Here is a 72089-nt window from a genome sequence, read left to right as displayed (position 1 = left end):
TGTTTATCGGAATACATTTGGAACAGTAAACGAGAAAAAAAAAAAAAAAACATGTTTCTGGAACAATTTTTAAGAACAAATTTTCTTTCTCCTCTCTTTTTCTTCTCTTTTTTTTTTTCTTTTCTTTTTCTTTTTTCTTTGGCCGGTTGCCGGCCTCGGCCATGGCCGGCGATCGGCTGTCGAGGGCCAGCGACGCCGTCGAGGTCCGGCAACCTCGCCAGAGCGTCACCGACCCCCGGTAAGGCCGAAGGCCGACGTCCCGGCGAGGCCCCCGGCGAGGCGAGCTCAACCTTGCCTTGGCTGGGCGAGCTCGCCGGCCGAGGGTGGCCTAGCGGTGGCCTGTCCCGAGGCCAAGCCTCACGGTGGCTAGGCGAGCTCGGGCTCGCCCAAATCCGGTGAGCCCGAGCTCACCCAGCCAAGGCAAGGCCAAGCCTCGCCGGCACGAGGCAAGGCCGGACGAGCCCGAGCTCGTCCGGCCAAGGCAGGCCACCGGCCCTCATCGTCGGTCGCCGGCTATGGCCGAGGCCGGCAACTGGCCAAAAGAAGAAAAAAAAGAAAAAAGAAAAAATATTAAAAAATTAAAAGAAACAAAAAAAAAAACATAAATTTATCAAACATGTTTTTGTTCATTTTTTATTCCCGGAACAAGTTTATCAAATGCCTTCTTCTTAAAAATTGTTCCCGGAGCAGAAAAAATTTTTTTTATTTTTACAGAGTATAAATATTTGTTTCGAAGCCTTTTGACAAGACTTACTCCCTGAAATAATTTTTGAACGGAAACGTTACCAAACGCGCCCTAAATAAGCAAAACGTGCCCTATTTCCCATCTTTAAATACCATCGGTACTTCACGCTTCTATATTGGTCCTCAAGTAACCAATCCGCATCATAACACACAGCTGTAGAAATTATGCTGTCCATTCTACGCAAAGTATCGTACCCCTCATATGGTTATTCATTATGAATTTTAATGTGAATATGGGTATATATATATATATATATTGGACGGTGATTCAATAGTAAAAATACAGTCAAATAGTGCCACCCAGCATAAAGTACAGTCAGCTCTTGGATTTGTCAATTTCGGTGAGGCAATTCGTGTTGTTCAATGAGGACTCGCGTTTGATTAACTGCGATTTTTCTCATTGAAACACGTTATACAGCAAGTTGGACAAACAAGGCTAAAGTTCTCTCCTCTGACCCAAATAGAAAAGAAGAAAAAGACAAAGCTTCCGTCTTTTATGGACGGTGATTCGATAGTCTAATCTCTCAGTTTCATAAAAAGTAAACCTTTTTAATTTGCTTTTCTATATCTTCGTTTTTTCTTCTTTTTGCTTTGAATATATGACGAGAGCTCGTCCAAAAGTTTAGGAGACTGCAATAAAATAATCCGATCCAATTATGACCTTCACTAAGTCCACCATTGAGCGGCATGCTACAAAAATGTTAAAAGGGCCATGTTGGTGGACCGTGATAAAGACTTTGAATTAAACAACATTTATTATTTTTTAGGAGGAAATCATTGGTCCCCCAATTTTGCTTTTGTTTCTGCTCATATGTCACGCCGCGGCAAAACTTCGACATATCTCCCTTATCTCCCTTTAATTGTGACGGCCATGATCATAGGTGCTCTAAAAAAAAATCTATTGAGAAAAGAAAATATCTGATGTAGCTGAAAAAAGTCCACTTTTCCAACTCCCTCTCACTTTATAATCGGATTTTGCTTTACTTGATTTTACAATATCATTATATCATATGTGAGTTCGAATCTTTTCCGATTAGGAGTATATAAATGTTTAAAACTACTCATCTTTGAAAGATAATTAGAACAATATTATTTCATGAGAAATGAGAAGATTAATAAAATATTATTTATTTAATTATTTGAAAAATGCCTTAGTTTAAGAATAAAATACCTTGCTCACTCTTTAACTACGTTTTGCTATGCTTGAAAGTATGACATCATCACATCAGATATGAGTTTAAATGTTTTTGAATCAGGAGCGAAGAAACGTAACTTCTCATCCATTAAAGATAATAAGAATCCATATTTCAAGAGAATATTATTTCATGAAAAAAAAAAGAGGAGATTAATAAAATTGTGTTTAACTAATTATTTTAAATTTGCTTTACTTTTAGAAATAAATAAAAAAATCGACATTTTGCTTTGCTTGAAATTACAACACTATAACATCATGAGTTTATATCTTTTCAGATCAGGATGATTGCACCGTTGCTCATCTATTAAAGATAATAAAAAAAAAATATTTCCAAAAATTATTATATCATGAGAAAAATGAGAAGAATAATTAAATTGTTTGCTAAATTTATTTTTAAATTTGCCTTTCTTTGCGGATAATATCCTCATTCCCATTGGTAGGAATTTCAGATGAGGGTTTTCAATCTGGTCCCACTTCTTTGTTCTTTTTGCCCAGTTTCTAGAATTTGTGTCATCCATGGTTGATGACTCGTTTCTAAATTTATAACAAGCACATGCATGCAAGTTCACATTCACCTGTACCACAGTACCGGTGAATGCGCAAAAGAAAAGATAGGTGGGGTACATCAATATATGAAATAGATTATATATTGTAAAGGAATCGTCTAATCTTGGGAGTCTTTTGTGGGATTTTCATTTGAGGTGAGATATCATGAATTCATATGAACAAGAATGTCAAAGAATGAGAGAGTTCCAAAGTGGTTAGATATTGACATTCTGATGCGATAAGACAGTATTTCATGCCTAGATTAAAGAAAATGATAAGATCATCGTAATTTTCAGTAATAGTAATGTTAATTTCGAGATCTTTTTTGTAAAGATAATCTCGAAACTTGTGTACTTCTTATTATCGATTGAACTGTATGTACTTCTTATTATCAAAGTATTTGGGGATCTAGAAAATTTTGTACGGGTGCTTCGTCAAAAGAAAATTGTCACTTATATGGTTTATTATTAATAGCAATGTCCATCAAGTCGGCAGATTAATTTGTTAGTAGGTAAGTTCCATCGGTCATGGGCATCAATTATTCAACACGGGTGAAAGCAAAATATAATTTTCTATTTTGGAATCAAATTATACACCTTGCACCGCTAGTGAAAAGTCAAATTCCATAGTCAGAATTTTCGAGTGAGAGATGGTGTCACATCTTTGAACCATTCTATAAGTAGATATCACATATATATTAACTATGTAATCTGTATCTTTTGTTAAGAACATTGAATGGTTTCCTAATAATACCTATGGTCATATTTGTGCGACAAACTAAGGACAACTCTTTGGTCTGATAGATATAGAGGTCATCCCAAACCCTAGGATTGATGCATGTGGACAAAGCATTGGGAGATTTTCAGTTCAGGAGATTGAGATCATCTATTTATATCTCATAAACAGCACAAAAATTATTTTAGGTCAGGGCTAATATTTAACTGCTATATATGGTTTGAGGGGTGTTTCATGAACTTTCAGGTAGTCGAATTTCATGCCTATGCTCCTAAATTATTTTATAATAAATAAAAAAAATGCCATCCCATTCCCAGAAGAGTGCTAGGGGCAAGATTGTTTCCTTAATTAAGGCTAGTTTCAAGAGACAACAAGAAATTGAGGTTGAGCTCGTGACTTAGACATCATAAGGCCCAAAGTTCTAGCTATAACGTGCGCTCTTTGGAGACAACAACATGATTTTGTCACATAAATTATCATCACACAGCTCACTACTTGTGGCTTCATGAAATTCTAATTATTTAAGACACATGAGCCGTTTCATGGACATCAATGGTCGCTATGTCTAGGATTGAATTTAGAAATATCAACTTGTTCTTTTAGCTAGTAATATAACGTTTCAAACGACATTTCATGGAGAGAGACGACATGATTTCATGAAGCGTAACTTTCACACAAACATAAGTTTAAAATGGAGAGAGTGGAAGACAGTTACCCACCAAGGGCAGTGGATACTATTTTTCACCTTTCATCTAATTTAGAACATAAAATCATGGACGAATTTTGGGTTTGTTTTAGAACTGAAAATTTAAGCCCAATTTCATGGGCTAAAACTCATACGGGTCCTAAGTTTCAAACGATTTATGAGTGCGGCAGAGTCCACGATGGTGCCATGCGATTCATGGGTCTCCATTGGCGGATAATTACCCCATCAGAAGATGGGCTTTGATCAAGTGGTGATATAGCATACTTTTAGGGAGGAGTGCTTGAGATTGACCAATTTGAAGCCCAACTAGATATATCCTTTGATGTGATTGGGAGTTTTTCTCATTCATTTTACCAGTACTGGTAGATTTTAGCAGGATTGATCCACGAATTAGTGCATTTAAGTGAAATTGGCAGACTGTAAATGATTATATCAAACATTATGGAAATCAACAATCACTTTTTATATACTAATTTTGTCAAACGTTATTACTAATACTTCTATCATTCTTCCAACATTTTAAACAAGAGTTAGTATCCAACGTTCCACCAAATCAAAATAGAGAGGAGCAAACGCGATAAAGGATAACACTAAGTTGTGAGATATAGTGAGGTACCCATGATTTCTTTTGTATTGTATCAACACAACATCATCATTTTCTATATCACTTTGATTCCCCCATATACCTGGCATTGCAATTGTCCTCACCACACTAGAGTTCGGAAAACTTGAATTTCCAGAACAAAGGCTCCACTTTCTTTAATGCCCCAGTACAATTTCGAGTGTCTTACCACGTTGAGTATTGAGACAAAATATAAGCCTAGATTTACTTAGAATTAGCCCAAATATCAAAACAAGTCGCATTCCAGCTTGACAAAAAGGAGAAAAGGAGCCGACTTGACAAAATGCACGTTCGAATCAAGACAAAATTTGAGTGGATTTGTTGAAGTAGACCGGAACTAATCTACCGGCACATTTCATTTCTGCAGTGGGATATGGCCCTGCAGTTTCAGCAAGCCCACTCTTGGTGGGCCTCGTTTAGACCAGAAAACTAAACCATAAAACAAATTACAAGATAACGTTGGGCCCAGGATAATCTCGCAATAAAGAAAATAGTTTTTTTTTTTTTTTTTTTTTCTATGAGATCACAAATTCTAGTCGTATCATGAACGGATCATTATCAAGTCAAAATTTACAGTTCTGAGTAGATTGAGTGGCAATGGATTTTGTCTAATGGTTTGCAAGAATATCCCTTGACAAAAATGTTAAGAACTCACATGCATAATATGTCAAAAAATGAAAGATTTCGAAGGGGTTCAAATATTGAGCTCTTGATGAAGTAGGACAGTGTTAACAAAAGGACACGATAAAGGATAGAAAATTGAATTTCTAAGGTTGAAATTACACACCAGGGATGAAAAAATACTTCTTGCTGACAAAATTCATGTTGAATCATATCGACATGCAATACATACAATTTTATCACACCTTTGACCCATTCTTTAAGTACATTTCCGCATATACTATGTGCGTTGTATCTACCTTTAAGAACTTCGAATGGTTTTTTACGGTAATATTTGTGCAACAAACTAAGTACAACTCGTTGGTTTGATAAGTTGAGGATCATCCCAAATCTCAAGGTCAACACTCGTGGTTAGAGTATTGGGAGATTTTCGGCTCAAGAGTTGAAGATTACTAATTTGAATCTCACACGTATAAACTGTTCTGAATTTTGATTACTTAAACAGGCCAAAAATTTGAATTAATCGGCTCATGAAATTTGTAGGGTGTTTCGTAAATCTGTGGATAACTGAGTGTTCACACCTATACTCCTGAATTATACATTTTAAAATGTTATCCTAGAAAAGCATGAGAGGTAAAGATTATTTCCTTGAGTAAGGCTAATTTCAAGAGAGAACAAGAAGTTGCAGTTGAACTCGAGATTTAAACTTTATGGCTATAACGTGCATTCTCCTAACACAACAATATGCTTTTGTCACTATATACTGTCGGCCGGCACAGCTTGCACTACTTGGGGCTTTCTGGTACTCCAATGATCGAAGTATAAGCCACATCGTGGAACATAAATGGACTAGCTAGAGAATATATTTTTGTTCCATAAGATAGCAATATGATGTAAAAACGACATTTCAGGGAGAGAGACGACATGATTTCAAGAACTGGAACTTTCACACAAACATAAGTTTAAAACGGAGGGAGTGGAAGACGATTAACTACGCGAGGGCAATGGAGACTATGTCTTACTTTTTATCCAATGAAAAGTCGGGTAAAATTAAATCAAAGAATTGTGAGAAAGGCCAAAGGGGGATCTCCTCCTCCATAATAGTAATAGGAGAAATTTACTAAAAAAATTCTAAACCTATTGTAATTTTTCCCAAATAAATCCTAAACCTCTTCTTTTCTTTTCTTTTTTCTTTTTTTGTTTAACCAATTCAGTTCTAAACCTTTTGCAATTATATAAATTTAGTTCATTCGACTAATTTTGGTCAGTCAGTGTTGACATGGATGCCAATCGACCTGCCAACGCTGGCATGATAATTTTTAAATAGTATTTTATTTTTAAATATATATTCTTTTCTTTTTCTTTTTTTCTTTTCTTTTTCTTCTTAGTTTCCTTCTTTCTTTCCCTACATTGGCGAACAAGGCTCCAACGAGGATTGCAACCCTCACCCAATGTCACCAAGATCTAGGCAAGGCCCGGGGGTCGTAGGCAAGATCCCCTTCGCCTGTGGCGAGGCCATGGTTGTTGCTAGCCTTGCCCAGATCTAGGAGACATCAAGCGTGGGCGGCGGCCCTTGCCAATGACTAGTCGAGGCTCCACAACCCTTGCTAGAGCCTTGCTGGCCACTATGGGGAAAGAGAAGAAGAAAATTGAGAAGGAAAAGGAAAATAAAAGAAAAAAAAAAATTAAAAAAAAAATCAAAAAATAAAATATTATTTAAAAATTATCATGTCGCATTTGGCAGTTGGTTGAAGTCATGTTAGTGCCAACTAGTCAAAATTGGCTGGATAGACTAAATTGACACAATTATAAAAGGGTTAAAATTGAATTGACAAAAAAAAAAAGTTTAGGGATAAATCTTTTCATAGTTTCAGGACTTTTTTTGGTAATTTCGCCCATAAATACAACAGATAGTCGTGGACTCTAGACATAAAGGTAGGAATGATTTGGGTTTGTTCTAGAGCTGAAATTTAGCCCTATTTCATCGGCTCAAAACTCACATGGGTCCTAAATGTCAAAAGGCATCATTGAGCCCACGACTGGTGTCTGTGACCTATGGGTCTCTATTGGATGATAATTGCCCCATTAACAAGACGGGCTTCGATCAAGTGGTGATATAGCATGCTTTTGGGTAGGAGTAATTGGAGATTGACCAATTTGAAGCCCAACTAGGAGTGTCCCCTGATGTAAATGGAAGTTTCTCAATCATTGTCCGAAGTAATGGCAGAGGTTTGGGAAGATCGGTCCACCTATTATTGCATTTAAGCGACGTGGCAGATTGTAAGTGGATTATATTCAACATTTTATGGAAGTCGACGATATCACTTTTTCATATGCCAATCCTACAGTACCATGTCTAGCATTTTTTTATTTGTTAGATAAATCTTAGCGTCCAATCTTTTCGCCAAATCAAAAGTAGGGAGGAACAACCACGGTAGGGGATAGCAACAAGGAAAATGGCAAGAAAATCTCCACTATTTTTTATTTTCTATCATCTCTATTCTCACGAAAATTTTAATTTCTTAAATATTTTCCCTCAAATTTTCTTTCCGCCTATTTTCCCCAATTTCCCAAGCATAGCCAAATACCCATGACCTCTTTTGGTTTGTATGAAATTCCATATATGGATCCATCTCCTAGCATCATGCAAACGGCCTCGAAGTGGCTTGGGATAAGTTCACCCCCAAATACCCTCAAAATGTGCGTCACATGTGCGATGGTAAAGGACGCGAGAAGCCCACTTTGACAAAAAGCATGTCCAAATCAAGACAAACTTGGAAGTTGACCTGACAAACAAGCAAGAAGACAAGACACGATGCTTGATATTGACAACCCCAAATTTGTCACCGAGCGATTTCCAATTTTAAGACATGGAGAAAAAGGGGGAAAGGTTTTTAAAGGAAGAATTTCGAGTGGATTTATGGGAAACTTGGCATTCAGACAAAGGGAGATCAGTCGACCTGAAATAATGACCAGCAGATTTAAGTACTACGGTGGGATAAGGTCCTGCAGTTTCAGCGAGCCCACGCTCGATGGGCCTCATTTTGAATTCGAAATTAAACAATAGAACAAATGAGAAGATAAAGTTGGGTCTAGTAAAGAAAAAAGTTCATCTTCTATGATACCACAAGTTCCGGCCATATCGTGCCCGAATTTCTATCGAATTGTTTCTTGAACATTTGCTAATTTGTGCGAAGAGAGTTCCGGACTTTCTGAAACTTAATCAAATAAGGTTGCGGTACCACCTCAGACGTTTGATTACTGAATAGATTGAGAGTGGCAATGGCTAGAGTCGAACGGTCCACATCATGTGCAGAGCACTTACGGCTTGTTCAGATGGGTAGTCGCGCCGACAGGCCCTTCCCCAGTTTTTAATCTCATAAGGAAAATCTGGGCTCAGGACCACCACCACCACCTATATCTGCCCAGAAATGATTTGTGGTCCTTAGGTGATCTCTCCTTCTGGGAAGCCTGGACCACGGTGTCTCCTTTGCTTTCGCCTTACGACATCCCATCCGGATGGGGGCATGCATGTTTTGTCAAGTGGTCGATTCAACATCAATTTCTAGTGGATCTAAAAGCAAACTATCCATCCGTGGCATGTGCGCTTGTAGATATAGAACGAGGCCGGATGGAAAAGTGGGGAAAACCATGTCTTTGAATTGGGGGATTAGGTCGGCATCGGTGCTAAAATTTATTACGTGCCGCTCACTTGAGGCTAAATCATTTCAAATGATGATTTTATATGCCTCAACTTGTAAAAAGGATTGTCTAAGTGACTCCAACAATTTGACTATCGTTAGCATGCTATTGTTTCAATGTCAAGGACTCGTCGGAGTAGCTTAAATAGATGTTATTAAAACGTTTTCACACTAAAACAATCATTCATAGAATTTCGGCTCTGTATCCATAGTCGTAAACTATTGGCACCAAACATTTCAATATTTCGTGGTGCAGAATTTTTGTGACAAATAATTTATCGATCCATAAATTGAGAAAATGGGGTTAAATTGGTTCCCATAAGTGCCCTAATTGGTAATGCATTTTCACAAGGCTCAAAGCTCTATTGTTCGGTCTCACAACAGAGCAAGGTCAGAGAAGCAGCGAGCTGCGAAGTAAAGAATGGCAGGTGAGAATATTTTGCTCATTTCCTTCTCTTTATGGAGGAAAGCAGATAGTTCTATGACCTTCGACGAAGTTACTTGGGGAGAGACAGAGAGTCCGTGATCATACTTCTGCATCTGACAAAGTAAAGAGTAATGATGGTGATGATGGAACATTTGCTTTGAGATTTTGCTTCTAGGTCGCGATGTTGTTTTGGCAGTTTCTATACAAACAACTAATTCAATGCCAAAACAGCATGACCGATCACTTCAGTGCTAAATTTTTTTATAAAATATCTATTATTTCAACGTCTCCAACAAGTCATATCGCAAAATTTATTTATTAAGATGATGTCATGTCGATTCTTTCAACAAATTAAGTTGCCAAAGTTATTAAGATGATTGTTTTTTAAAAATTGTGACATTTAAATGATAGTTTAAATTGTACAATAATTTAAGCACGTGTCATTTTTCCTTGATTTTGTGAATAGATGATTTTACTTTGTAATGGTAAACGAAGAGAGAGATGATATCCAAGATACTTCTATCAGTCTCTAGTATCTCCTCGCTGAGGCTACATGCCATCACAAAATCGCCAACTTTGAAGTTTGTCAATGGCGGCACCGTGCGTTGTGTGAGGGGAGTTGGAGGCGAGAGACAAGGGGGAGGGCTTGCCAACAAGTAATGCGAGGCAGGAGGAGGAGAGAGAGAGGTGATGATAACACAGTGTGAACATTTATCATTGTAAGTTATAAGAACCATGGGCCACCTAGTAGCTAAATTACTTTTTAGTATGAATAAATAGCATAATATATAATGTCCTAGGAGGTTAGTATTCATTATACAATCAAACAATCAACGGATATAGACCTTTACAGATTGCTAGTAGGAGAAAGATTTAGATTTAGATTTTGAATATTGAAGTAAAAGAGACACATAACTTATTTGTGTGATAAATGGGTCACATGATAGTATGAGTAGCAACATTTTGGATGAACATAATACCATGAATAGCAGACGTAACTAAATATATCTTTGATTAGTGGGTTACAAGTTATGGATATCACTCACATGCCAACTTAACTAAATATGAATATAGGTGATGTCCATCATTATAATTTATCAATTAAAATGCCATTTTTTTCTCCGATTAAATATAGAAGAAGGTAAGACCCTTGATCACATGAATGATGAATGACACACCGGACATAGACATATTTTTCACCCATTAGGCTTCTCACAATCATATCAAACAAAAGGAGGGCTTCTCGTTTATCTAGAAAACATGGCAAGAAACCTACTCATGTATACTCATGACATCTGCCCATATCACTTGAGAAGCCCACTCTGGTACCCATTATAACGGGTCATGATTTTCTTGGCTGAGGATAAGCTCGTCCGAAACCTAGGGAGCTAGCTGAGACATCATAACATCCTTCCCTCATTAATTGTTCTCAAGATCAGCTCAATGGATCGCATTATAACAACAACTAAGCGTAACACGCTTTATTTGACTTTGAGCGTCTAATCCTTCAAGCCAAACATGTAGATAACTTCAGAAAACGTTAGTATATTTCGGCTTGTCATGGGCATCATCTGAAAAGCAGCAGTAACTCCCAAGCAACTTGTGGCATGACAGTCACCTCTATCTTATAAGTTCTTCTTCAAGAAGATGAACATCACGTCCTCGGAATGTCAACGCAAAAACCTAGATTCACTTCCATGAACAAGTTAAATACATATCATGCCTTCTGCAATCATCATACTTCGTCCCAATGTCACAAAAGCCCCACTTCTAAGCTCAGATGTGACTGTGCCACGGGCGGCATCACTTGGGGTCTTTAGAACTAGGAGAATATACCAGGTAAACTATTTTGTTCCCTGGACTCAAGTGAAAATTCCTACCAAGGGAAGTCAACAAAGCGGTACTGCTGCTATTTCTTCAGAAAGGGTGGACCACATATCATCGAATCAATCCCTTACCTGTTGCTCTTTAATCATAAAAGCAAGGTAACATCAGTAACCTCACTATATAGTAAGTGCAAAAGAACTTACTGAAATTGCTGTATATGCTAAAAAAAGCTGGCACTTCAGATAGATATTTATATGTGAAGTCATTATGGATTAGTCTAAAATCAAACTAAATATACACCGAGTATGGAAAAATTATCTACTTAGTCTTAAATCTATTGTATAAATATCATTCGGTTCTAAACTTTTCATTTTTGGTAATTTAGTCCAATACCTTTGTGCAAAATTCCAATCTAATTATTTTGAACAATTTTCGCAAGAAATTGCTTACATGGAGGTCAAGTCATTACCGCCATCTTACGTGACACATTATCACATCAATGATTTATAGTGAAAATTGATCTAAAAGACTACATTGAAATTATGCATAAAAAGTTTATGACTAAATTGAGAAAATTGAAAAAGTTTAAAATTGAATTGATATTCGTATACTAAATTGGGACTAATTGGGTAATTTCCCTCTCCTATGTTACTATGCAGCCGATCTAAGTGAGATGAGACCATGATATTGATTGGATTATTGTATACTTCATTTGATCTATCATCTCATAATATCATGTTAGGTGGCCGGAGACCACCAATAAAGTCTCTAGGAACAAGGAATCTACTAGCGTTTAAGGGCGTCTCCCTCAACTTATTTTGTCTCAACTTCCTTAGCACATACTTAATTTGATTCCATGACATCAACATATCAATGATTTGGCACCAAATCAATGAGGTTGTTCCAGAACGAACCGAGTTCAAACAAAAACGAAATCAGATCATGCTGTTTGGCCCTGTGTCGATACCTTCTCACATAGAATATATACATGCATTGCTAAACCAGAAGAAGATGACGACCATCAAAACCCTAGGAAAGGGACATAACATGATTATATACAAATCGCCGTATGAAGTTGCAATGTGAAAACGATCATTATGAACTAAATATGGTAGACACCTGTGATTGTGTCCTTGGCCTGCGTCAAACCACTTTAGCATACCTAAAGTTAGAAATAAAAAATATTATCTGCGCACGTAAATATAATATAAGATAGACGACTGTTAAGCTAATAACATTATCATTTCTATCTTTACCAAATAAAAAACATTATCATTTCTATTGTTCTTAAGAAAGAATGTGGGGGAAAAGTGCTAAAAAAGTCCTAAACATTTTGCATTCGTGCCAATTTAGTCATAAACCTTTTTTTGGTGCCAATTAAGTCCTAACATTTTTACGTTGTGCCAATTCAGTCCTTTTCCGACCAATTTTAGCTGGATTTTGCTAACTGAACGCCGGCCAGTTGACGTGGCCTGATCGGCGCTAACATGGACAACTTTTAATAATATTTTAATATTTTTGATTTTTTGATTTTTGATTTTTGATTTATTTATTTTTTTGGTAAGGTAAGAGATAAACTTTTTATTTCTTTCTTTTTTCCTTCTCCTCCTTCTTCCTCTGCCGATCGCCAGACCTCGGCGACCAGCCAAAGGCAACGGCCCACAAGGTTGAGGTTGACCTCGCCAGCCACCTCGCTAGTGGCCGTGAGGGTGGCCTTGCGCTGGGTGGCGAGGCTCGCCCTCACCAAATCTAGCGAGGGTTGAGCCTTGCTCGCCCAGCCCGAGGGTGCCCTTGAGGCCTGGGCGGTGAGGCTTGCCCTCGTTGAATCTGGCAAGGGTCGAGCCTCACCCATGGCCGATGAGGGCAGCCTCGCCCATGGCCAACGAGGGCAGCCTCACGCCGAGCTGGCGGGGCTCACTTTCGTCGACCATGGGCAAGGCTCGACCCTCGCTACCCAGGCCTTGAGGGTGGCCTCATGCCAGATCCGTCGCTCATGGCCAGTTAGGGTGAGCCATGCTAACCCGGTGCAAGGCTGCCTTTGCGGCCTAAGCAGCCTCGAGTTGGCCTCGCGCCGAGCTGGTGAGGCTCGCTCTCGCCGCCCAAGCCTCAAGGGTGGCCTCACACCAGATCCGGCAAGGGCAAGCCTCACCCGCTCGACATGAGGCCGCCCTCGAGGCCTAGGCGACGAGGGTCAAGCCTCGCCCATGGTCGGCGGGGTCGAGGTTTGGCAAGCGGCTAGAGGAAGAAGGAGGAGAAGGAAAAATAAAAAATAAAATAAAATAAAATAAAATATTATTAAAAGTTGTCAACATCAGCCAGCTGACGTCCAGTCAGCAAAATCCAGCCAAAATTGGCCAGAAAGGACTGAATCAGCGCAACGTAAAAAGGTTTAGGACTTAATTGGCACAAAAAAAAAGTTTATGACTAAATTGGCACAAATGCAAAAAGGTTTAGAACTTTTTTAGCACTTTTCCCAAAGAATGTGTATTTTGACTTATTTGAACCATAATGATCCCATATATTTCATAATATTGCTTCTCTCCTCTTTTTTCCTGGAAAGAAGCGAAAAGTAGCAAGAAAAATAAACTCTCGTGCGCTTAAGCCGATTCACAATCGAAATTTTGTTAGGCTAGCACGACCTTCGTGATAATTAAGTAGCATAAAAAGAGTAGACGTCTATTCTTTCAAGGGCTATAACATGAAAGGCGTCATCTACATTCAATTATACTATTTTTGGTACCTCATAGATTCTTCTTGCGCATGGTTTAGGAAAGATTCCTTCAATCATTGCTTGGTAAATGCTAAGCCTGAACTGTTTGCACAACGCGGGGTATACCTTGAATTACATAGATCAAATCCGAATGCAACATAAGATGACACAACACACTAACTTTATAAATTGACATAAATTAACATGTTTTTATCATAATTACATTATTTGGCTGGTAGAATCAAAACCAACGTGTTTTAGATCGACACGAATTACAAACATGATTATGACACGCTGGTACAAATTGCCAACCTAAATAGAAGTGGTGGAGTTCTGCTGCAACACGCTTAAAACATCATTTCGGCAAGTTTATATATTAATCATCTCTTCCGCATTACAGCATGGTAATAATGATGGACGTGGAAATTATGGGCAAGAGGCCAAAACCAGCTTTTGCTTCTTAATGCACCGCAATTTCACAAAACCATTTATTTATACTTGCACCACACAATCTAGAGAGGAAGTACTAATTGAACAATCACTTTTAGCCGTTGCTGCATGATGGAATGTTGAGGGGAGCACTCGATCGATTCTCTCCTTTCGATTTAGTCAAAATGATGAGTGTGTTCTTCAATAAGTTGACAGACCCCAACTGAAGATATCGATGATGAGGCCCATGTGGGGGACTTAGGGATGAAAATTGAGAATATTATTGCTGGATTTGATGACTAGTGAGGTTGGAATTTCAATTTGGTTCCATAAAGTAAGTTTGCATAATGTGATTCCCTAGACAATGCAAGAAAAAGCAGACAAAAGAGGATAGGCTTTTGCAGGCTGTGAAAGTTTAGTGCTTGTGTAATCATCTTCCACGTTTCCTATGCTTTTTAGCAGGATTTTTGTTAATTTGCATGGGCCAACGAGTCTTTTGGCAGATTTAAAAAATGTTCGAAGTCCAAAGACGTAGAGACCCCCCTCAGATGTGACAGAGAATGATTACAATAGTGCCAGAATCTGTTGACTTTATTCTTACCCCTTTTACGGCATTAATATGCATTAAATTAGCACACATTTCAAAAATATACATTTATAAGACTAAATAAGAACGGGAAAAATTGCATCCTAAATCCTAAACCTTATATACGGAATACAACTAAGTCTTAAATCTATTGATTGGTCCAATCAAAGTCCTAAATTTTTACCCAAGTCCTAAAAATTTTAATTTGTTCAATTAAATTCTTAACCTTTATTAAAAAAAACAATTAAATCCTAAAAATATGTTGAAAAGTACATGCCACACATAGGCAATTTCCAATGTTATTCTTTAAAAAGTTTAGGATTTGATTGCATTTCATACTCAAGATTTAGGGCGTCATGCGCAATATTTTCAAATATAAACACAACATTTTAGATATGGAAATTTAAATGACTATAAATTAGAAAAAATTGCAAGATTTCTCAACCGTTTGAAAGGGTCATTAATTGGCTAATTTAAATCATTATCACTGTCAAACCGTATACTTTATTAATTAATCCAATGTGCTAAATTCAAAAAAAATTAGAACTAGGAAATTTTTCAAAAAGAAGAAGAAGAAAACTCTTAATAGGAGAAGGAGAGGGAGAGGGAGAGGAATTTGAGTTGTGCTATCGATGTATGTTATGCAACTGAAAACAATTAGAAGATGTTAAATCGTCTAAATCACATATCGCTTCAATTTAATGCTATATTTACTTATCAATTTCGAGTCTGTTTAAATTCTCAAATTAAAAACTTATTTTCTTTGTTTTCATTTTAAATCAGTAATTTTCTTATCTTCTATTTTTTATGATCTTTCTGAATTAAACAGACTAAAATTGAAATTGGTATTTAATGGCGACAATTTTACCTTTTTTATACGATGTATGTTACATACAAGATTTGAGGGCAAGATGTTGTTTTAGAAAAAATCAACGAAAATGTAAGATATTATCCCCACAAAACATACGCATGACACATGCTAATATACATGATCAATGGTGTTGATAATACGACGAAAAGCAAGTCCTAGAGGGTAAAATGCGACTTTTCAAAATTTGGGGTTTAACGTACACAAACCCCCAGTTGATAGGGGCGGGGTAAACTGAAATTTTTCTTAAGTCGAACCTTATAAAATCAAATCCCTGTAACGTGGCATCAAAGCAAATACTACCGAAATCACAAAACAATCTTTCGAGAGTATTTTTATTTTACCAAGTTACGTAGGAATGTGTGTGATCTCCATTTTCACGTGATATTTGTAATATTCTTAAGCATTGCTGAGAAGGACACTCGATTTTTTGCACTTTGAAAAAGCAATGTTGTGCATGACACGTTCAAATAGACGGAACGTCCAACGAGCTCCCACTAGTGATATTCCTCATGTTAGAAGATATCATTGAATAATTATTTTAATAGTGCTATAAGTGGGGATCATTAATGATAAAGCAAGAAGCCCTCATTACTAAATAAATATAGGGGTCCGGTGCTATTAAATGGTTGTCAGCCAATAAGTCAATGGGTGTTAATTTTCCAAAGTTGTTTACTGGCCGTGGATATTGTGGTTACAGCAGAAGACATTAAGCACAGTCTCTTGCAACCAGAGATTATTCAAATAACCTCTATGATTGACTCAATCCGTCGAGACAATTGAAAATTTTTGATTCGGAAATTGAAGGTCACCTGTTTAAACCCACTAATTACATGCAAATTAACGCTTACAGAGCATTCTATGGACCTTCAAGTAATTATCTAGCCTCTGCTCTACCCTTGGATTAACCAAAACGAAAACGAGATCACCCAAATAATAAGTATGTTCATTTTATTACTTCAAGATCCCAATTCAAAACATCACAACAATAATGGATATCATTCCAAATTCCAATACAACCTTACTTAGCCTATGTGATCTACGTTCAGAGATTTTAGGGCACCCCATTTCCCTACGCCCCAAACCGCGCACATGAACTTGAAAAACACTTGTTTCCCGTTTTCACATGATAATGTAAGTGCCATCAACCCACGTTCGCTGTCGTAAAGATTTCTGGTCGTGCTGTAAAGAACGATAAAGATCGGAAAAAAGATGGACACAGAAAGGTTAATTTTTTCTCTTTTTTTCACGAATCAAGAAAGAAACATGAAAAAGAGAGAAGCTTTCATGATCTCAAGGAAAGCTGGAGGAGTGGAGGACAAACGGGTGGGGACAAAAGGGAACACCGTTCGAGACCTTGAACTCCAACTTTGTTCCGATGGACGGAGTACAACGTGTTTTCTGGGGTGGAACTGCTTCGGGCTCGGGAATATCTTAACCGAGCCCCAAGTTCTGTTCCTAGTTCCAAGTGAAGTTTCAAGGGTTTTTTCATTTTTAATGCTTTCAATTAGGAGCTGTTCTTCTTGCCCTAAAATTAAATCGAGTCGGTCCATTCAAACCGAATCTTACTACCCACTCCATCTCAGTCAACATGCATTTAATTTGACCCCAAAAATAATTAAAAAATACGTCCATTAAGATTATTAGAATAAAGGGCATGGAAGATTATTGCTGCACGCATTCTTGGATCGATGTGCTTCAGATTTTGTGCGTATCGATCCCTTTTTTGGGGCTTTTTGAGTAGATTATCACTTAGTTTAGAAGAAATAAATACCACAAACATAGCATGATCCCTTAGGGTTTAATTTTGCTACATCTTTTATGTGTTATCTGTGGCCCTCTTCATTAATTTTAAGGATAATTTTGTTAAATTTTGATTAATAGCAAAAGCGACCATCTTTTCAAATACATTTGCTTCAAATTTAAGAACTTCAACAAAAATTGAACTCGACAGATTCATTTAGAAAAAGCAAACCAAATTTTTTTTTTATCTTAAAAGCACCCAAGATTATTCCATGTGAACTTGGCTTAATGCCTTTGGTACAAGACCGACGGTTCTCCACGCGATTCATCTGCATGAAACAATACAACATGGCATGCAATCAAACGGATTTGGGTTATCTATGAGGATACACATATCAACCTGTCTAAATATGAATTGATACATTTAAGTTAATATATTAACGTGTCATTTGTTTCAATGCAACACAATTAGACAAGTTTTAACACGTATAATGCTCATATTTAAAGATTTTTTAATTCTTAATATTTAGAAAAAAAATAAAATCAATGTCTAATAATAGAGAGTGAAATAAAAAAATTAGAAACACAGGAAAACTAATCCAATCATATATTTTAGAAAGTAAAGGACGATTATCTATATTGTCTAGAAATTTGTTGACACAAATTATTGTGTATCAACCTGTTCTGCATGTTTATCATTTACTCATGTAAATGTATATCTGTAGCATGTTAATATGTAGTGTCACATCAACACTTGATCAATGACACATTTAATCATTGCATTAATCATTTCATGTAACTCATTTTATTAGGCGTGCCGTGTACGTGTCGAGGCAGTTCACCAAGTTTATTGAAGGCATCATGTTTGGACTAGCCATATCTATATTATACCATCGTTTCAACATGGCACAATTATCATGACATGAATAGCTAGCCTTACTTAGAGACATTTAACTCATCATTATCCCATTAAAAAATATTAGAAGGAAGAGATGCATTGAATTTCCCCGTCACAATATTTTATATGCTTGAGATTAACAAGTTGTGCTACATATATGATTAATTAGATAGACACCTAATCTCATCTACTTCATTATTTTATTTTTAGCTGTGTGTGGGTAGAGGAAAGTTACACCAGTCTTAGGGAGAGAGGAAAAGCACTCCACATGCGAGAGTTTGTTGAAATGGGTGATCCGGGATTGACAAGATCATTTGTAGATATGTCTACTTTTTATGGTGAGTAAAAGCTTCAAGACAAGATATTATTTTACTAGAGAAAGAAAAAAAAAAATTGTATTGTTGATGGTTTGAAGCTATAGAGTATGAAGTTAAATAAATATTTTCATCGGCATTTTTAACTTTTTGTTGTTGGATCAGCTCGATTTTTTTATTTGCCTATCATGTATCTTCAAACATTACATTGCGAAGTTTTTTTTTAACAAGTACCCTGCTGATGCTTGTTAAACACTAAAACAAAGAAATATTGTCATTTCCAATGCATTGAAAATAATAACATATTTTCATTAAGCATGTGAACACTTGTTAATAAGATCATTTTGTAAATTGTGTTCTGACTGAGTATTTTAAAAACCCAATATACAAAAGAAAACCAAATATTCATTATTCAATAACATCAAACTCCTTGTATTTGTTTCACGTTTGTCTTTAAATGGTGTCTATGTGATGACGCAATAATACAAAGAAGTATACACAACCCCTCTAATAAAATGTTCTGAACAATCGTCAAGATTTATAAGTTTCATTTTCTTTTGTCTGAAAACAAATAAGTGCATTGAAATTTTTTTTTTCGGTCACACAAAATGGACGGAATTGGCATAAACCAATTGGATTATTTTTTTTTTTGGACAAACTCCATGACTAGGTACACTATCCAAAAAGCCTTAGGAGCTCAATTCTACTTTAATTACAATTTCAGCCCACTTATTATAAAAAAAAAAATTAAAAGTCAATCGTTTCCGAATCTTTTTTTCTGTTTAAACCTCTCTTTCGGACACAAGAAGCCAAAATGGATTCACTCGCCATCATCATCACCATCACTTTCAGAGTCCCAATAATGGTTCAAACCGTAGGTTTACCTCGTCCAAGCCCCGAGGGCTTTCTGGTCAATTCAGCTCTCGCAACGTCGGGGTCACGTGACCTGTATCCTCCCCCCCTTCCCGAAAAGGGTCAGGCAAAGTAGCCGTAGCCCGTGGGGTTACCGAACGGTGAATAACCCACGAGGCGAGGGGCATTACGGTCAAAGCGCGGGGGGAGGGGAGCTGTTCGGTCATTTCCACCTCCCTCCGGCCGCAGCACGGGGGGACCACGTGTCCCTTCTGGAGGGCGGGGGAGAAAGCTTTTGGCGTTTCCGCCGGGGGCGGTTGCGTAAATTCACCTGTTGCGGCTTGGCTCTTGCAATGATGCGAGCGACTGCACAGTGGCAGAGGGATTGAGGCGGGCGGAGCGATTGGCTCTTCTGCTGGTTTTTTCCTCTCCATTGCCTGTCAGTCACTAGCCAGTCAAACCCATCTTTGACCAGCCCCAGCCCCACCACCAGGAATGTCATTGATTTCTTGAACCAGGAAAAAACCATGGTTTTTTTTCCTCAAGTAAAAGGGAATTTTTGCAGGTGCAAATTGATATGGGGGAAATTGGCAAAACTGAGGGAGGATGCAAATTGGGGGTTCTCCTTAAAGTGGAGATGATAGGTGGTGGTGATCATGTACATTGTTCTTCTGGTTTGGTCGGTTCTCTCATTGATATGGTGGGTACAAGCACAGCTTTGTTATGTAAGGATTAGCTTATTCATTAGGAGAGTGTTTAGAAACATTTCCTAACAATTTGAACTGTCGGGTGAAATTATTTTTCTAACGGGAACTAGGTATACAATTGTCATGCTTGTCAATCTTATGCATTTTCAAACATAACCGAGTGCAAAATGTCGTAAAACCCAAAAATCGATCGATGTGATAATTTTTTACATAGTCTCTCACGATATAATATAAAGCATGAAGTATTGATATGTAATGGAAATATCGTCATTTTAAGACAATCTTTTCTTATACGGCTAATAAAGAGCATAATACTTTAATGTTTACCCCATGTAGAGCAGCTTATTAACGTTACAACACGCTAAAACCAATCAACTGCTCTAATGATTGGATATAGCTAGAATGAACTCACACAGTAATTCAAACATATTCAAACATTGTGCAATCGGTAGCATATTCTACGCACCGAAGATGTTTCTTTTCTACGTGGGTTTTCCCATCACGAAAGTAGGGAAAAGACCTTTCGAGAGGGAAAAATAAGACCTCTTTCACGAAGTGCCAAAAAGGCCCTAAGATTTGGGGGAAAACCATTTTAGTGACACCTATGATTCTTTTTCCAATGGTATATGGTCAATGTAAGTTGGTGTGATCCAGAATCATTCGAGTGACCCACCCAACCGGTCCCCCTACCAAAGTTGAAGAATGCCAAAGACCCCATTTCATGATTTTTTATCAAAAAAAGCTACTTTCCCCTCTCTGGTTTTCCATACATCTTGATCATGATGGTGATACCATGGTATTTAAGTGCTGTGTACTTGTATGGAGTGGGTGGAGACTGTATAGTGCTTTTGACCGCGAGCCCAACCTTTCCGTGCACTCTTTTTGACATGAGAAAAATAAAATTACATGATCATATATTTAAGGGGGAAATATGAAAAGGGTGAAAGGAGAAAGGGCGCAAAGCATCCGAGGCTTTCTTTTCCAACATTGAAAAACTATGTGACATGACCTTGCATGATTTTAATCTTGCAAAAGTTGGCTTTACCGTGCAACACAAGGCGATCCACACATCAAGCGACATACTTTATGAAGTTTAACTTGGGCACTCATCTTTTGACTTTATGCCCTCAAATAGAGTTATAGTATACGCCTTTTGACTATAGAAAATCAGGGAAAGATTGGCATGTAATGGCAAATTTCCTTTGAATATTTATGTCTAAAGACTTGATTGCAAACTTTTTTTTTCTCCTCTGTGGCTCAGAAGAACATAATTTGATTTGATTGAGCGATTATAAACTTGTATAAAAAAACCTAATTTACGATCATGAAGTGAAAGAAAAGTGGGCCTAGTATATGCCTTTTGACTTAAGAAAATTGGGGAAAGTTTGGCATGTAATGACGAATTTCCCTTGAATATCCATGTCTAAAGACTTGATGGTGAACTTGTTCTTTTTCTCCCCTATGGTTCACAACAACACAATGTGATTTGATTGAGTGATTATAAACTCATATTGAAAAAGCCCTAATTTACGATCCTCAAATGAAAGAAAATTGGGTATAGTATATGCCTCTTGACTTTAAAAAAATAAGGGGTTTGGCGCGTAATGGCGAATTTTCCTTGAATGTCCATGTTTAAAGACTTGATGGAAAACTTGTTTCCCCATGTGGTTCACAAGAATATAAATTGATTTGATTGAGCAATTATAAACTCATATTTAAAAACCCTAATTTATGATTGTGAAATAAAATAAAAGTGGGGAAATGATAGCGCTTGAAGTTGAGGAAGATGTGAATTAATACAATGAGGATCAAGAAAAGTCGTGCAAATGCAAGACCTATAAATAGAAGCATCAAAGCAAGAGAAAGATGATGCAGTCTACCGTGCCAAAACTCTACAAAATCGATCTTTTATTTATTTTTCTACAATGTTGTTCAGTTTTAGTTTTAACTTTCGAGCTAGGTTTGTGTTTCGTAATGTATCTTGTGAAAAAGACTATACTGTTTGCATAAACATTTCGATTACAGCGTCACTTGTGTATAACTTTGGTACCGATTTCACCTATGTTTAATTTTCCTATGTCTAATTTCCATTAATGTACTTTTTATTCCCTCGGACAGCGCTTTAATTTTCCCTTTAATATAGGCATCACCCTGAATTTCCTTTGTCATTTCCCGTGTCATTTCTTGTCCGGCACTTTAATTTCTTGTCGTTGTCGGTTTCCAGTGCTCACTTTAGTTTCTATTTGATTCCCGGTTCTCAAACTTTAACTTTCGGCCCTCTTTCTTCCTTCTCATTTTGATCGATTTCCATCACTGTCACTTCCACTTCCCTCTCCAAAGCCGACATGCCTTACACATATTCGTTCACTCGATCGTCCTTGAAAACTTGTGTTTGTAGAAGATTTGATTACTTTCAATCAAGAATAATAAAGTTCTAGTATAGTATACTAGAAGTCATAAAATATATATAAAAAAATGTAATTAAATTGTAAAATTTCTTCAGTTGGTGCAATTGAGTCTTTCTATTAATTTCATCCAACATGATAAATGCAAAATGCTAACAAGTTTTATCATTTAATTACACTTATGTGACAAGTTTTACCATTTGATTACACTTTTGAAAATATTAAGACTTAATTGCACTTTTACAATAAATTTAAGACTTATGGTATACTTATTTCTAAAGTTTTTATCAATGAGGATAGTCAGGGTGCACAACAACTTTCATGGAAAAAACACCAAAACGTGGTTAGGTAAATCACAAAAATATTATGTATTCTTGCTGGCAAGAACACTAAAACCTCTATTAAGATGTCTGTAGGTTAGGAGCTCTTAAAAGTATTACAAAGAATTGTAAAGAAAGACTATGAATCCCAATCCACATCATATATATTAAATTAATTGATTACGATATTTTAATCCAAAATTAATCTGATCTTCATATACATAGTTGCATAAAAGGGAGGAAATCCAATTAGTTAAAATTAAAATTATACTAATGAAAATTAGAAATCAAACATTATATAGCAAAGTAAAAGATTGATAATCGATTTTCAATCAAATGACTGCTAGTACTAAATTCAAACACTAGTAAGTTACTTTTTCCAATATGGCATTTCCTCAATAATAATTCAGAAAAATAAAATGTAGGTAATGCTTTTATTGGTAACCCTGATTAATATAAAGCATAATTACCAGCTGAGGTTTATTTTAAAAAAAAAAAAATTCTAATTGAAAACAGAGAGTTAATGCAAAATTGGAGCACGTCTCCCGACAGAACTATGATTGGCGCCACAGTCTAGCATGAGCTAGCCTCATTAGCCTTTAGACTCATGGAATAAATTCAGGAACTACTAATAATTGGACATTCAATTCGATCTACCTATAAAATTTTTATAGTTTCGCAAATGAATTATCGTGACAATAATGTAGAAAATAATTCGACAGTAATTCCTAGGAGTGTCTCTGCGGCCACATCCTAACTCATAATCAAAATTATTAAGCTTTGTACCATGTACCTAGAGTGGCCACGGGCCGAAATGGCAGTGTTAAGGAATACGCACTGCAAATTCAGAATTAATTGTTCTTTTGATTGTTGGATAGCATACGGATTCAATGAGCAGGCATGATTTTCTCAAGATTTAAATGATGGAAAAAGGGCCGGTTGATTGAATGAGTTCATGCCTCTTTGTGTGAAGTAGGGGATCACAATGAAGGGCGGGATATTAATAAGAAGAACGAGGCAAAAGCAAGAGAAATGTTCTACGTATTTAGTACATATGATAACTAAATATCGACTGGTAAATATGGTGAGACCCCTCATTTGTAATTATTCGCATTCAATGCAATGCATCATTGTACTACACTAATGTAATAATTTCTGGACATGCATAGAGACAACAAAACCCTTTTGTGATTTTTTAGCTCCATCCAACCATTTAATTGAAGAACTCACTAGTGTTCAAAAATAGTTGTGACTATGAATTCGGGAAAATGACTAAACATGTCTTAAATTAATAGCATTTGTACCAATTTAGTCTTCAATCTTTTAATTTGACCATTTTATTCATAAATCTTTTGACGATTTATCAATGTAATTCTTTCGATCAATTTTGATTGGAAATTACTAACACGAAAGCCACTCGTCCTACATGATATAACTAGTGTTGATAGAAACAATTCTTATCATTTTTCATAAGCAATTCCATATATTTTTACAATTTTTCTTTTTTCTTTTTCCTTTTTTTCCCTTATAAGCTTGGTGAGGGTTGGCGCCTCTTGTTATTGTGCAAAGGCTGTGAGGCTCTTGCCAGACACAAGTGAGGGTCATGGCCCTTGTGAGTTGGCCTTCGCTAGACTTGGTAAGGAAAAGAAAGAAAGAAAATGAAACAGAAGAAATAAATAAATTTTTTAAAATTAGATTTTTAAAATTATTTATAAAAATTGTTAATGCTATTACTAACTATCCCACGTGGCATGGCCAATATCCCTATTGGCAATTTTTGACTAAAATTGATTGGAATGACTATATTGGCATCATTGAAAGTTTTATGAATAAATTAATCAAATTAAAAAGTCTAGAATTGAATTAACATGAGCATAATAAGTTATGATTTTTTTTGGGTAATTTTCTCCTATCAGTTTCTATGGTATCTCTTCCTAGTGTGTAAATCTTTACACATTGATTAATTCTCACATAAATCGCTTCCAACACTAATAAGAGATGTTTTCCGTACAAGATTTAAGGGGAAAAAAATGATATAAAGCACATGGGAGTGATGGGAGTTATTGACTCAAGTGGCTTGTTTGTATCTCACATTGGAATTTCTCCTAACTTTAAAGTACATCTTCTTTAAAAAGATGGGTGTCACAAGGGAGAAGCTCTTAACTTTAAAGTGCATGTTCTCTTTCCTCTTACTCCCAAACAAACACACGATTTCATGTAGCTTAGTCTTTCTTTTCCCTTTTTATTCCTCTTTTAATTTTATTACTTTCTAAACCTAGTTAACAGGAAAACTTTTTAATCTTTTAACTTGTCTTTAAAATATAGAAGTGGGTTTTAATTTATTTTCTTTTTTTTTTTCGAATTAATCCGTTGATATACCATTTGTGAGATTACTATAAGAAAATTTAGGATGAGAAATTGGAATATTATGATATTATTGTCAGATGGTTCGATTAATCCTAAATTTAATGAAATGTAATTAAATTTTAACAAAGACACTTTCCTTTTAAAGAAACAAAAATGATGTTGTAACTTGGAATTTGTTGCATGAAATTAGTCTGTAGAATTGCGTGCCTATTGTAGCTATTAAAATTAAAAGTACCATGTACTTTTAGCTAATTTACCTAATCGCCTTGGGGGAAGTCATTCGAAGTGCATGATATTTTGATAAACTATTTACGTTTTCATTCAAAATTGATTTATATGAATCATAAGTTCAACAATATAATTTGATAAAACAAAAGCGTGGGTAAAAATAAGAAAGGAACTTGCACTGTTCTTGGTTCAAGAATGAGTATTCTCTTGCCCACTTGTCTGGTTGGGGCTTTTTATAGAAATAAAATGGCATTCCAACAAGAATGGCCATTCCAGTTTTAGATGATTTGACAAAATCATGATTCAATTCTAATTTGCACCGACATAAATTAAAATAAAAGATCGATTGTCAATTAATAAGAGGCTACAATTGATGAAATATTCATAATGCCATTACTAAATTTGACTAGTAGAATATCAATTATCATGATTTGCCATTGTATTAATATTTTTAAACTGATTTTATAATTAAAAATTGAGAAAACATATTAATTCAATAATCAATTGAAATTAAAACTTAATGGAGATAATTAGTTATTTGATAAATTAATTAAATACATTAGATTTCAATAATAAAATATATTAGGTATCATGATTTGCTATTATGTCATTGACTAGTCTTAAATTACTATGCAATATGAATATGTTTAGTAATTTATATTAGATTGAATTAATAAATTGAATTGGTTGCTTACATTTATGATTATTAATATCGTTAATTTACTTGGAAATTTTGAAAATTAACCGCAATAATTATTTTAATATAGACATAGCTTTTAAAAATTATTTAATATAATTTGTCATACTATAAATTAATGAATGATCATTTTAGCCCAATATTTAGTGAATTATATTACTAGTAAATTATAGCCATATCATATTATGATAATACTATGATTCAAATCATTGCAATCATATTTAAGTTTACCATTCTATTCACTTCATTCCCGTGATATTTATTTTACAACCATAAGAATTCTCATTTCATCCATTTCATTTCCACCAATTATCAAATAAGAAAATCAAAGCTTTGATTTCCTTTCTTGCCATCGCTCAATTCCATTCCGTCGCACCAAACATAATGGAAATCAAGTAGAAAACAACTTCTCCACAGAAAATGAGAAACATATATCCTTGCTTATAAAGAATAAAAGTTTTAAGCAAAAAGAAAAAAAAAAACACTCCGAAGAAAAATTCAGAAAAGAGGATAAAAACGAAACACAATTTCATTTCCTCTTTTGCCCCTTGATAGGAGAGTCACCGATTTTACACCTCCTCAGACTGCATTACATCTGTAAAATAAAAGGACCCTCTCACCCTCACCAAAAAAGAAACAAATCATTATCCAAATAGCAAATGAATAAAAAATAAAATAAAATTTGAAAAAGTAAAACTAATCCAATTATAAAATGACACAATATAATCACTCCCTGGTCTTCTCCATCTCTCTGCCCTTCACTGTCTCAACCTCACTCCCTCCCAAACCACCTCCACCACCACCTTCCTCCTCCTCCTCCTCCCTCCCCTCACTTTCTCTCTCTAAAACCAGGGCACAAGAGTAGAGAGAGAAAGATGGCACAAGAGTAGAGAGAGAAAGAGAGAGAAAGTAGAGAGAGAGAGAGAGAGCGCCTAGAGCTTCTTGCATTAGGCGGCGACCCACCAAAAAAAATGCGCCTCCTGCTCCTGTTCCTGCTCCTCCTCCACCTCCACTGCCACCGCCTCCCCTCCCTCGCCGCCGCCGCCGCCGGCATCCCCGAGCAACGGGCCCTCCTCTCCGTCAAGTCCGCCATCACCGACGACCCCGCCGCCGCCCTCGCCTCCTGGAACGCCTCCACCGCCCACTGCACGTGGCGGGGCGTCGGCTGCGACCCCCGCGGCCGCGTCGTCTCCCTCGACCTCACCGGTCTCAACCTCACCGGCACCCTCTCCGGCGACCTCGCCCACCTCCGCCTCCTCTCCAACCTCTCCGTCCCCGCCAACCAGCTCTCCGGCCCCATCCCCCCGCAAATCTCCGCCCTCGCCGGCCTCCGCCTCCTCAACCTCTCCAACAATGTCTTCAACGGCACCTTCCCCGCGGAGCTCGCCGCCCTCAAGCGCCTCCAGGTGCTGGACCTCTACAACAACAACATGACCGGCGAGCTGCCCCTCACCGTCGTCGACCTGCCCAGCCTCCGCCACCTCCACCTCGGCGGCAACTTCTTCGCCGGCAAAATCCCGCCCGAGTACGGCCGCTGGCAGTCCCTGGAGTACCTCGCCGTCTCCGGCAACGAGCTCGAGGGCGCCGTGCCGCCGGAGATCGGGAACCTGACGAGCCTCCGGGAGCTCTACATCGGGTACTACAACACCTACGACGGCGGCCTGCCCCCGGAGATCGGGAACTTGTCGGAGCTGGTCCGGCTCGACGCCGCAGCTGCGGTCTCTCCGGCGAAATCCGCCGGAGATCGGCAGGCTGCAGAACCTCGACACTCTGTTCCTCCAGGTGAACTCCCTCTCCGGGTCCCTGACCCCGGAGATCGGCCAGCTGAAGAGCTTGAAGTCCATGGACCTGTCGAACAACATGCTGTCCGGCGACATCCCCGCCTCCTTCGCCGAGCTCAAGAACCTGACCCTCCTGAACCTCTTCCGGAACAAGCTCCACGGCTCCATACCCGACTTCATCGGCGAGCTGCCGCAGCTGGAGGTGCTGCAGCTGTGGGAGAACAACTTCACCGGAAGCATCCCGGAGAAGCTCGGTGCGAACGGAAAATTCCACTTTCTCGATCTCTCCTCCAACAAATTGACCGGCACTCTGCCTCCCGATATGTGCAAGGGCAATAAGCTCAGCACATTGATCACGCTCGGGAATTTCTTGTTCGGCCCGATCCCGGAATCGCTCGGCGAGTGCCGGTCCCTGAGCAGGATCCGAATGGGCGAGAATTTCCTCAACGGGTCGATCCCCAAGGGCCTCTTCGGACTCCCCATGCTCTCCCAGGTCGAATTGCAGGACAATTATCTCGAGGGCGAGTTCCCTGTGACCGACGGCTCTGTCGCCGCGAGTCTCGGTCAGATTAGTCTCTCCAATAACCGGTTATCCGGGTCTCTCCCGCCGAGCATCGGCGACTTCTCCGGAGTCCAGAAGCTCCTCTGGACGGCAACAAGTTCTCGGGCCCGATCCCGGCCGAGATCGGGCGGCTGCAGCAGCTCTCCAAGATGGACTTCAGCCACAACAAGTTCTCGGGCCCAATCACCCCGGAGATCAGCCAGTGCAAGCTCTTGACTTTCGTCGATCTCAGCCGGAACGACCTCTCAGGCGAGATTCCGAACGAGATCACCGGAATGAGGATACTGAACTACTTGAACCTGTCGAGGAATCATCTCGTTGGCAATATCCCCACCTCAATATCCACAATGCAGAGCTTGACGTCGGTCGATTTTTCGTATAACAATCTCTCCGGCCTGGTTCCGGGCACTGGCCAGTTCAGCTATTTCAATTACACATCGTTCTTGGGCAATCCTGATCTTTGCGGTCCTTACTTGGGTGCCTGCAAGGAGGGGTTCGCGAACGGGACTCATCCAGCGCACGCCAAGGGTCCGCTCTCTGCCTCCCTGAAGCTACTGCTCGTGATCGGGCTGCTCGTCTGCTCGATCGTGTTCGCGATCGCCGCGATCCTCAAAGCCCGGTCGCTGAAGAAGGCCGGCGAGTCCCGTGCGTGGAAGCTGACCGCGTTCCAGCGCCTGGACTTCACCTGCGATGACATCCTGGATTCCCTGAAGGAGGATAACATCATCGGGAAGGGCGGCGCGGGCATCGTGTACAAAGGGGCGATGCCCAACGGCGACCAGGTCGCCGTGAAAAGACTCCCGGCCATGAGCCGGGGCTCGTCCCACGACCACGGGTTCAACGCGGAGATCCAGACCCTCGGGCGGATCCGGCACCGCCACATCGTGAGGCTGCTCGGCTTCTGCTCGAACCACGAGACGAACCTCCTGGTCTATGAGTACATGCCCAACGGGAGCCTCGGCGAGGTCCTGCACGGCAAGAAAGGCGGGCACCTGCACTGGGACACGCGGTACCAGATCGCCGTCGAGTCCGCCAAGGGGCTGTGCTATCTCCACCACGACTGCTCGCCGCTGATCGTCCACCGGGACGTGAAGTCGAACAACATCCTCCTCGACTTGAATTACGAGGCCCACGTCGCCGATTTCGGGCTCGCCAAGTTCCTACAGGACTCGGGTACATCGGAGTGCATGTCCGCCATTGCCGGGTCATATGGATACATAGCGCCAGGTACGTTTCGATTCGATCTTGAAATCTAGTTACAAAGTGATATGATAGATGTTGTTGTTTGATCTTCGAATGGTTTAAGTACTTAAATCTGTACTAGAGGCCATGATTCACTTGGTCAATGATCCAAGAATATGCTGAACTGAACTGACCTTTTGACTGAGATTTTACTGTCACTGTTTGAATTTTAGGTACATATGTTTGCTCATGTCTCTCCCTTCTTCATGCCTGTTTTTGACCCTCATGTCCAATGTGAACTATTTCTTCTTTTTTCTCCGAAACTTAGAAAATTCGCAATCAATCCTTTTCGACAAACCGAAAGTAGAGATTGATGCAGCTTTCGTAGCACATGAATTATATGACGGTCCACCCGAAAGGCCTATACCACCAAGACATCTCACCCGCTATATGCGGCCTAGCTTTTGACAAGGACTACCTGGCCTGTCCAACTCATGAATTCAAATCCGGATGCATTCTTAGGAGCTCTTTTGTCAATTGATTTAGCGAAACTTGTCAACTAACCTTTGACTTTGTGCTCGTTTGATTCTCTGGTTTGCTCGGACGGTTTTTTAATAGTTGTTTTTTCTTTGTTTGGTGTGTGTAGAATACGCGTACACTCTAAAGGTGGATGAGAAGAGCGACGTCTACAGTTTCGGGGTGGTTCTATTAGAGCTAGTTAGCGGGAGGAAGCCGGTCGGAGAATTTGGGGATGGGGTGGACATCGTCCAGTGGATGCGAAAGATGACGAACTCGAACAAGGAGGAGGTCCAGAAGATCCTCGACCCGAGGCTCCCGGCCGTCCCTCTCCACGAGGCCATGCACGTGTTCTACGTCGCGATGCTGTGCGTCGAGGAGCAGGCGGTGGAGCGCCCGACGATGCGAGAGGTCGTCCAGATCCTGACGGAGCGCCCGAGGCCGCCGGGCTCGGCCAAGGGAGATTCGGTGGTGGTGGTGGCGCAGTCCTTGCCACCACAAGGCTTGGCGCTCGAGTCCTCGGCGACGACGAAAGATGGGAAGGAGCAGCAGCAACAACAGCCGGCGCCGCAATCGCCTCCGGTGGATCTTCTTAGCATTTGATCTTTGTTTTGGTGGGAGTGTTGTTTCTTTTTACCCCTCCTAGGTTTTCAATGAGTTGGGTTAGCATTTTCTTTTATAAATTTGTCTTCTTTCATTTTCTTCCTCTTTTTTCTTGAATTTTCTTTTACCTTTTTTTGGTGGTTGGGGGGGTGCTCTAACTTTAAGGAGTTCAAATGTTTGAAGTTCTTCTTTCCTTTTTGTACAGCAGGATTGATAAGTTTTCCTTTCTTGATTTTATAATTAGTGGTGCCTTGTCTTCATCAAACACTGTATCCTGTTTCATGGCACAGTTTGTGAGTGCAGCTGTCTCTGCAGCAGCAGAAACTGAGTTTACAGACTTGAAACATCAAAGGGTGAGTGGTGGGGGAGGAGAGTCAGTACAGTAAGTTTTAAATTGGAGGGAACATCAAGGACGAGTGCTGCTATATACGTCCAATTTATATATTTGGAGTAAGGTACTTTTAGGTTTTAAGTGCTAACAACCAAGACTTTTCCAGTTTCTATTTTTTGGGGGGCTTTATACCAAGACTTTTAGGTTGCCCGGTGATGTCTTTGGCTGGTTTCCAAGTTTTTATTTTGATCTGTTCTATATTTTTGTTTTGGTTTTTTCGGTAAAAATGACTTGTGTTTTTCTATAAGGGCCTACATGAATCACAATTGAACAGCAAGAGGTCGGTTGGTTAGCCAAGGTAGCAGCACTTTGCCTTTGGGCAGAAGCAAGAGAGGACATGGTCCAATTTGGTCATTTAATTCTGCCACCACTGGCATTCCCTTTAGTCCTTTTGCAATATGAAATGCGGTACATGGAATTGAATTTTTGCGCTACAATAGTCTACAATTATATTCTTTCAGAACTTTATGAGAACTTTGTTTTCTTTTCATTGGAAAGAAAACTTTCATTTCATACGAAAGAGAGGTACGTAATTTCAAGACAAAGATGCAAATCCTATAAGGTAAGTAAATCTGAAAAATGAATCAACTTGGTATAGCATGTAGAGACTCGATCATTCCATAAAGACGAATTTATCATAGTATTCAAGCACAACCGGTGGCCGATCAATGAATGTCTCATCACAAACTTTATGAGATTTAGTTCACCCTTTTGATTCATTTTGGCTTTCAAAATGTCAAAAGCAAGCTACTAATTTAGGTTTGGTTTTTCGCCAAACTTGAATTTTTCTAACCAAACTAAACATGCCCATAAAATCAAGGTCACCATAATGTGTCCATCCATTATATGAAGATATATAGCAACCTTGATTTTAGATTTTAACAAAGTTTGGAACTTCACGCATCTTAGGTTTGATATTGCAAAACTTTTAGTTAAATAACATTATCATGTAAATAGCATTGCGTAATTTCAGATGCCAACACCTTTTCACCTCATTAGGAATTTGAAAATAAAGTTTAAAAAGTTTGGAAAAATCTAAAATTGAGGCTTCGAGTACTCGACATGACACAACAATTATGTTATGGGAGGCTATTATTGTCACGAATTTTTTTTGGGTAGTCCTATGTCTCAGAGCGTGACATCATTTGATTTCACGATTTAGACAAGTTTGGTTTCATGCGAGAAGCATGCTAAGTCCATGACAAAAATCCGCGTCATCCTTTATTTATTTATTTTTCTTTCGTGTTTGTTAATATTTTTCTGGTGGATTTGGGATTCGTATGGTGTGTACAACAATGACTTGACAAGGGAAATGACTGATTGATCGTGTGGGAGCCAGCAGCTTCCCCTTTGAAGATTTCGAGCCGTTATTCAGTGCGAGTGTGGTGTGTATGTATTAATGTCACGAAAAATTTCAAATTAATATACCTATAATATTACCCAAACTTAGGTTTTGGGCTCGAGTAGTGAACAAGTGTTTATCTTATGCAATTATCACTTACTTTTTACATTTATTGAATTCACAGTTGCGACCGTTTGATGCCTAATTGCAAATAACCATTGGTGCAGGTTTAGAGCGAGTTTTCATATATTATAGATTTTTGCTTTCGGATTTGAAATCTGTAGTTCGAATCTTTTGTGTGTTTTCTGAGAGGATTTTAGTAAAGCTTCGTCCAATCTTGAAGCAATAGTTGTCTTTAGGAAAATGACTATACATTGTATAGGTGGCTGTCATAATTCCGTCTTCCGTCTTCTCTCTTAAATTTTCTTACGGGATTTCATTTCAAAAAGGCATTAATTATTTAAACATCACATTTTTAGTCCTGATCAACATGTCAGCTTCAATTGACCGAAATTAATAAAAGAAGAAGTTTTCTTCTTAGTGTTATATTTACTTGAAATTAAATAATCCACCATGTCAAGAAAAGAATTTTTTTTCTTTTGGTCGGACAAGCAAAGAATTTAGTCTGCATTATTTTATGGAAGCAAAGCCAAAGTAGAAAAGCAGAAGGGAGACATAAAGGTGGATTTTTTTTCTGAAAAATGCCAAACAACTTTTACAGAAACTGGGTCGGAACACACGGCCCTGTGCCGCAGGTACCTGTGCTTGTCCTAGAGCGAGCAAAAAACCAACCTATCTTTTCGGTCAAGCACATGAAATTCCCCGGTGGCTTCTCCCATTTCTCAACTTTAACCGTGAAAAAGGGCATCCTGAAAACACAAGCATATTTGTCGAGAGGTGGCACAAAAGTAATTCAAGGCAGTGGGATTATTTCATGGCTCCTGAAATTTGGCTGGATGCTCTCAGAATATCAAATACTCAATACCAAATAGCATAAAACTTATTTTTGCATATATCTCTATGCCTACACATAATTTGGTTCACATTCAGCTCTATTTGACAATATAAATTGATGTGATAATTTTAGATTAACTCACTCGAGGTTATTGTCCGTTTTGACCCGTTCCATATCGAGCCTCAGGTTTTGTCATTTGACGTACATGCAAGCAAAGCTTGCCATTGTGCCTTTATAAGTTAATTTCAATTTTCTCATATATATCTCAGAATCACCATTTCCTTACTTGATGTATAGTTTGGTTCATTATTATCCCTTTATCCATCCTAGAAGCATGCTGGGAGTCGCTTCTTGTCCAAGCCTTCTAGTCCCAACGATTACTCCCCGCTCTCATTGGACCGAATCATTATAGTTTATCTCTTTGGGGAGGGGGAAATGCCTATTATATACATGCAAATATTCTAGAATGATTGAAGAGAGAGGGAGAGACAAAAATATTCAAAGGCCACATTTTCAGTAGGAACGAGCCAAATACGTGATTACTCCCTTTAATCAATCTACATCCCTGACTGAAGGTGAAATCTCTCATTTTCCATAAGCTCATTCAATCAAACCGAGCTTCTATCTTAGGGACATTCCACTCTAAAAAAATAAAGCTATTCGATTCGATAATTTACAGGTTCGTGTCAACTAAAATGATTAGGAGGATGAAGGACAGAGAAAAGGAAGTGCGCTGCTAGTGATAATTTACGTATAGTGCCTCTCCCTATGACTTTGCTTTTTTAAAAAAAATAATTATCTACAATCTTTGGCTTTTTTATTTAATTTTTGGGTTTTTCTTCAAACTTTTTAGTTTTTAATTTTATTGATGTGGTGCCATGTCAAAGACTCAAAGCCATATATGCATAAAGAAATTTAAAAAAATGCCATGCTGCATTTTGACATGCCATGCTAGCAAAGTTATACGTGAGCTCACCAGATTGACTAAATTACGTCCAATACCGAAAAAATTAGGATTTGATTGAACAAATTCAAAAGTTTAGGAGTTGATTATACGTTTGGTGAAACATTTGGAACTATAGATACAACTTTCTTATATGAAATCCTAAAAGGAGAATCTAGTATGCTAAGGAACCTAAGCCTTCTTATAAAAAAACAAATACCGGTTAATTAGATAAAAATTATAATTTGATTCCCATCCTACATTAGTCTCTCCCATAAGTTCAATAATAAAATAATTTCCACTGGAAAAAAGAAAAGGAAAGAATTAAATAAGATACGAATAAATGTGTGTAAAAAAAGAGAAAGAAAAGCATAAAAAGGTGCAACATTGGTGATTATGGCGATAGAGAAATGGGGAGTTTAGGTATTCAAAACTTGACATGAGAGAACACTTAAGTGCCAAGAATTAGAAAAGGGACATTTATGTGCTAAAATCGGAGTAAAATGGATTAATTAAGTGCAAATAGCGAGAAAATCTGGCTAAAACACCGACATTATGATTTTCCGATGAGCCAAGTGCAAAACGACGTTGTTTTGCATGTTGACATGGCTAGATAAGTGCCAAAACGATGTCGTTTTATTGTTAATGTAGGTAAATATAAAAATTAAATAAATTAAATTAAGATAATATATATATATATATATTTATTTAAAGGAGAAAGATGAATAGCAGCCGGTAGTTGAGAGCTTAGCCCTTGTCACCATCGCCTCCCGCCATCGCTAGGAAGGTGGGAGGAGGGTCGAGGTCAGTCGAGCCACGACCGGGCCGGTGACCCCGATCAATTGACGGTGATGGCCCGTGAGCCCTCGCCTAGATGCGGGTGAGGGTCGCGGCCCTCCCTAGATTCGGCGAGGGTTGCCGACCCTCGCCCGACCGGGCCAAGGGCTAGCAATGGTAGCGACGAGGGCCGAGCCCTCGATCGCGGTTGTTATTTATCTTTGTTTCTTCTTTTTTTTTTTTTTTTTTTTTTTTTTTTTTTATTTTTTTTTTAATTTCTAAATTTGGTTTTAAATTTAATTTAATTAATTTTATATTAAAATTCGAATTGTGCAAAACAACATCTTTTTTGTGTATCTTTACTAAGTTAGATTTTTCGGTGAGTCACGTAAGCAAGCAAAATTAATAAAAGATCGTCATGTAAAATTTTTGACAGAATTCGCTAGATGTGATAATCAAGTGACCCATTTTTCAAAAAAAAAAAATTTACACTTGCCGAGAAATGGGTGAAGATAATGAAGAAGGTGGGTCAATACCCACGTACCATGATTACGTCTACACGAGGGGAGGGGGAGAATATAGTAGCAAGGACTTGTTAAAATTATATGGTGAAATTAGGGTGCGTTTGTTTTTATGAATTAGTTTTATAGAGCGATTTTCAAATTTTCATGTATTTGCCTTGTTAACAAATGAATAATCAACGGCAAAGACTTTTCGATCCAGAAAAATAACCATACTTAAATTTGAGAGAAATGATTGCTCCAACCTGAAAAGAAGTATTCTTTTGCCGGCTCCTTTCCCACACGCGCACTCAGATAGAGCTTCAATCTACTCTCTTTCTTTCTCTTCACTGATCTTTCCTCTTCAAATTGATTTCCAACATTAGATTCAATCCCATATAAGCGTTTGATTCGTTGTAGGTCCATTGGACTAAATCATCGTATGATTTTATAATTTTTCACTCGGCTATGTGACATACATTCTTGGAAGATAGGAAGATCTTTTCATGTCATTTTCAGGATCACTGCCAAACAACTGGAAACCGGTCATTTCTTTGAAAATGATTTTCACGAAAGACATTATACTCCATAATTTTTTCTCCAAAAAATAAATACACCTTTTATGAAAAGAAGTTTCCGGGAAAATAACTCAATTGCCGCACATGCACGTATGCGAATAAGAGTGGGCATTGAATGGTGCCGTCAACATAAATGAGCAAGATATAATTGGTAAGGAAGATCTTGGTGTCGGACATAAATGCCAATAATTGAGTAGAAGAGGAGAGAAAAGTGCAAAGTCCACGATGCTGGTGAAATGGCAGACCTAAGTTTTAATGTTGCTTCTTCCCTTCGACAAGAGTTACGAACCTGGGACCGGCTACATGTGCCACCCTCTCTACTTAATGACAATGTCGTAAAATGAGCGTTTCCTGCTCTTATAGTCGTCCTATATCTTTCGTTTCTCGAGTAAAATGATCTGAAATTCGACTCCTGGCCCATAAATCTCCACATACGTCCAAATATCGTGACATGGGCATCCAAGTATGTAATAATTTGTATTTTGTTAGTGAAAATAAATCGATATTTATGCCATCTACCTAATTGGTTTAGTCAAAGAATAGAGTTATTTCATGTTCATGCATCTTCTGTTATTCATGTATATAAACTATGTTAGTATATAAAGTTAAGAAAACCTCCAACTTTTAAGAGATCTCAATCTTTTCTTTTCATTCCTCAATATTCTTAATTACTCATTTTATAAATATTATGTCAATGGATATATGCGTAAATAAAAAAAAAATTATTTAGTGATATCTCTCTTAACTAGAATATAATTTTCTTTTTAATACTACCCACAATCTTCCTAGAAAAGTTCAAGAAACTTCCTGAAATCTCCGTGTCTTTTTTTAATGTATTATGGCGAGATAGTATGAAACGATTGCCAAAATCGTAATTCAAATAATTGTCAAATACAATATTTTACTTTTCCAAAATTAAATGTAAAACTCTCTATTCTGATAATCATTGAAATTTCCTTCATAAATTAATTTGATATTAATCTGTCTTTACAAACATTTAATCTTTTATTTTCCATTTTCCTTCACACGTATACGCATGTGCCCTCATGTTTGTTAGTATAAATAAAGCAAAGAGAATTTATCTAACTTTAAGTGATCGCGATTTCTTTTTCCTGAATATTGTCGATGAGTCCTTATACAAATGTTCAACCAATGGACAGCGACGTAAAATTTATGAATTTTATACATCTCTTATGAATTTCAATGTGAAAATTGAATGTTTTCTATCTTATAACAACCTTACAAAAATTAATTCAAAACTTGAAATATATTTCTCTTTCCATATGTAAATTTGCAAGTTATTTATATTGAATTAAAAATCTCTTTCCATTAATTAATAATTCAAATATTATGTAATAAGGCGATTCACTTGTCAATTTTTTGCAGACACAAGTCGCATGTGCACTTTTGCTAGTAAAATGTTTGGCAATATTTTACCTAGAAAGATGTTGGTACTTTCGTAAAATATTAGTAAGCTACCAACAAGTTACTTGAGCAAAAGTCATTGGTCACTTCTTTTTTAACTGATAGTGGCATGAAAAGGAATCGATAATTTTTGGCATTGAGTAAAATTCTGCCCCCACCTTGTCATACGACCATGTTTAGAAAGACACTAAAAAGGTTATGAGCACCGAACAATACACAAGTTTCAACTTCTTTGGCGCAAATTATCATATGGTTAGGAGATTTATGACAACTAGATGTACAAATTTACAATCAATATTGTACCATTTATCACATATCTAATCCACACATAACGAAAAATACCTTTCATTAGTCAAATCGGATGGAGTTAATAAAAGGTTTTATTGCAAATAATTTAACAATTTTTAAAACTTAGTTGCACTATCTGAAAGTTTTAGAACTTGATAACGCTTTTGGGACAATTTTTAGTATTTTCAGCATGTTTATTCCATTTATTTATAGACCACACGGCCCTATTAATAGCAAGTTTTGGAGGGGGCGAGCGCTCCTGCTTGGCCGTCCCCGGGGCTGTTGAGAAGCTCTGGATTTTGTTTGGTTTGAATCCTCGACTGGACGGGGTGTCGGCGAATTCGAACACTGTGGCATGATTCCAGGATCTAATTTTTGTAGGGGTTTCAAATATTTTTAAGATAATAATGAGTGTTTTCTCTTTACAGTGAGAATGAATAACATGTAGATCTTAATTATTTCAAGATCTTTTTTTGGTAATGTGGATAATATGTAAGCATCTGGGATTGAATACTAAATTATTTTTTATTATTCAATCTTTTAACTTTTAATGGACTTGGGGTGCTACACAATAAGAGCTCGTTTGCTATAATCTTGAATAAATAGTAGTTGTGCTCTGAATGGTTGTAATTTTACATATTTAATAATATGTATTTTGAAACTACAAAACCTTAAAATTCGATAAGGTAGTTCTAAATTCTGCTATAAGCTAGTATAGCTATAAAATATTTGCCAAACACCTTATTAAACTACAAACCTTTTTGATAACTTAAAGTACTATGAAAAAGTTTGTACCAAACAGTATCTTTTGAAGTGTACCAAACAGTATCTTTTGAAGTTTACTAAGCGCCATTAGTATCATTGTTCTTCTCTAGTTTACACGCTTCTATAAGTTATAACCAGCGCCTTAGAAATTGAGAGACATGTGATTTAAACAGAACCTGTAGAAGTTATAATTGAACCAAGTTATAGTGACCCCTCCCAACCTAAATGCTATAGCTACAAAATGACTAGACATCGGTGCAAATCTCATATACTTAGATGGGAAGTTTACATGATTCAGTGTGGAATACTTCATGCTCTACATGTACATTTACAGAAGTTTCAATCATCCATCCTTAAGATCCTTCATGCAAAAGAAAAAGAACATAGAGAATCTCTTCGTAATCCTCAGGTACAATTCGAAGTGATATGTTGGGAAAAAGCAAAAGGAGGGGACACATGCATGTGTCACGGGCCGAGAGTTTCCTTGGCCTCGGAAGCGACCCGCGGGCGCCTAGCGGCGGAATTCGCCGAGCCAGCCCTTTCTTTAGGCTGTTCCACGAACGATACGGTGAATGATTCTTCGTGCGAGACCCTACCACGCCCGGCTTCGCTCGGGCGTGCGGTCCATCGAGTAAGGCGGCGGTTCTCTTTAGGCACAACAGCGGTTTCGGCTGCCATGGCCTCGTCGGGAGAGCGGCATCGGCTCCCGCCGGTTTGTGCACGGGAGGCCTACCCCGTCTTGAGCTCTAAGTAATGTAATCCTTCTATCCTAGAACTCCTAGCACCAACCGTCCCGACGCCACTCCCACTGAGACCAGGTTGTGTTCTACCCCTTCTGCCTCATACTCTTCACCGAGATAACCCCAAGCGCCACTCACAAGTGTCACGAGTACGGGAGGATTCACGGACCGTGACACATGCCTCTACCTTTCATGTTTTTCCACAACTTTTCTTTTTGACATTTCAATTCGATTGCGGGCGAGTGGGTGAGGCATGCATAAAATATAAGAGAGGAAAGAGAAAAGAATAGGACAGGAGACTTTTGAAAAGGGGTCGAAACTTTTTGAGGTTTTTCAGTTGCTTGGTGATTTTAGGATAGTTGCAAATGAGAGGAAATGGTTGGGGCAGGTAAATATGATGAACTTGCGTTCTCTCTTGCAACCACCCCTGACCTAAGTCCACTCTATTCAGTTATTTATGTTTGCAAGACAAACTTTGAATTATTTAATTACTGAAAACAAGAGTTTTCACTTGTTTGAGAACATGCGATGTACATGTCATTTTGAAGTGATCTAGTTACATCTATTCATTTAGGAAGGAGATTCTAGATACCGTGCGATAAGGGTCATATTTTCCTTTATCCATGGTTAAAAGAAATTTTCTCCAGTTATGCCTCTAATTGGTAGGATACAAGTTATAAACATCATCTACATGTAAATTTGATTAAACGGGAATGTTAGTGATGCCTATATTTGTAACCTATAACTTAGAAGGCCGGTTTCCTCCAACCAGAAACAGAGGAAAGCATGGTATTAAAAGCAGTGTACAATAGCTTACTTTCGTCACTATGTATTATCTTTTTATATTCACGTTATGAGAAGACATCAATCATATCCACAATAATAGATAATTTTTGATCATATTAGTTTTACAAGTCATTGTGTGTAAAAGTTTCAAATCTCTAGCAATGTTTGTGGATTGTCTATAGGCTTCAATGTTGATTCACATCTTCTGGAAATCTAAGAGAGCACTTGAGTCAATTAACTAGGATCACTCTCTATATTTAAGGTAATCAAATTATTACTTGAATGTAAATCATCAGAATGTGCTGTTTTGAACACTAATTGCAGAACAAGTCCTTGATATGCAATACGACTAATTGGCCATGTAGGAGCCGTTATTGTTCCATCGAACGTGTGATGGATGACAAATTGGAAATAGTTTTAGTCTTTCATTAGCTAAACCACGAGAACCAGGAGATGCCATCGTGCCTAATGCAGCCGATCTCATATTTATTGGTAATGAAAATTTGTTAAGTCTTACCTTACATACTACATCAATACTTGAGAGATTATCAAATTGAATAAAGCATAATAACTTCACGCATCACAACAATTCATATTGAAAAAGACAAAATAATCTTAATATCAACAAGAAATATATTATATGGCTCAAGAGGTGAGATGGACACTTGGATTATATAGTTCATGTGGGTGGTAAATGCGCATGATGTCTTTCTCTTTCTGTTTTTCAGAAAGATAAACACGCAATGTGCCTTCCCGAAGCAAGCTCTTCTCAAGGGCCTCAATTGGAAATCGAGAGCATAAAGACGGTCCATTTGAATTCTACATGGAATTTGTTAGGTTTGGGCTTTGGGTCCATTAAGGTAACGTGACTTTAGTGCCTCGTATAACTATCCCTAGTTGATTTTTCTGGCTTCCGACCATTTAATTACTGAAAAAGAAAATGAAAAAGGCCAAGAGTATTGTTTACCAATAAAAAAATCTACTTAAGTTTCAACTTGATTCCCCAGAAGTAGAGAAGATTAAATAATTAGGAGAGTCTTAAATCTATACAGAATTCCCCTCTTGTGTCCAGAGTGAAACTATCAATCCGTACACCTTATTCGTTTTGAGAATAATAACACCGAAAGTTTGATTGAGATTTCCAAATTTGAACTACAAAATTGTCTCCTAGAGATATCGACTGCTCGTTTGTAGGGAATTGATCAAGTCCTTTACTGCGTTTGAATCCACGGGCCCATCGGTCGACTTTCTTGGAGGAGCATGCGCCATCTCGGATGAAGCCACCCTAGTCGCCTGTATTTGATTTCATCCGCTAGCACGCGATCACTGTAACAATGGCTTTATTGTTAAAATCTCTTTGGTTATGATCAAATCTTGTCGACAAAGACTCAAGAATCTGAGTTTGCGTCTCTTTTACTTTCAAGGCTTGCTAGCACTTACGAGCTGTGCGGCCTTCGCTCGGCCCCCTCTGCCCATCATTTGCTTATTGTGGCGTCACACGAATGAAATGATAGTGTAAGTTGGAGGCGACTCTACACTTAGGAAAGAAATGATAGTGTAAGTTGGAGGTGACTCTACACTTAGGAGCTGATGTGGATGCCAACTGTTTTACGTAGTACGACTTTTAATAATATGTGCAAAATTTTAATAATATTTTAATATTTTATCATTTTTTTTTTTTTTTTTTTCCCTAAACCCAAGACAATGAAGTCACCGTTTGACTCCAATGGCCATAGGGCGAGGGTCATGACCCTTGCTTGGTTTGGGTGAGGGTGTCACTACTCTCACTAGCCATGGGTGAGGGCCTCCATGCCCTTATCGGCCACAGCAAGGGCGTTGGCCCTTGCCGGACCCTTGCCCTTTAGCTGCGAGGACAAGGATTTGGCTAGAGCCACGAGGCCCACCCATGGCCGGGAGGGTTGATTGGTGACCTCCCCGGCCTAGAGTTAGAGAAAAAAGATAAGAAAGAAGACAAAAGGAAAAAGAAAAGAATAAAATTTAAAAAATTTAAAAAAATGAAGAAAATTACATTATTATTAAAAATTGTTTGTTAGTGTAGCCTATGCCTCGGAGGGTAGCTAGTGTCTATGTCAATAATTTCTAACCAAAATTAACCAAATGAACTCAATTAGTAAAACATGCAAAAGTTTATAGTTTAATTGGTAAAATGAAAAAAAGTTTAGGACTTAATTGATAAAATTTAAAGGTTTATGATTGAATTGGTAAAAGTATAATGAGTTTAGGATTTTTGGGACAATTTTCTCAAGATAGAAAAATGGGTGAAGACAATGAAGAAAGTGGGTCAATATGCACGTACCATAATTACCGCTATATTAGTGAGGAGAATATATTAGCTAAGATTTTTTTTTTTAATAAATAATCTAGCAAAATTAGGATGTGTCTGGTTTTATGATATGATTTTATGAAATGGTTTCCAATTTTTCATGTGTTTGGTTTCCTAAAAGTGGATAATCAACGGAAAAGATTTTCCAGTCAAGGAAAGTAACCATGCTTAAATTTAAGGAAAACGATTTCCCATCTTAAATAGAAGAATTGTTTTGCCAGGATCCTTTTCCTCGTGCATGTTCGCATAGAGCTTGAATCTACTCTCCCTCTCCTCATTGGTCTTTCCTCCTCTTCTAGCAGTTTCATCTCTATAAAAAAAAGTAAATTTCTAACGTTAGCTTCAATCACATGTAAGTGTCCAATTTGTTGTAAGTTTGTCGTACTAAATCATCATTTGGTTATATAATTTTTCACTCGGCTATGGAGTTATAATTTTGGAAGATAGTAAGATCTATAAATCAAAAAACTTTCCGTCTCATTCTCAGGTACACTGTCGAATAACCGAAAACATCCATTTCTTTGTAAACTATTTTTCTCCACCAATTTTTTTTTCCAAGAAATAAATACACCTTTGATATAAAGAATTCTCCGGGTACATAACTCAATTGCTGCACATGCACGTATGCGAATAAGAGTGGGCATTAAATGGTGCCGTGAATGTAACCGAGCAAATATAATTTTGGAAGGAAGATCTTGGTGTCGGACATAAATGCAAATAATTGAGCAAAAGAAGAGAGAAAATGCAAAGTCCTCGATGCTGGTAAAATGGCAGGCCCAGTTTTAATGTGCCTCTTCCTTTTGACTCGACAACCTGGGATCTCAATTATTAGATGTAATAATTTGTCTTTTGTTAGTGAAAATATTATTTCATGTACCTAATTTGTTTAGCCAAAGTATAGAGAAATATCATGCTCATATATCTTCTGTTATTTGTATATATAAGCTATACTAGTATGTAAAGTAAAGAGAACCCGCAACTTTTAAGGGATCTTAATCTTTTCTTTTCATTCCTCAATATTCTCAATCAGTCATTTACAAACATTATATCAATGGATATATGCAGAGATTAATAATTATTTCACGATATCTCTATCAAATAGAATTTAATTTCTTTTCTATACCATCCACAATCTTCCCAGAAAAGTTCACAAACTTCCTGAAACCTCCGTGTCTTTTTTGAATGTATTATGGTGACATAGTGATATGATTGACAAAACATAATTTCTATAATTGTCATATAAAATATATTACTTTCCAAAATTAATTGTGAAGCTCCCTATTTTCATATGATAGAATTTTTTTGCATCAAATGATTTGTATTTAGATATTTATCTGTCTTCTCACACATTTAATCTTTATTTTCATTTATCTTGACACGTATACGCATGTGCCCTCATATTTGTTAGTATAGATAAAGCAAAGACAATTTATCTACTTTTAAGCGATCCCAATTTCTTTCTCCTAAATTTCCTCGATGAGTTATTATGTAAATATCCAGCCAGTGGACATTTCATACAATTTATAATATCTCTTATGAATTTCAATTCTAAAATTGAATATTTTATATCTTGTACAATAAAGCAAATCCCATACGGCAGCGAGTGCAACTAATTAGCATTTTTTTTATTATGAGTGGATTTTTTTGGTAAAGGATAAATATTTTCTTCATAAATCAAGATCTCATCTAATTAGTTGCGATGTTAATCATCCTCCTTAAGATCCTTCATGCAAAAAGCATAAAGGGAAGACAGAGGTCCACCCTTTTACCTCCATGATTGGTGTTGAGTTTTAAACATTTTGTATTTATACCAATCCATTCCATTTGATCAATTTTGACTAATTGGTGTTCATGTGGATGTTGGCCATTCTATATGACATTGCCGGCGCTAACGTGAACATTTATTAATTACATTTTAATAATTTTAATAATTTATTTATTTATTTTTCTTTTATTTTTCTTCTTTCATTCCTTTTTCCTCTATTTGGTCGCCAGACCTTGATACTGGCAAGAGGCAAGGGCCGGGAAGGCTTGACCTCCCCTCACCGTTGCTGGGCAAGAGCGAGCTCGCCTTGCCACTAGCCTTGCCCAACCATTGGATGGCGTGACAGCATGGTAATCGAGAGTTCTTCTTCGAGATTGAATTCGACGGCGGATTCGTACATTGGGAGCTTAATTAGCTTGACGTCCGAGAGCGAGATCAGGTACGAGGGTGTCCCCTACGACATTAACATCGAGGAGTCCAGTATTGGGCTTAAAAATGGCATTTCGCGTTCTGTTTTGATTCCCATTGTTCTCTCTTGCTTGCAGGGATGAGTGGGCTTTGATGGGGTTAATTTGGCGATTTGGGCTTTTTTGTCGTCCCGGCCTTTGCTTGAGGCTTGAACTCGCTTGCCTAGCCATGGGGAGACTTGTCCTGGCCGACCCTTGGCGAGGTCAACCTCATTAGATCTTATTCGTTTGATTACATGTTTGAGAATAATAACAACACAACTTCGATTGAGATTCCTATTATGAAGTACAAGTAAAGAAGGCTCTATTGTACAAATCTCTTTAATTATTGACCCAAGGAGATTCCACATCTTCAACCCGCGCGCTCACTTCTTGATAAACAAATGCCCTCCTGCATACTGGACATGATGTACTTTGATTGGAGGTCCTTGCGTATTCGGAATGATGAAATCTGCTTTAGGCTTATTTGTCCTACAATGCTGAAAATCACAATTGGCCACCCTGGTACGGTAGACTGAATGCAGAAATCTCTGCTACTAGATGTCTTCAGCAGCGTCTTGCCACTTCCATTTAGTGTCTAACTTGGTGGATGCTGACACATTGGGCAACCTTTCAAGGGACATGCAACGTTTGATCTCTGCATTCTTCAAAGAAATCAATTCTTTCAAACCTTCGATGGCTCTTATCTTTCCACAGTGAACTAGCCTGAGATGCCGTAAATTTTTCAACTTCGACAGGTTAGGCAATTGTTCGATAGCATTACACCTGCTAATGTGTAGAAACTTCAGTGATTCCAGCTGCCCCAATCCTGGGATCTCCGCCAATTTGGGTAAGTCACTAAGCTGTAACTTTTGTATCCTCTTCAAGCACAACATTCTGGGCGTGCTCTCCAGGAATTCGCACAATGATATCTTCAATTCCCTTAACCTCTCCAAGTATTCAAATGCGGGGAAATGTGGCAACGGACATCCGCTGATAATGAGAACCGACAAGCTTTTGAAGTCGGAAAAAATTGGCAATTGTGGGATCCCGCCAAGTCTCAATTCTGACAAGCTACGCGGAAGCTGATGGATGGACTGCGCATCCCTCCAAGGTGAGATAACCTCGTTCGCCCCAGATGATGCAGTACTTGAATCAAGTCTCCACACTTCGAAATGATCTAAATGAACAAGGCTCGAGAGATCGGGAAGAATAGGAAATTGAGCAGCTGCAACCACTAGACATTTCAAACTCGAGGGAAGCTCTGGCAATGGACAAAGCTTTTGGCTTGTAATCATAAGTGTTTGGAGACTAGAGAAACCGCTGATCATCGTTGGCACTGTAGAGATTGGGGTCCAATCTAAGTTCAAGATCCTTAGACGGGTTAGGCTCTCCATTTCCCATAGGGATTCATCCTTAAGATGATAACAACATGGGGCATCGACCTCTTCGAGCATCTCCGTGCGTCCAATAGCACAAGGTATCCTTTCTATCTTTGGGTGCCCCACCCTAATGATTTTTAGTCTCTTCAGATTTCCAATGGAATCAGGGATTGCCCTAATCCCTGATTGTTCTAAATCCAAGTGAACCAATGATTTTAGTTCCCCAATAGAGTCCGGAAGCTTATATAAACTCTTGCATCCAGGCAAAAGCAAATGTGTGAGATTCGTTAACCTTCCAATAGAGTCGGGAAGTTGGCTGATACCATCATGATTTCGAACTTCAAACCTCATCAAAGATTTTAGGCCATCCAGTGTCTCAGGAAGCTTGAAAGGCTTGCCTTTGGAGGGCATGATAATCTCTGACAAACGTTCTAGAGAACCAATTTCTTTGGGCAACCCTTGGAGGTTAATGCATCCATCAATATTCAAAATACGCAGTAGTGTTAGCTTACCGATTGAACCATCAATCATAGACAATTTCTCACATCCAGTGAGAATCAATTTCTCCAACTTGCCAAACTCGGAAAAATCAGGTGTCTTGATTAACCTTTTGCAATGCGACAAATCTAGAACTTTCAAATTTTTTGCCATCTGCAGTGGAAAAAAGAAGCTGATTATAAGCTGATGAAAAGTAGAGAATACAGTAGCATACAACTAGCTAGCGAAGGTCAATAGATTGATTTTGAAGCAAACATGAGGTGTGTTAGTACCTTGATTTGTAACCATCCACCCCAGTCATCAATGATGTTACTTCGCGAAAGTTCGAGCACAAGTAGATTCATTGGGTGAATTCATTGCTGAAAAATCCAACGGGCAATGATACCAAGAAAGCCATCTTAGTCTATGAAGACAATTTTTGAAGTCACCTACAAAATTCATTCTTTTCCCTCCAAGGAACCTTAGCATTGGCAAACTGGCTAATTCTTCAGGTGTGAAATCATGACTAATACCGAGACTGAGTGCTCGTACAGCTGGTTTTTTCTGCTAGCAGCATAAAATAAAGATGAGTGCACAACATAGAAAGCAATGAACCAAGGAAGTAGTAATCAATATCCGGAGTTCTTCTTCGACACCAAACTATCATACTCAAATGCATGTTGCAACACAACAATTAACTCTCTTTTTTTTTCAATCAGTTTGAAAATAAGACAACCCAAGCATGTTTAAGATTTTCATTCGATGATGATTATTCTATCTTTTCGCACACTAAATACCTTTTCATGAAAACAAAGAACTTATTTTTGTTCTCACCGAAAAACAGAAACAAAATTTCCACTTATCCAATGGCGCCTAAGCTTTCTTCTCCTTTCACGTGGGTAATGCATAAAAAACATATACTTTTGTTGTTTATAGAGTTAGCTATTTTCCCCCCTCTATAAATTAGAAAACAACGCAGGCCATCAACCCATACTGTAGATATAAGAGCAGACGGCGAGAGATATTCCTAGACTATCTTCTAATTTTAGTAACATTTACCTCGTTGCACCATAGTATGTCTAAAGTGTTCTCATCGATCTATGCCCAAATGCGCTTTCCAGCATTTTTGACATTGTTTGCTTTGACAATGTATGTTCCTAGATCTCGAACTTCATTATGCATCCAGAACTTATCGTCCTCGTCGATCCTTATCAAAGACATGAGGAGAAGAACTTGAATTGCGCTGCGAGGAGAATATCCGCTATTATGCCACATGTAATAGGCATTCGTTTTATCCTTCCCAATGCAAAAACATGCTATGTCCAAGAATATGGCTTTCTCTCTGTCATCTAATTTGTTGAAACTTATCATCAGTGTTTTTCGGACGTCTCTATCTGGACTTACTTTAAGTCCTCCAATGCCTCGTCCTACTTGATTTGACGGTGCGGGCAAAAAGAGAACCGACGACTTCAAGAGTCAAAGGAAGCCTTCCTATACTTGCAATGACTTCTTTCGAGCAATTGTAATAATCTATCGGAGGAGCGTCGCTTCTAAAGGTGTGCTTGCTGAAAAGTTGAATAGCTCGATTTAAAGGCAACTCGTTTACTTGGTGGGCCAAGTAATTGCATGGTCGCATTAAACTCAATAAGCCCATACATATTGACATGTAAATCATATATTAATTTTCACGATTTTCTAAAACTCGAAAGATCATAAATCTTTTACTATTTATCAATTTTGAAAAAAAGAAAATCATTAGTAGAAGACAAAACTAAAAAATAAGTTTGCCCAACCTGAAAACTCGCCTCAACCTAAACCTGAAGACAAGTAAAGAGGAACTGCAGGTAGGTTGAGCTTTAGACCCATTAAAACCCCCATTATATTGCACTTTATTATTGAAACCCATATTAACCCATTTAACAAATTTTAGCTAGCTCATATATGACCCAACCCATCAGGTTTATAAATGGGTTTTAAACCCATTTTGACACCTCCATTAAAAATCAATAGTCATCATATAAGTTTGTTGTTTTTAATGTGCGGGCATTATTTTGAGATCGATCAAATATACAATTATTTCATATGCTAGTAGCACAAAGTCAATATGTTTGATCTACACTGAAGAAGCATTATTATGTCTTTTCGTTGTTTCCACTTTTCCTTTTTACTAAATTGTTGAAAAAAAGGTATTTTGAATCTCGTTACCAGCAGTCCCTTTTGGCAGGCGACATGTAAATCCATAGAAAAAGAATCCAATTTTTTTCATTATTTTCGTATCCATAATAGTGCGAAACGAAGGCCCGGCTTAGATACCATAAGTGCTATCTTTCGTATGGTGTTTGCTTGAGTATATAAGTTTTTTTTTTCTTTTTCGATCACTTATGTATGGCATTCACATAAGTATAATAACTTTTTTTCAGATCACTTGCCTATAACTTTTAATCTATCACTTAAGTGCCATAACCTTTTAAGTCGTTTATCACAAGTGCTATACCATTTCGGATTTCTTGCATTTTGGTGAACGTTTTTTAAATTGTTTGGCATTTAAGTGATTGATTAAAAGTTATAGCACTTGAGTGAAACTTTTTTTGAAGTTATGATACTTAAGTGGTTAAAAAAAATAAAATGTTACGGCATTTGTAATATTCTTATCTCGAAAATCCATTATAAGACCTTCTAGACCAGTGGTATGTCTTAGCCTTGACATGGGTAAACTCCTCCTCCTAAACTTTTTCATACCAAAAGATAAAAATATATTTATTTTGCTATTTGAATTTGTTTTACGGTTTCGACACCAATCAGGATGCTAACTTAGCATTTAACAGCAACTTGACAATAACTTCAACATTCGCATAAAACTTTTCAACTGCCATATCAATTATAGAGAGAAATTATAGTTACTTGAAGATAAATTGAATATGAAATATCAAAATGTTTAACATTTTGAAAAATCCACTCTTTACTGATTTTATTAAAATTAGCAACTTAGAAAAAGTTGTGGAAACTTAGGCGCGTTTGGTAACGTTTCGTTAAAAAATTGTTTTAGGGAACAAAAATAGAAAAAAGTGTTTTACATTCCTGGGGAACAATTTTTTATCAAAAAGATGCATTTGGTAAACTTGTTCCGGGAATAAAAAATAAATAGAAATACGGTTGGTAAATTTATATATATATATTTTTGTTTCTTTTAATTTTTAAATATTTTTATTTTCTTTTTTTTTTTTTTTTCTTCTTTCAAATAGTGGCCTCCGGCCAACCGGCCGACGGGGTTGGGGTAGCCCTCGCCGGGGCGGCGACGCCGGCGAGGTCGCCGACCCTCGACGGCGTCGCCGGCCATGGGGAGGCTTCAAGCACCGCCAAAGAAAAGAAGAAGAAAAGAAGAAGAAAGAGAAGAGAGAAAAGTGTTTCTTCAAAATCGTTTCCGAACAAAAAAATAACTTTTTTTTGTTTCTCATTTCCGGAAAAAAAAACAGATTTTGAACAAAAATGCAAACAAAACGCGTGTTTACTTCTTTTTTTGTTCCTGGGACAAAACAAATTTTGTTCATGAACAACAAAAATAACATTACCATGCAGGGCCTTACTTTTTCTCATCTTGCTTCCAGCCTACTCTAGTTGCAACCTCAACAAGACACCGTGAACTGAAAGCGAAGCCCTTAGACAAGATGAGAATATAGAGTTGAGTTTCGTTGGGGGCTTGCAAAAGGTTTTCACCAATCTTATGACCGACTCGGAGCTCTTTGTCATCCTTGAAGACACGAATTCCTTTCCCCACCATATCACTATAAAGGCAACTGGTAAAGTGGTCCCAAGTATCTGGTCCCTGAAACTTAGGAACACCTCGAACTCGATTCCTAATGCGTTAGTGGCTAGTGCCATCACATGTAGCAAACGAGACTTGAGACAGAATCAAGCCAAACAAAAATTGCCACTGAGCTTGCTTGAGGCGAGAGATCAATTGAGGGCAGTTTGAAAGAAAAAAAAGGAAAGAAACAGGTGGTGGGTATGGTCAATTGCGACTCACAGCCGTCAATTGCGATGGGAAACTCCCAAAGAAATCAAAAACAAAGAAATCGAAATCGCAGCACACTGGAATCGAAACATTCAATGAAAAAGTCGAGAATGAAAACCATAGATTACCTAGTGGGCTCACTGACGGCCAATCGACAAAGGAGAGGCCGCAACCTGAGAAACCGAGAGAGAGAGAGAGAGAGAGAGAAGACGGCGATGCAGGCAAGTCTCGAAAGAGAGATCGAAGGCGCGCCTGTAGAGACCAAAGAGGGGCCAGATCTGAGAGGGAGAACCAGAAAGTACAGGGTGCTTTAACCTTAAGATATTCTAAGGTTTTACGAGGCCGAAGAGGTACTCTGCACTTTTAGCACTTTTTTTTATGGATATAAGTTGTCCTCTTCATGGTTGAATGTCAAGATTTTACCGATGCCCAAATACCAAAAAAAAAAAAAAGAGAACAAATGAAATGTATACTTTGAGACCGACCAAAAAAATAAAATAGAAATGTATACTTTGAGGGTAGCTTTGTTTAATTGAAAGAGTTTTTTACGAACTAATTTTCCAGATTTCCCCTTTTAAATATAAAAAATCATTTCTCCAAACGTAGTAAGGACTTAACAAATGCTCACTTTTTCATCTTATTTAATAATTATTATTTCAAATGAGATTTAATATGCAAAAACGTTTTCAGTCGTACCTTTTCAATATACCACTTAATAAGTAAAAACTGACTACTTTTTTTAAAAACAATTTTCGTGTTTCACATGAAATAAACACACCCTTGTCGGTTGGAGCAAATTTGACTCACAAGTCAAAGAGAAAAGACTTGCAAAATGGATTTAAAATGATCTTTAACTTGAAGCAATACTCATTCGTAGTCGGTAATGAGCGGCTCGCCACTACCCAAAGAAAGCAGCAAATGTTACAAGGCCCGTCCAACCTCAAGATAATGTTCTAAAGCTTTTGTTTTTCTTTTTCAGCAAATCAATTGCTTTTTCATGCAAAAAAAAAAAAAAAAAAAAAAAACAGACTCGATAATCTCTCAGTTTGAATGTTCCACGTAAGGAGAACTTAGTGTGAGAAATTGCTGCTGGTGAATAGGGAGAATTAACTGCAGTCTTTCTCTCGATATGTAGAGTTTTTTTTTGTCTCTACCCTCTGGTAGACTTCTTCTTCATCTAAACCCTCAATTCCTTCACCAATTTCCATCAAATCCTTCGCATCATCTCAATTTCCAGGAGCTTCGTTCCAATTTTGCTATGGGTTTCATCCAACCGAGACCCCCATCTCATCATTGTAGTCTCCGCCTCTCATATTCCCACCCCTAACCCCCTCACGCATACCGTGCAATTTTCACTTTTGTCGCCCATCTTCACCTCTATTGACCGTCTGGGTGATTCCTTCAATTTCATCGTTTGAAGTTATCTTGGTGTTCTCGTCTGAATCCTTCGCGTTATCTTGGCGTGGTCCCGACTGCAGAGCTGTTCTGTTTCACTTTCATCGGTGCGTTGCATGCGGAATCTACCTACCCTTTCTGCTTCCTCTCTTCGGCATGCTTGCTGATGGATAAAACTGGACTGCCCGTCTTGCCGCGCTCTGCAACAGACTTGGTCGACTCTGGTCCGAACAGGAAGTTGATGTTTGGGATGAAGAAGTCCCAGCAGAGAAGCTACAAGAATGTAAGCTCATATTAGTGGGTAAAATCCTGTCTAACCCTTCTGTTAACTTTCAAGCGCTTCAGAACACTTTAAAAAGAGTGTGGCGCAATGATCAAGTCGAAATTTCTCAACGTGAAGCGGGATTCTATGTATTTAAATTCAATTCAAAAGGGGAAAAGCAACGGATTTTAGATAATGGCCCTTGGCTGTTTGCAAGTCACCTAGTTATTGTGAAGCCTTGGGTACCAAATACACCCTTGCATTGCTATGACTTTACAACTTGCGCATTCTGGGTGCAAGTTTTTGGGCTTCCCCTGGAAAGATGTACAGAGAACATGATCAGTAAAGTTGTGAGACATCTTGGCAAGGTGTAGGAGGTTAAAATTGAGACTAAAGAGGGCTCTACACTTAGGTCAGGACGGGCTAGAGTGGAACTCAATCTGCAAGATCCGCTTAGATATGGTAAACTTATCAGATTAGAAGGAAAGAATATATGGATTGACTTTCAATACAAGCGCCTATCCCACTATTGCTATTTATGTGGCATCCTAGGCCATTACGCAATGTACTGTAAAGCCATTCCCTATGATGAGGCAAAAATGGATGGGAAGGATAAACTATCTTATGGTCAATGGCTAAGGGTAGAAGTCAGAGAACACAGCCCTTTTTGGCAAGCATTTTATAAGCATCAACCAAAACAAGATGATGTTGAAGAGATCATACCGGAAACTCCACAGCATTCGCCTCTCCTACTCCCTGCTGGCACCTCATAGCCCTAATCAACAACTAGCAAACATGGAGGTCAGCTCGGAACAACACATTGATCGCACTACAGCACCAATCCTGCAACATCCTACCCTTGATGATTATCCAAAAGTAAATGTAGCGCCTAAACTAAAATCCCCTGCAGTGGAACGGTATACAATACTCAGAGATTCAGCTGAAGGTTCTTCCAAAATCAAGATACTAAAGAGTCCCAGAAAAAACACCAAAGAGAGTCCTCTCAAGAAAGCTAAGAGATATAATCCTTATGGAGTGTGCTCTACTGTCAATGAAAGCCTTGATGAATCTCATCTTATGGATACCCCAATATTTGCAACCGAAGGGGTAGGTAGTTGGGCTGTGGTGGCTTGCCCAAACAAGCCACCAAGTGACAAATGGGGAGTATTAGTTGGAACTGTTAGGGATTGGGCAATCCCTTGACAGTTCAGGCGTTAAGGGCCCTAGTGGCCCATGAAAGGCCCAATGTCGTTTTTTTGATGGAAACCAAAAATTAGGACATGGTGATTCAGAAAATTAGGAGGAAGTTGAAATTTCCAAGTTGTTTTGTGGTGAGTCCTATGGGATTGGCTGGAGGGATGGTGGTATTCTGGAATGATCAGGTCTCTTTACGCGTGGAGCAACATACTATATATTTCATTGACATGAGTTGTACTGATGCACTGAGTGGAAATCCAATGTGACTTACTTGCCTTCATGCGCCTACGAATTATCAACACAGACAGCAATTGTGGGCAGATTTAAGACAACTTAGTTTTTCAAATACCCTGTCGTGGGTGTGCATTGGTGACTTTAATGACATTACATATCATTGGGAGAAAGCGGGCAAGAAGATAGCTGAGCCTTATAGGTTGCACTCCTTTAGGGAATTTTTAAATGACTGTATGCCTCTGGCTATTGAAAGTAAGGGTTGTGCCTTCATATGGATGGACAATAGAGATGGTGATGAGGTGGTCAAGGAAAGACTTGATAGGGCACTGGATAAATGGACTAGAGAATAACTTACCCGGAAGCTGAAGTCTTTGCTTTTCTTGCATTGGGCTCAAATCATAACCTACTCCTACTAACTATTGAACTCAATCCTTTAAGGCGGAGGAAGACTTTCACTTTCGAAGCCTTTTGGCTTCAAGACAAGGACTGCCGCACGGTCATTAGAGATGCTTGGGCCTCTTCACCGCTACCAGTTTCCTCTCTATCTTGCAAGCTTCAAGACACTTCTTTGGCACTCACCGGGTGGAGTAAATCAAAATTCTCCAATGGCCAGAAACAAATTCACCTGTTAAAGCAACAGATTTGGAATCATATCAATCAACCCAGTCATCACTATGATAAGGCACTTGTGTCTCGCCTGGAAGATGAAGTACAACACATATGGCAACAGGAGGAACACTATTGGGTGATGAGATCAAGGATTTAATGGCTGTGATGGTTTTTCCATGCGACTACTATACAATGCAAACAACGCAACCGAATTAGCATGTTGCAGGATGAACACCTTGGGTGGACCCACGATTCTAACCAACTGAAGAATATGACACTGACTTACTTTCAAAATCTCTATTGTTCGGTTGGTTACCGTGATTATGGCCCTATACTCACCTAGTGTTCCCAAGTGGTCACATCAGAAATGAATAAAGGTTTAACAGCAGTGGTCTCTCGGGAGGAAATTAAGCACGCAGCTTTCTAATTAGGGGCTACTAAAGCCCCGGGACCCAATGGCTTGAACGGGCTATTCTATCAAACCCACCGGGATATTCTTTAGGATGATATCTTTATCTCGGTGCAAGATTTTTTCAGCACAGGAGTGCTGCCCCCTAATTTTAACAGAACACTCATTTATCTGATCCCAAATGTACTGCACCCCGAGAGGTTAGACCATATAGACCCATTAGTCTCTGCAACTTTATCTATAAAATCATTTCAAAAGTGCTAGCGAATTGACTGAAGATTTGGTTACCTGGGTTGATTTCAACAGAACAAAGTGCCTTTGTGACGGGTAGACAAATACAAGATAACATTCTGGTTGTACAAAAGGTCATTCGCCAACTTAAAATTAGGAAAAGAAAGAAAAAATTTCAAGCAGTGTTAAAATTGGATATGCAGAAAGCATATGATCAGGTTGAGTGGGATTTTCTAGAGACCTATCTTAAAAAACTGGAATTTCATGATAAATAGGTACAGTGGGTGATGCAATGCATCAACACAATCTCTTTTAGTGTTAAGTTAAATGGAGAACCATTGTCTTATTTTCATCCAACAATGGGGCTTAGACAGGGAGATTCTCTCTCTCCATATCTGTTCATCTTTATGGCTAATGTCTTATCTACTCTTATTCAGCAAGCTGTCGACATGGGGAATCTAACGAGGATCAAACTTAACAGGTGGTGTTCTACCCTCTCATCTATTTTTTACGGATGATGCAATATTTTTCTTAAATGGACGAATCCTAAAATGCTAGAGTTTAGCGAATATACTACACCAGTACTGTGTAGCCACGGGTCAAGCAGTGAATATAAATAAATTAGGACTATTCGTTAGTCGATAGTCCTATCAGTTTAAAATAGAATTTGGCTGGAGAATTGAGAGTACTAGTGATTGAAAAGATAGGGAAAAACTTGGGTATACCATATGATTGGGGGGTTTCCAAAAAAGACATGGGTTTGCTTGGATTCTCAAGGGCGAGTCAATGCGAAGCCGGAAGGGTGGAAAGAGAATCTCATATCTAAAGGAGGTAAGGAAATCCTGTTAAAAACAAAGGGTGCGGGCATTCCCCGCAGTATGCCATGTCCATATTCAAACTTCCTGTTTCTATTTGTTAGTCCATTGAACATAAAATAGCAAAGTTCTGGTGGCAAAACAAAGAATACCAGTCCGGAATACACTGGAGGGCTTGGGACCTACTTAAAGATCGGAAGAATAAAGGGGGACTTGGATTTCGAGACTTACTTTTAACAAAGCCCTTTTGGGAAAACAAGCATAGAGACTTCCAAAACCCATTATCCTTATGGGGTTGAGTTTTCAAGGGACTATTTTCATTTTGGCGATTTTTTGGCATGCGAAAAGGCGTTAGACTATCCCGGGTTGGCAAAGTTTAGTTTTAGGCAGAGATTCTATCCTAAACCAACTTCAGTGGTTTGTAGGTAATGGTCAGAAGATACGAAAACGTGAGGATAAATGGCTCACAAGAGGAATCATTGGCGGATCAGCGCCTAGAGGAGAACCTGAGAAGGTAGCTAGTTTTATAATCCCAGAAGTAAACACCTCAAACGTTCCTCTTCTTAGACACAGTTTTGACTACCAAATAGTTGAGGAAATTGTTGCCATTCAGTTACGCCCTGCTTCTACCACAGACCAACTTATATGGACAGGGACGCATACAGGTACATATACAATGAAAAGTGGCTATAATAACCTCAGATACTCAGCTCACAGCAGTGACAAAAATCGTGCATCCTCATCATACCAACCGTCCCCCCAACTATGGCGACAGATCTGGAAATCAAAGACTGCCCCAAAAATTCGAATTTTCCTATTGTCTTTATGTCACAACGCCCTCCCGACAAAGGACAACCTTTTTCGGTGACACATCAATCCAGACCCGGTCTGTCAGTTATGCTCATCACATACTCCTGAAACAACTGAACATATTTTCTTATTCTACCCATGGACAAATGATATTTGGTCTCATCCCAGTGTAAAGATTGATATTTCAGCTTACAGAATGCATAGAATGGATGCATGGCTACAAGATCTACTTGAGAATAAGGCTAACTTACCTACTCTGGAGTTGCATCGCTTCTTTGGTAGATCTGGAAGGCGCGCAACCACTTCACCTTCTGACATCAACGCACCAACCCCAATCAGCTTGTGGATCTGGCTCTTACCAATGCAATGCTTATCAGTAGCACTGTGTAGCCGGCGACAGACACAGGACAACCACTTCTGAACCCTAATCGGTGTGGATTCCCGGGCGGCATCAAAGTCAATATTGATGGGGCTTTTCCAACGGTGAACCACACGGGTGCCATCGCGTGTGTTTGTAGAGATCACTCGGGCATTTTGATGGACGGATTCTCCGGTAGTGTCCCCGCTTCCTCCCCGCTGCAAAGTGAGATCCAAGCCCTAATTATCACACTCACATATTTGTTGCAGAGATGACATGCCAATGCTCACCTACTGGTCGAATCTGATTGCCTCGTGCTTGTGGAAATCGTCAATCATCGCCGATTACCGCCGTGGGACTGTCGTGTGTTGTTCGCCGATGCTGCAGCACTGATTCCCTGCTTCTCTCAGCCGCGTATACAGCATTGCAGACGGGAAGCTAACTCTATAGCTGATTGGGCCGCAAAGGCCCATGCCCCATGGCCGTGGCATCCTTTCTCCAAAATGGGCTTCTTCGCCTCCCCAACTTCTACTGGATTTGCTATGTACCGACGCCATTCATACAGGTTGTAACTTCTACCTCCTTGAATGAAATGCAACGTTTCAGTCAAAAGAAAAAAAAAAAAAAGGGAGAATTTAGCGAGAGATATCTCCAATTGAAAGTTCTGAATCTCATGCTATGGTGTCGAAATGATAATTTCAACTCACTCTCCGCCAACTTACTCAAGAAGAGATTCTATAATGGCTCTCTCGCTCATTCTCTCAAATCTTCTGGACAAAGCCCTAAAAAGCCGCGCTTGAATCTCTTAAAACTTCAAACCTGGTGGCAATGACTGAGCTTCAGCTCATTCTGGACCCTCTGTCCATCATTTGCTTATTGCGGTATTGCATAACTGAACTGACAGTGCTCCTTGGAGGCGACACTACAGGTGCATAAGAAAGTCGGCAATGTAAACGCGAAACTAGAGAGACAGACATAAAACGATGACATGCAAAACATCCGTCCACCTTGTTATTATGCAAATTACCATTGAGTAAGTTACATGCAGGAAAAGAAAAACCCCGGTGTTTGGTCTACGTCAGCTATGCAGAAGAAACTTTGATATCTGCCTAGGTCCGACCACTTATTCCCAAGAACCCATATTGAGTACCGACTAACCAGAAACTATTTTCGTTGCCGCTAACTCTTTCTTTGCCCTTTCCAAGCCAGCTCCACAGGTTAACAAACGAAGGCCGAAATTAAAAGAACTTCCATCTTCCTTTGTTGTCATCTGAGCACACCTAAAAATCTCAAGATTAATTAAGATTCCAGACCTTTCGTACTCATTCAGTGGGCCAAGAGGAAGAAGCTCCTCCGCCCAAGTACGATTGAGGCGCACTTTGGACGAAAAGAACAGAAGATCAGTCACCTGTAAAAAAAGGGACAACAAAAAAGAAAATCATTGGTAATTTTAGTTTGAATTCGAGAGAAGTAAGAGGATTGGATCTTGACAAGTTTTTTTCAAGGCACCAAACCTGAGAAGCAACAAATGCACACTGAACAATGCCCACGTAGCCCCTCAACCTACGCAGGCACGCATCGGCGAACTTCATAGCAGCATATGCCTGCATCTTTCATTTTCACATTATGTGACCATGTGAAATGAGTCCACATACAAAAGAGCCATCAAATTTCCCGTTCATGAAAGAGATCGGATCACAACTCAAAAGGCCGAAGGACTCGCCATTGAGAAAGTTGCCAAGCCAGCTCCAGCTTTTAGCCTAAAGTCATCAAACACAGAGTACACGATTCAGTCGGCTTCATGACATAACAAAGGAAGCAGACAAATGAAGACTAAGACGTGATGTCATCATTTCATTGTGGAAATAGATGCAAAAAAATCCAGTTTCGAGTTGACCTCAAAAATCACTTAAAGAGAACTTGATATATTCAGCAATTCTGTCACTGCACGAAACTTCTCCACTTATCATCAAAATTCAAGTAATCCTCCTAGCCGTAACAACAAGAGATGCATGCTGCTCTGTTTTACATACTTCTGATAATTTCCGTTGTTTTCCTTTACAAGGACCGGACAAAATAATCAGAAACTAAGATATTCTCCATAACTGCTTGCTTCTGCCTATAGCCCAAGACAAAGCAATCATCACCTTGTGCATACTTTCACACGTGAGGTGTCCCCATTTATTCCGACAAAGATCTTTATTAACACTTTGCTTGTGTAGTGGGTAGTGGATAGGTTGCCAAGGCAGCATTGGTAAATCGAATGTAGAGATGATAACAAGCTCTCTAATGTTCGTTGCAGGACATATGCCCACATGGACCTAAGAAGTGATTTTTGCGAAGGTCTCATCCTTCTCATAAAGAAACTTCTCAGCAGAGTACATCTTCGAAATGGCTTGTGAATTTAAAGATTACAGACTCTAATATGATTAGGCATGCAATCGAGTGTCTGGGAAATGAAAATGCTTGGTGGTAACAGTGTATTCCTCAGGGAGCCTTGGTATTCCGGAGCTTGTCACAAACCCTAAGCAAAATGAACATCACTAGAATAGCTAAAGCACTATTATACGACCTGAAACCCAAAACTGAAGAGACTAACGGAATGTGATATAACATCAACACTGCGAAAATTGACGTCTACAGATTTTGAAAATGCCAACTGACATTTAAAATTCTACAGTAAAGTGTAATTTCTAATAGCCTTGCTGTCGAACATATAAGAAGTTCTTATTAGGAAGAATACATCACAAACCTGAGATAACAGAGGTAATATTGTCACTCATGCGTGACCCCGAACAACTGGAACATCAACTTCTCTTGGATCAAGACCTAGTACTTCTCCTTTCATGGAACATAATAGATCAGAAATCTGATGAGATATATCAGCGAATGCCTACAAGATAATGGCGGGAAGGAAAGAAGGGGGAAGGAAAGAAGTTGTTGGCTTTCATGACATTGTCTCAAAACTGCTATCTTGTACAGATTTTGCTGCCTGAGCGTTAGTATCAAGTATCTCTGATCATAAACAACCTTCTGATCATGAGAAGAGAACCAATAACACTCACTAGCACATAACAGCAGTTACATTAATATTTCACCGCAAACAGTCGAATAAATGGGGCTTCTGGACTCTGCTGCTAGACTTGGAAATAGCCCAATTTTATAAACTTCACTTTTACACCTCCCACATGATCCAGTACATGAGGCATTAGCCTATTTAATAAAATACCAAGTCCACATAGATATCTTTTCGAAAGCTGGGAAAAGGTTAAATGCCCTTGGAGCAAGTTATCAATTGCAGGTACGCAAGACAAAACGTTTGAGACGAAAGAGGGCAATAAACAAGGGAAAATACGCTTCGATCTTTGTAGGCTTATACGAAGCTGACAACCTGATACTCCGTACTCTGTAAACATATTCGATTCTTCTTGATAGTACCAGCAGTTGAACCAGGAGGGATACGTACCACAAATTAGTTAAGACGAGCATGGTCACACCCAACAGTTTCTTTGGATCATAAGGGCAAGCTCTCTTGAAAACTTTGGCTGCAACGGAAGCTGTGGTTATAACAGGGTTGCTAATCAGGTTGACAATAGCTTTCGGGCAACATTTGGTAATTCCATCACAAAGGGTTCTGATCACTCCGGCATTTATGTTGACAATTCCTCCACTTGTTGCTGTCCCACAAAACCCACGGACCTGATAATAGAAGCAACAAATTAGTCTAATGCATGAAACGATCCATATATTCAAGGATGATATCGAGCTTACTCATCTGAATAGGTAATCCAAACAATATCCCCAACAAAACAATCAACAACATGAAATTCCATCTTCATAAAGAGCCTAGCAATTCCATTCATCCTAAATTCAGCAAACAGCAGGCGAATTAGAGATGGGAAGGAAACTCACCACGGTACCGGTGTCCATGGGGCTAATATCCGCGGTGACACCAGCAGTATTCTCGACATCATACAGATGAAGAACAAAGACGGGCGGGTTGATCTTCATCAAAACTGCCAGAGGTCGGCCAATCCCTCCAAGAGCACAACTTTGGAGGACACCTAACGTTGATTATTATAATCATATCCACCACCACAAAAGAAAAGATATTATCATTACAAGTGATAAATTGACGAACCAAAAATGGCTAAAATTGTTACACTCCTTCCATACAAAGGGTGCTCAGACCCTTTAATTCTTTTTTTTTGGGGGGGGAGGGGGATTGGCGATGCGGAGAAAAAAGACTCAACTCTTACTTTTTATCTTGGGATTGGTGCATTTAAAGTTCTAAAACTTATTAGTATAATTGATTTTAAAACTTCTAGATGATACAATCAAATTTTAAAACTTATCAAATTTGTGTAATAAAAAATTAAGGTGGCAAATTATTACTTCAATGTAAACCATCAGTATGTGCTGTTTTGAACGCCAAATGCAAAACATAGTCCTTGATGTGTGATACAATTCATTGGCCATGTAGAATCACTTAGGCAACATTTCAATAAGCGGATTATGTAATTGCAATAGCCCCATTTATTGTTTCATCAAAAGTGTGATGGATGACAAATTGAAAATAATTTGAGTCTTTGATTGGCAAAATCACAAACACTAGGACATGCCATCGTGGCTAATGCAGCCGACATCATAGATATAGGTAATGATACTTGTTAAGCCTACTCAAACATAATAAATTCATACTTTAGAGATGATTGAAATGAATAGAGCAAAACACTTAATGCATCATGAGAATTCAATTTGAAAATTGAAAACATCGTTCTGACACTATCAATAAATATAATTGATGGCGCAAGAAGTGACATGAAGACACCTGGATTAGTTCACGTCGGTTATACTGTGCGTTGTAAATTTGGCTTTATTCCACGTGCAAGGCTGCAAATTTGGTTTTTATTCCACGTGCAGGGTCTTAAAACTCTTGAGTACTCGCCGCCAACTCTTTCTTGGCCTTTATTCCAAGCCAACTCGACAGGTTAGCAAATAGAAGCCCTTATGAAAACTTCTGTTTCCCTTATTATAATCAAAACGAACTTGAGAAGTTCAACGAGGCTATAATTGCCCACCTGTCGTACTAGTCCACCGAAAGTCGCAATCGCTTCGCCGGCCGCATGGTGTGTTCAGCAGGTTCTAGCGGCGCCTGATCTGTCTCCAATTTGGTGGATGTCGGCACATCGGGCAACCTTTCCAAGGACTTGCAATATCTGATCTCTGCATACTCCAAAAAATTCAACTCTTTCAAGCCTTCAACGGCTCTCAACTTTATGCAATGTATTAGCTTGAGACGCAATAAATTTTTCAACTTTGATAGGTTAGGCAATTGTTTGATCACATCACACATGATAATGTGCAGAAACTTCAGTGATTCCAACTCCCCCAAACCTGGAATCTCCACCAGTTCAGGGAAGTCATTGAGCTGTAACTCTTGTAGCCTCTTCAAATGCGATAGATCAGGCAAGCATGGTGTCAAACATTCACTGATAGAGAGAACCGACAAATTTTGCAAGTCAGAAATGTATGGCAATTGCATGGGACAGAGTGAATTTTCAAGGTTGATAAGCCAAGTGGAAGATGATTGATGGAGAGCACATCCTTCCAAGGTGAAGGTAACCTTGTGCGGGATCCAAAGTGTCATACGTTGTTCTTTACGCACTTCGAGATGATGTAAATGAACTAGGCTTGAGAGGTCGGGAAGAACAGGGAATTGAGCAGCTACAACAAGGCATTTCAAACTCGAGGGAAGCTCCGGCAAAGGGGAAAGTCGGTGGCTTGCAATTTTAAGCGTCTGGAGACTAGAGAAACTACTTATCTTTCTTGGCACCGTAGAGATTGGGCTCCCATCTAAATCCAAGATCCTCAAATGAGTCAAGCTCCACAATTCCCATGGGATTTCATCCTTGAGATACGGACAAAACGAGGCATCAAGCTCTTCAAGTGACTCCACCCCTCCAAGAGAACAAGGTATCGTGTGTATCTTTGTGTATGCCACCTTTAAGACTTTTAGTCTCTTCAGATTTCCAATAGAATCGGGAAGAAAGGAGATCCTCGAGAATTTTAAATCCAACTCAACCAATAATTCCATTTTTTCAATAGAGTCCGGAAGTTCACGTAGATACATGCATCTTGAAAAAGACAAATGCGTTAAATTCGTGAACTTTTCAATGGAATCAAGGAGAACGGAGATCTCCGAGACTTTTAAATTCAACTTGACCAATGACTTTGGTTCCCAAATAGTGCCAAAGCTCAAGTATACTAATACCAAAAGATGTTCAAATTTGTTAATCTTTCAATGGAATCAGGAAAATGGACCCGAAGAGTTTTAAATCGAACTTGACCACCGATTCTGGATCTCAATAAAATTCGTCATGAGAATTCAAATAAAAGCAAATGTTTAAGATTCTTTAACCTTTCAATGGAATCAGGGAGAACGGAGATCCCTGAGAGTTTCAAATCCAACTCATCCAATGCTTTTAGTTTCTCAATAGAGTTTGGAAGCTCAAGTAGATTCTCGGATCCAGAAAAAGATAAATGAGTGAAATTCTTTAACCATCCAATGGAATAAAGGGAAATAGAGATTTCTGAGAGTTTCAAATCCAACTCGATCAATGATTTTAGTTCCCAAATAGAATCCGGTAATTCATGTAAATTCTTGCATCCATATAAAAGCAAATGTTTGAGATTCTTTAACCTTCCAATGGAATAAGGGAGAATGGAGATCCCTGAGAGTTTTAAATCCAACTTGACCAATGCTTCCAAATCCCCAATAGAATCTGGAAGCTCAAGTAGCTTCTCACATCCAGAAAAAGACAAATGCATAAAATTTGTTAACCTTCCAATGGAATTAGGGAGAATGGCAATCCCTGAGAGTTCTAAGTCCAAATAGATCAATGATTTTAGTTCTCCAATAGAGTCCGGAAGCTTATGTAAATTTTTGCATTCACGTAAATGCAAATGCTTGAGATTCTCTAATCTTCCAATAGAATCAGGAAGAGCGGATATCCCTGAGAGATTTAAATCAAAATGATTGCAACAATGAGTCCGTAGTAAATTCTTGCATTCAGATAAAAACAAATAATAGTTCTTTAACCTTCCAATAGAATTAGGAAGAATGGAGATTCCTGATAGTTTTAAATCCAACTTGATCAATTTTTCTAGTTCTCCAATAGAATTTGGAAGCTCAAGTAGATTCTTGCACCCAGAAAAAGATAAATACCTGGAACTTGTTAACCTTCCAATGGAATCGGAAGAATAGAGATTCCGGAAGCTAAATGTGACAAGACTAATGATTCTTGTTCAATTAGATAAACTCATGCAAATTCTTGCATCAAAAGATTCTCTAGATTCTTTAGCCTTCTAATGGAATTGGGAAGAATGGCATACCCGAGAGTTTTAAGTCCAACTCGATCAATGATTTTAGTTCCCCAATAGAGTCCGGAAGCTCTTGTAGATTTTTGCATTCAGATAAATACAAGCACGTGAGATTATTTAAACTTCCAATGGAATCAGGGAGGAAGGATATCCCCGATAGCTTTAAATTTAACTGGACCAATGATTCTAGTTCCCGAATGGAGTCCGGAAGCGCATGTAAATTCTTACATTCAGATAAAATCATATACTTAAGATTCTTTAAGCTTCCAAAAAGACAAAATCAGAGGTTTAAATCCAACCTAACCAATGCTTTTAGTTTCCCGATAGAGTCTGGAAGCTTCAGTAGATTCTTGCATCTTGATAAAAGCAAACGGTTAAGATTTTTTAACCCTCCAATGGAATCAGGGAGAATAGAGATCTCCAAGAAATTTAAATCCAACTCCACTAATGATTGTAACTCACCGATAGATTCCGGAAGCTCCAGCATATTCTTGCATTAGATAAAATCAAATACTTGAGATTCTTTAACTTTCCAATGGAATAAGGGAGAACGGGGATCCCCGAGATTTTTAAATTTAACTTGGCCAATGATTCTATTTCCCCGATAGAATCCGGAAGCTCATGTATATTATTGCATTGAAATAAAAGCAAATGTTTGAGATTCTTTAACATTCCAATAGAATTAGGGAGAAAGGAGATCTTTGAGAATTGTAAATCCAACTCCACCAATGAATCTAACTTCCCGATAGATTCTGGAAGCTTTAGTAGATTCATACATCTCGATAAAAGCAAACGATTAAGATTCTTTAATGCACCAATGGAATCAGGGAGAACAGAGATCCTCAAGAAATTTAAATCTAACTCCATCAATGATTCTAACTCCCCAATGGATTCCGGAAGCTGCAATATATTCTTGCAATTAGATAAAAACAAACGGTTGAGATTCTTTAACTTTCCAATGGAATAAGGAAGAACGGAAATCCCCGAGCATTTTAAATCTAACTCCACCAATGATTCTAGCTGCCCAATAGAGTCCGGAAGCTCAAGTAGATTCTTACATCTAGAAAAAGACAAACGCGTGAGATTCGTTAACCTTCCAATGGAATTAGGGAGAATGGCGATCCCCGAGAGTTTTAAGTCCAACCTGTCCAATGATTTTAGTTCCCCGATAGAGTTCGGAAGCTCATGTAAATTTTTGCATTCACGTAAACTCAAATCCATGAGATTCTCTAATCTTCCAATGGAATTAGGGAGAGCGTATATCCCCGAGAGAGTTTAAATTCAACTCAACCAATGATTGCAAGTCCCCAATAGAGTCCGGAAGCTCATGTAAATTTTCACATCTAGATAAAAATAAATAATAGAGATTCTTTAACCTTCCAATGGAACTAGGAATGATGGAGATTCCTGACATTTTTAGATCCAACTTGATCAATTTTTCTAGTTCTCCAATAGAGTTTGGAAGTTCAAGTAAATTCTCACATCTATGTAAAAGCAAACAGTTAAGATTCTTTAATGCTCCAATAGAATCGGGAGAACGAGATCCCCAAGAAATTTAAACTCAACTCCACCAATGATTCTAGCTCTCCAATAGATTCCGGAAGTTGCAGCACATTCTTGCAATTAACTAAAAACAAACGGTTGAGATTCTTTAACTTTCCAATGGAATAAGGAAGAACGGAAATCCCCAAGGATTGTAAATCTAACTCCACCAATGATTCTAGCTCCCCGATAGATTCCGGAAGCTGCAACATATTTTGCAATAAGATAAAAGTAAATGATTGAGATTCTTTAACTTTCCAATGGAATAAGGGAGAATGGAGATCCTCAAAAATATTAAATCCAACTTCACCAATGATTCTAACTTCCCAATAGATTCCGGAAGCTCATGAAGATTATTGCAATTAGACAAAACCAAATGCTTGAGATTCAACCTTCCAATAGAGTGAGGAATTTGGTTGATATCAGAATGACCATAAATTTCAAACTCCGTCAAATACTTTAGATTGCCTAGTGTCTCGGGAAGCTTGGACAGTTTGCCGTTGCATGGCATCTTAATTTCTGACAAGCGTTCTAGAGAGCCGATTTCTTCGGGCAACCCTTCAAGGGATGTACATCCTTCGATATTCAAAGAACTTAGTAGTTTAAGCTTACCGATTGAGCTATCAATGGTAGACAAATTCTCACACCCTTCTAGAATCAATTTCTCCAACTTGTCAAACTTTGAAAAATCGGGTGTTTTGGTTAAATGATAGCAGTTCATCAAATTTAGAATTTTCAAATTTTTAACCATCTGCAGTGGAAAAACAAGACAAATTACACGCCGACAAAAAGTCTTGAAACAATGAAGATCAATTGATAGAATTTGGAGTGAACATGAGTGAGGTGTGTTGGTACCTTGATTTGCCTCCATCCACCCCAGTCGTAGGTGATGTTACTCTGCGAAAGGTCTAGCACAACCAATTTCTCCAGGTAAAGATTCATAGCTGAAAAATCCCGTGGGCAATCATGCCAAGAAAGCCATCTCAAATTAGGATTAACATTTTTGAAGTCACCTACGAAATTGAATCCTTTCCCTCCAAGGAACCTCAGTTCTGGAAAATATGCTATTTGTTTAGATGTTAAGTCATGACTAATACCCAAACTGAGAGCATGTACAGCTTCTTTTTCCTACCAAGAGTAAAGGGAACAAAGATGAGTATGCAACATAGGAAGCAAAAACTAATGCAAAGTAGTCAAAGATATCAATAGTTCTTTGACCCCAAACTAATTAAATCAAAGGCATGTAGTAACAAAATAATTAGTGTTCTTCTCAACTTGAAAATAAGACAAACCAAGCATGTTCGAAATGTATATTTGGTGTTGATTTCTCTATCTTTTCACAGACTAAACACCGTTTCGAGGAAGCAAAGAATCCATTTTCATCCTCACCGAAACAAGAAATAAAGAATTCCAACTAACTAATTGGAGCGTGCACTTTCTTCTCGTTTCACATGAGTAAGGCATGAAAACTCGTACTTTTATTGTTTATATAGAGTTGCTTTTTATTTCTTTATAAGTTAGAAAACAAAGCCGGCCATCAATCGACATTCTCAATTTAAGGAACACAACCAGAGATTTTGCTAGATTGACCATATCTTCTACTCTTAATAACTTTTACCTTGTCGCTCCTCGCATGTCTAGAGTATTTTCATCAATCCACATCCAACGGCGCTTTCCAGCATCTACAATATTCTCCTCCTTGACGATGTACCTTCCTAGATCTCGCACTTCATCATGCATCCAAAAACAATTGTCCTCATCGATCTTTATCAATGACATGAGGAGAAGAACATCAATCCCAATGCGTGGAGAAAGGTTGCTACTACGCCACATGTAGTCCGCATAAGTCTTATCCTTCCCGATGCAAAAACATGCTATGTCTAGGAATATGATTTTTTCTATGGCATTCAATTTGTTGATGCTTATCATCAGTGATTCTCGGACATTATTAGGCGGCCCTTCCTTTAAGTCCTCCAATGTCTCGTCCCACTTTGATCTGTTCATGCCGGCAAAAAGAGAACCCACAACTTCCAAAGTCAAAGGAAGCCTTCCTATGCTTGAAACAACTTCTTTTGAGAAATCGCAGCAATTCTCAGGAGGAGTATCTCTTCTAAATGCGTGTTTACTGAAAAGCTGAATTGCTCGATACAAAGGCATCTCATTTACTGAGTGGGCCAAATAATTGCCAGGTCGCATTTGTTTGTCCTCATTTAGTACTGCGCGTATGTCCCTAACTGTGACCATGATCCTACTTCCAGAACCGAACCAATCGCAACTACCTGCGAGACTCTTGAGTTGCCTATTCTCGTCCACATTATCAACAACAACCAGAACTTTCTTGTCACTGAGTCCATTTCTTATGCGACAGATCCCATCGTGGGTGTCAAGAATTCCGTCAGCAGAGGTCAAGCCCAGTGTGTCAGATAAGAGTTTCTTTTGCACTTGTAAAAGATCTTGATGTTGGACAACTTCAAGGAAACTAGAGTAATTGAATTTAGGCAAGAATCGGTTGAAGATAACCTTAGCAAGAGTTGATTTACCAATTCCACCTGTCCCATGGATAATAACAAAACGTACGCTATCAGAGTCAACATCCAACAATTTTTCTATATCTTTTTTATCATCCACTTCAACTAGATGGTAGGGGAGATCTCTGCTCTTCACCTTCAACTTAAGCAGAACTTCTCGAACAATCAATTTTATAAGCTCCCCGTATCTGCCAGACATTTTAGATTAAGAAAATGTTGACAACATCAAGCATGTACAATTTAAATAAGATAAGCTAAATACGTTACAACAGGTTTACAAACGGTGGCAGTTATTCAAATAACAAATTTTAACCCATTAGAAAGTAACAATCTCAAGTTACAATGATAATTATCTAAAAACATGAAGTGCTCAAATTAGCTGTGGAGCTGCTGCCCAGACGCCCATTGGTTGGGTTTAAACACTAACACTCAGTTTCAATGCAGTGATTTAAGAGGAAGGGAAATAAGATGGATACTGACCGCAGAGAGTTAACAAAGGATGGTAACGTTGTTTGTATGCTTACAAAGAAAAGAATGGAAAAAAAGGAAATTAGGTCATTTCATGTTTGATGAGGAAGGGAAAAGAATGAATAGGAATCTAAAATATTTTTATGACTATTTTGTCCTACTTATTCATAGACTAAACAAATGAAAAATAAAAACTTTAGTAACTTGGCCTTTAGCTCGTTAAAGATTCAATATAAGCATCAATTAATTCATGTTATAGAGTACATACATACAAATATATAGCGGCATAGAAAGTTCACTTTAGGCCGTGTCTCCAAGTCACCTCCCCCTCTCTCTCTCTCTCTCTCCCCTCCCTCAATGTCATTGAGATCTGGGAGACACCATCGAGATGTACCGTTCATCTGACCATGACTGTTCACATCTCAGCGAGATACATAGATAAAAATGTCTCGAGACGTTGTCAATAAAATTCCCCATCTTCAGATTTATTATGAAGAAAGTGAGGGCGTGATGCAAGATTGTTGCTTCTAGTACCCATCTATGTACTAGTTATTATCTTGAGATTTAACAAGGCTTTAATCACTATTACGCTATTTGGTTTGTAACTGTAAATCTTCTACACTATTTGGTTTCATGAATGAGATGTTATAGAGGAGCAATATTATCAGAATTTCCAAAATACTCCTAAAATTGAAATTATAAAACATGTAATGTAATAACACTATTACTGCGACTAAATATGATGCAAATGTTTTGCATTTTTTTTCTCCGCTCTTTTTTGCAAAAAGCACAGTTGAAACGCTAGCAGTCTATATAGGTCCTTTAGTGATAGTAGAGAAGAAGTGACCGGATACGGTTGCTTGCTTATCTACCTAAAATTGATAAACCGTTCTTTGTTGAAAACTGATATTCATCAAATAAATTATAGTTACTTTCAATGCGCAGGCAATATTTTAGACTGATCAAACATATAATTAGTTCCTATGCTACTAGGACAAAATCAGTCTGTTTGATCATCACTGAATAAGCGTTAATATCTGTCTTTTTGTTGTTTCTACTTTACATTTTTTTCTAAAATGTTGAAAGATATTCATTTCGCAATTTAAATATATATTTTTTAGGTTTTTGACAACCGAACAGGATGCTAATTTGGCATTTAACTGTAACTTGACAATGATTTCCACATTCGCATTAATTTTTTTCAACTACCGTATCAATTATAGGGAGAGATTATAGTTACTAGAATATAAATTTTTTTTGGTCGGACTAGAAGATAAATTGAATATAAGATATTTTCAAATCTATAAGAAAAAAATGCGTCCCTTTCAAATTACATTAAAATTAATAGCTGGAATAAGTTGTGAAACTTACTCTTTCCTTCCCGCTCCCAACCTGCTCTAGTTGCAACCTCACGAAGAGCAGCTTTCCACTGCCTCACCTCATCAGGGCCATACTTCTTCTCATACTCAGACAGAGCATTACTGTACAAATTGGTTCTGAGCTTGACATCATCCGGTTTCACGTCGAAGAAAAGGGGGAGGATCTCCTTCTTCCCGTCCGACTTTAAAGTACAATCTACCATATGTGCAACCTCACGGAGGCACCACACACTAGAAGCAAAACCCTTAGAGAAAATGGGGATATAAATTTGAGTGTTGTCAAGGGCTCGCAAAAGGTTCCCACCAATCTTCTGACCGACTTGGAGCTCTTCGTTGTCTTTAAAGACACGGATTCCTTTCTCGACCATGTCATGATAGAGGCAACTAGTAAAGTTGTCCCGAGTATCCGGTCCCCTGAAACTCAGGAACACCTCGAACTCCATTCTTGAAGTGTCAGTGGATGTTGCCATCGCACGAAGCAATCGAAACTTGAGTCAGAATCGAGCTGAACGAAAATTATCAATCGGCTTGCTGGAGGCGAGACATCAATCGAGCGCAATTTAGAAACAAAAACAGAAGAGAAAAGTAAAACAGGTGGTGGGTTAGATTGGTCACTGAATCACAGCCATCAATTGGCGATGACATTCGACCAAGAAATCGAAAATGAAACCCATATAGAGTACCTAGTGCGCTGATTGACGGACGGCCGACCGAGATGAAGCAGCGACTGAGTCGAGATCGAGAGAGAGAGAAAGGTCGAAGGGCGCTGCCGAAGAAAAGAAGAGCCCAGACCTGAGAGTGAGAACAAGAAGGTAGAAAGTGCTTGAGGTTCAAGACATTTTAGGGTGTGGATCCGGTTCCCAAGAACAGAACTTACAAGACCGGAGAGGTGTACTCTTTTAGCATTATTTTTAGGATATATACATTAAAAATCTTAAAACTTACCACGAAAATATAATTGGGTCCTAAATTTTTTAAAAGTGTAATTAAATCTTCAAACTTATCATAAAATTTGAATTAAGTCCTTAAAGAAGTACAATCAAATTTTAAAACTTATCAAAATAATTTAATCAAATCCTCGAGTTGGATTATACTTTTCAAAAGTTTTAGAATTTAATTACATTTTCGTGACAGGTTTTAAAACTCAATTACACTTTTTGAAATTTTTAAGACTTAAATGCATTTTCATAACAAGTTTTAGAATTTAATTGTAATTTTTAAAAATTTTAAAATCCAAATTTACTTTCGTGATAAGTTTTAACTTTCAAGACACTTATACTTTATATTTATATATCTTTGTTGTCCTCTTTAGGGGTGTAATTTGAAGTTGTCGCTGATGCCCAAATACGAAAAGTGAACAAAAGAAATGCTTTACTTTCATTGTCGGAACAAATTTTACTTGAACTTTCACTGGTAAAAAAAAAAAAAAAAAAAAAAGAGACGTTCTTACGCTGCTGGGACAAACACTAAAGTCGGTAACCTTTTACTCTGAATGCTCCAAGTAAGGAGAACTTGGTGTGAAAAATTGCCGCTGGTGATTAATGGGGATCAGTGGAGAGGCATCTCCCATTGGATATTCTCAATTGTGCCTTTCCGTGTTCCACTGAAAATTTCTATTCTCTCTGCCCACCACCCAAGAAGAGCCTTTAGAATGGCTATCT

General features: G+C 38.3%; 4 protein-coding genes and 1 non-coding gene across 5 annotated transcripts; 1 reads left to right on the top strand and 4 right to left on the bottom strand.

Annotated features, from left to right (window-relative positions):
- Window positions 1-27065: 27065 nt before the first annotated feature.
- Window positions 27066-31216, top strand: LOC104414078 (leucine-rich repeat receptor-like serine/threonine-protein kinase BAM1). Its single transcript, XM_010025093.2, is given in 5 exon segments — window positions 27066-27958; window positions 27961-27978; window positions 27981-28670; window positions 28673-29818; window positions 30420-31216. Coding segments are annotated over 5 exon segments (3066 nt in total). The 5' UTR covers window positions 27066-27219; the 3' UTR covers window positions 30893-31216.
- A 14278-nt stretch (window positions 31217-45494) lies between these two features.
- On the bottom strand, window positions 45495-46970 carry LOC120287154 (disease resistance protein RPV1-like). The gene has a single exon (XM_039299859.1). It carries the CDS (start codon window positions 46968-46970, stop codon window positions 45495-45497), a length of 1476 nt encoding a protein of 491 aa, XP_039155793.1.
- Window positions 46971-51808: 4838 nt separating this feature from the next.
- LOC104414076 lies at window positions 51809-58425 on the bottom strand. The gene is made up of 8 exons (XR_005545944.1): window positions 58156-58425; window positions 57851-58050; window positions 57419-57707; window positions 57022-57346; window positions 54252-54521; window positions 53189-53369; window positions 52687-52779; window positions 51809-52476 (listed from the first exon to the last, which is right to left on the bottom strand). It is a non-coding gene; the product is annotated as an uncharacterized LOC104414076 (transcript).
- A 1465-nt stretch (window positions 58426-59890) lies between these two features.
- On the bottom strand, window positions 59891-61211 carry LOC120287696 (malate dehydrogenase, glyoxysomal-like). The gene is made up of 3 exons (XM_039300916.1): window positions 61041-61211; window positions 60595-60827; window positions 59891-59966 (listed from the first exon to the last, which is right to left on the bottom strand). Coding segments are annotated over exons 1-3 (333 nt in total). The 5' UTR covers window positions 61140-61211; the 3' UTR covers window positions 59891-59965.
- Window positions 61212-64799: 3588 nt separating this feature from the next.
- Window positions 64800-71278, bottom strand: LOC120287153 (TMV resistance protein N-like). The gene is made up of 5 exons (XM_039299858.1): window positions 71112-71278; window positions 70384-70959; window positions 67672-68769; window positions 66909-67181; window positions 64800-66804 (listed from the first exon to the last, which is right to left on the bottom strand). The coding sequence occupies exons 2-4, from the start codon at window positions 70896-70898 to the stop codon at window positions 67133-67135; spliced, it is 1662 nt and encodes a 553-aa protein (XP_039155792.1). The 5' UTR covers window positions 70899-70959; window positions 71112-71278; the 3' UTR covers window positions 64800-66804; window positions 66909-67132.
- Between the last annotated feature and the right edge of the window lie 811 nt (window positions 71279-72089).

The sequence above is a fragment of the Eucalyptus grandis genome, chromosome 8 (assembly GCF_016545825.1).
Source record: "Eucalyptus grandis isolate ANBG69807.140 chromosome 8, ASM1654582v1, whole genome shotgun sequence".
In the NCBI taxonomy this organism is placed as follows: Eukaryota; Viridiplantae; Streptophyta; class Magnoliopsida; order Myrtales; family Myrtaceae; genus Eucalyptus; species Eucalyptus grandis.
Note: the sequence above shows the minus strand (reverse complement) of the source record. Positions and strands in the feature narration are given on the sequence as shown.

Excerpts from the sequence above, each read along its gene's own strand:
- LOC120287153 (XM_039299858.1), bottom strand. The coding sequence starts at position 70,898 with ATGGCAACATCCACTGACACTTCAAGAATGGAGTTCGAGGTGTTCCTG. Across the intron at positions 68,770-70,383 it reads TTCCAGCTATTAATTTTAAT|ATACGGGGAGCTTATAAAAT; the intron begins GTAATTTGAAAG and ends AATGTCTGGCAG. Across the intron at positions 67,182-67,671 it reads GACATGCGAGGAGCGACAAG|GAAAAAGAAGCTGTACATGC; the intron begins GTAAAAGTTATT and ends TACTCTTGGTAG.
- LOC120287154 (XM_039299859.1), bottom strand. The coding sequence starts at position 46,970 with ATGGCAAAAAATTTGAAAGTTCTAGATTTGTCGCATTGCAAAAGGTTA.
- LOC120287696 (XM_039300916.1), bottom strand. The coding sequence starts at position 61,139 with ATGAAGATCAACCCGCCCGTCTTTGTTCTTCATCTGTATGATGTCGAG. Across the intron at positions 60,828-61,040 it reads CCATGGACACCGGTACCGTG|GTCCGTGGGTTTTGTGGGAC; the intron begins GTGAGTTTCCTT and ends TTCTATTATCAG.